The sequence below is a fragment of the Bombina bombina genome, chromosome 12, assembly GCF_027579735.1.
Source record: "Bombina bombina isolate aBomBom1 chromosome 12, aBomBom1.pri, whole genome shotgun sequence".
In the NCBI taxonomy this organism is placed as follows: Eukaryota; Metazoa; Chordata; class Amphibia; order Anura; family Bombinatoridae; genus Bombina; species Bombina bombina.
The window spans coordinates 132,766,094-132,838,182 of NC_069510.1; positions in this window are offsets into that span (position 1 = coordinate 132,766,094).

Consider the following 72,089-nt stretch of genomic DNA (forward strand, 5'->3'; position numbering starts at 1 on the left):
AGAGTTTTACACTACAATGCTGTAGCATAAAACTCTTAACTAAAGTGCTAAAAAGTACACTAACACCCATAAACTACCTATTAACCCCTAAACCGAGGCCCTCCCACATCGCAAACACTATAAAAAATATATTAACCCCTAAACCGCCGCACTCCCGCATCGCCAACACTAGTCAAATATTATTAACCCCTAATCTGCTGTCCCTAACATCGCCGACACCTATCTACATTTATTAACCCCTAATCTGCCGCCCACAACGTCGCCGCTACTATATTAAAGCTATTAACCCCTAAATCTAAGTCTAACCCTAACACCCCCTAACTTAAATATAATTTAAATAAATCTAAATAAAAATAACTATTATTAACTAAATTATTCCTATTTAAAACTAAATACTTACCTAATAGTTACATTGTAGCTAGCTTAGGGTTTATTTTTATTTTACAGGCAAGTTTGTATTTATTTTAACTAGGTAGAATAGTTATTAAATAGTTATTAACTATTTAATAACTACCTAGTTAAAATGAAGACAAATTTACCTGTAAAATAAAACCTAACCTAAGTTACAATTACACCTCACACTACACTATAATTAAATGAATTCCCTAAATGAAATACAATTAAATATAAATAAATAAAATTATCTAAAGTACAAAAACAAACAAACACTAAATTACAGAAAATAATAAACAAATTACAAGGTTTTTAAACTAATTACACCTAATCTAATCCCCCTAACAAAATAAAAAAGCCCCCCCCTACACTAAATTACAAATAGCCCTTAAAAGGGCCTTTTGCGGGGCATTGCCCCAAAGTAATCAGCTCTTTTACCTGTAAAAAAAAGTACAAATCCCCACCCCAATATTAAAACCCACCACCCACACAACCAACCCTACTCTAAAACCCACCCAATACCCCCTTAAAAAACATAATTTATGCTTACCTGATAAATTCCTTTCTTCTGTAGTGTGATCAGTCCACGGGTCATCATTACTTCTGGGATATTACTCCTCCCCAACAGGAAGTGCAAGAGGATTCACCCAGCAGAGCTGAATATAGCTCCTCCCCTCTACGTCACTCCCAGTCATTCGACCAAGGACCAACGAGAAAGGAAAAGCCAAGGGTGAAGTGGTGACTGGAGTATAAATTAAAAAATATTTACCTGCCTTAAAAACAGGGCGGGCCGTGGACTGATCACACTACAGAAGAAAGGAATTTATCATGTAAGCATAAATTATGTTTTCTTCTGTTAAGTGTGATCAGTCCACGGGTCATCATTACTTCTGGGATACCAATACCAAAGCAAAAGTACACGGATGACGGGAGGGATAGGCAGGCTCTTTATACAGAAGGAACCACTGCCTGAAGAACCTTTCTCCCAAAAATAGCCTCTGATGAAGCATAAGTGTCAAATTTGTAAAATTTGGAAAAAGTATGAAGCGAAGACCAAGTTGCAGCCTTGCAAATCTGCTCAACAGAGGCCTCATTCTTGAAGGCCCAAGTGGAAGCCACAGCTCTAGTAGAATGAGCTGTAATTCTTTCAGGAGGCTGCTGTCCAGCAGTCTCATAAGCTAAACGAATTATGCTACGAAGCCAAAAAGAAAGAGAGGTATCAGAAGCTTTTTGACCTCTCCTCTGCCCAGAGTAAACGACAAACAGAGAAGACGTTTGTCGAAATTCCTTAGTTGCCTGTAAGTAAAATTTTAGAGCACGGACTACATCCAGGTTGTGCAGTAGACGTTCCTTCTTCGAAGAAGGATTTGGGCACAAAGAAGGAACAACAATCTCTTGATTGATATTCCTGTTAGTCACTACCTTAGGTAAGAACCCAGGTTTAGTACGCAGAACTACCTTATCCGAATGAAAAATCAAATAAGGAGAATCACAATGTAAGGCTGATAATTCAGAGACTCTTCGAGCTGAGGAAATAGCCATTAAAAATAGAACTTTCCAAGATAACAACTTTATATCAATGGAATGAAGGGGTTCAAACGGAACGCCCTGTAAAACATTAAGAACAAGGTTTAAACTCCAAGGTGGAGCAACAGTTTTAAACACAGGCTTAATCCTGGCCAAAGCCTGACAAAAAGCCTGGACGTCAGGAACTTCTGACAGACGTTTGTGTAACAGAATGGACAGAGCTGAGATCTGTCCCTTTAATGAACTAGCAGGCAAACCCTTTTCTAAACCTTCTTGTAGAAAAGACAATATCCTAGGAATCCTAACCTTACTCCAAGAGTAACCTTTGGATTCACACCAATATAGGTATTTACGCCATATCTTATGGTAAATCTTTCTGGTAACAGGCTTCCTAGCCTGTATTAAGGTATCAATAACTGACTCAGAAAACCCACGTCTTGATAAAATCAAGCGTTCAATTTCCAAGCAGTCAGCTTCAGAGAAGTTAGATTTTGATGTTTGAAGGGACCCTGTATCAGAAGGTCCTGTTTCAGAGGTAGAGACCAAGGTGGACAGGATGACATGTCCACCAGGTCTGCATACCAAGTCCTGCGTGGCCACGCAGGTGCTATTAGAATCACTGATGCTCTCTCTTGTTTGATTCTGGCAATCAATCGAGGAAGCATCGGGAAGGGTGGAAACACGTAAGCCATCCTGAAGTCCCAAGGTGCTGTCAGGGCATCTATCAGGACTGCTCCTGGATCCCTGGATCTGGACCCGTAACGAGGAAGCTTGGCGTTCTGTCGAGACGCCATGAGATCTATCTCTGGTTTGCCCCAACGTCGAAGTATTTGGGCAAAGACCTCCGGATGGAGTTCCCACTCCCCCGGATGAAAAGTCTGACGACTTAAGAAATCCGCCTCCCAGTTCTCCACTCCCGGGATGTGGATTGCTGACAGGTGGCAAGAGTGAGACTCTGCCCAGCGAATTATCTTTGATACTTCCATCATAGCTAGGGAGCTTCTTGTCCCTCCCTGATGGTTGATGTAAGCTACAGTCGTGATGTTGTCCGACTGAAACCTGATGAACCCCCGAGTTGTCAACTGGGGCCAAGCCAGGAGGGCATTGAGAACTGCTCTCAATTCCAGAATGTTTATTGGCAGGAGACTCTCCTCCTGACTCCATTGTCCCTGAGCCTTCAGAGAATTCCAGACGGCACCCCAACCTAGAAGGCTGGCGTCTGTTGTTACAATTGTCCAGTCTGGTCTGCTGAATGGCATCCCCCTGGACAGATGTGGCCGAGAAAGCCACCATAGAAGAGAATTTCTGGTCTCTTGATCCAGATTCAGAGAAGGGGATAAGTCTGAGTAATCCCCATTCCACTGACTTAGCATGCACAGTTGCAGTGGTCTGAGGTGTAAGCGTGCAAAGGGTACTATGTCCATTGCCGCTACCATTAAGCCGATTACCTCCATGCATTGAGCCACTGACGGGTGTTGAATGGAATGAAGGGTGCGGCAAGCACTTTGAAGTCTTGTTAGCCTGTCCTCTGTCAGGTAAATCTTCATTTCTACAGAATCTATAAGAGTCCCCAGGAAGGGAACTCTTGTGAGTGGAACGAGTGAACTTTTCTTTTCGTTCACCTTCCATCCATGTGACCTTAGAAATGCAGGTACTAACTCTGTATGAGACTTGGCAGTTTGAAAGCTTGAAGCTTGTATCAGAATGTCGTCTAGGTATGGAGCTACCGAGATTCCCCGCGGTCTCAGTACCGCCAGAAGAGCACCCAGAACCTTTGTGAAGATTCTTGGAGCTGTAGCCAATCCGAATGGAAGAGCCACAGACTGGTAATGCCTGTCTAGGAAGGCAAACCTTAGGTACCGATAATGATCTTTGTGAATCGGTATGTGAAGGTAAGCATCTTTTAAATCTACAGTGGTCATGTACTGACCCTCTTGGATCATAGGTAAAATTGTCCGAATAGTCTCCATCTTGAACGATGGAACTCTTAGGAATTTGTTTAGGATCTTTAAGTCCAGGATTGGTCTGAAAGTTCCCTCTTTTTTGGGAACCACAAACAGATTTGAGTAAAACCCCTGTCCCTGTTCCGATCGTGGAACTGGATGGATTACTCCCATTAACAAGAGCTCTTGTACGCAGCGTAGAAACGCCTCTTTCTTTGTCTGGATTGTTGACAACCTTGACAGATGAAATCTCTCTCTTGGAGGAGAGTATTTGAAGTCCAGAAGGTATCCCTGAGATATTATCTCTAGCGCCCAGGGATCCTGGACATCTCTTGCCCAAGCCTGGGCGAAGAGAGAAAGTCTGCCCCCCACTAGATCCGATCCCGGATCGGGGGCCCTCAATTCATGCTGTTTTAGGGGCAGCAGCAGGTTTCCTGGTCTGCTTGCCCTTGTTCCAGGACTGGTTAGGTTTCCAGCCTTTCCTGTAGCGAGCAACAGCTCCTTCCTGTTTTGGTGCAGAGGAAGTTGATGCTGCTCCTGCTTTGAAATTACGAAAGGAACGAAAATTAGACTGTCTAGCCTTAGCTTTGGCTTTGTCCTGAGGCAGGGCATGGCCTTTACCTCCTGTAATGTCAGCGATAATCTCTTTCAACCCGGGCCCGAATAAGGTCTGCCCTTTGAAAGGTATATTAAGCAATTTAGACTTAGAAGTAACATCAGCTGACCAGGATTTTAGCCACAGCGCCCTGCGTGCCTGAATGGCGAATCCTGAATTCTTCGCCGTAAGTTTAGTAAGATGTACTACGGCCTCCGAAATGAATGAATTAGCTAGTTTAAGGACTCTAAGCCTGTCCGTAATGTCGTCCAGAGTAACTGAACTAATGTTCTCTTCCAGAGACTCAATCCAGAATGCCGCTGCAGCCGTGATCGGCGCAATGCATGCAAGAGGTTGCAATATAAAACCTTGTTGAACAAACATTTTCTTAAGGTAACCCTCTAACTTTTTATCCATTGGATCTGAAAAAGCACAGCTATCCTCCACCGGGATAGTGGTACGCTTAGCTAAAGTAGAAACTGCTCCCTCCACCTTAGGGACCGTTTGCCATAAGTCCCTTGTGGTGGCGTCTATTGGAAACATTTTTCTAAATATCGGAGGGGGTGAGAACGGCACACCGGGTCTATCCCACTCCTTAGTAACAATTTCAGTAAGTCTCTTAGGTATAGGAAAAACCTCAGTACTCGTCGGTACCGCAAAATATTTATCCAACCTACACATTTTCTCTGGTATTGCAACTGTGTTACAATCATTCAGAGCCGCTAACACCTCCCCTAGTAATACACGGAGGTTTTCCAGTTTAAATTTAAAATTTGAAATATCTGAATCCAGTCTGTTTGGATCAGAACCGTCACCCACAGAATGAAGTTCTCCGTCCTCATGTTCTGCCACCTGTGACGCAGTGTCTGACATGGCCCTAATATTATCAGCGCACTCTGTTCTCACCCCAGAGTGATCACGCTTACCTCTTAGTTCTGGTAATTTAGCCAAAACTTCAGTCATAACAGTAGCCATATCCTGTAATGTGATTTGTAATGGCCGCCCAGATGTACTCGGCGCTACAATATCACGCACCTCCCTCTGAGCGGGAGATGCAGGTACTGACACGTGAGGCGAGTTAGTCGGCATAACTCTCCCCTCGTTGTTTGGTGAAATTTGTTCAATTTGTACAGATTGACTTTTATTTAAAGTAGCATCAATACAGTTAGTACATAAATTTCTATTGGGCTCCACTTTGGCATTGCAACAAATGACACAGGTCTCATCCTCTGAATCAGACATGTTTAACACACTAGCAAATAAACTTGCAACTTGGAAATACAATTCAATTAGAATAATATTAAAAACGTACTGTGCCTTTAAGAAGCACAGAAGATCTATGACAGTTGAAAATTAATAAATTGAAACAGTTATAGCTTCAATCCTTGTAGACAACACAACTTTAGCAAAGGTTTAATCCCATTAGCAAAGATAACAAATTCTGAAAGCAGGAAACAATTACAGAATAAACGTTTTTTATCCCAGTCAACTATAATTCTCACAGCTCTGCTGAGAGAAATTACCTCCCTCAAAATAAGTTTTGAAGACCCCTGAGCTCTGTAGAGATGAACCGGATCATGCAGGAAATACAATGAGTTGCTGACTGAAATATCTGATGCGTAGCAAAAGCGCCAAAAAACGGCCCCTCCCCCTCACACACAGTAGTGAGAGAGAACAGAAACTGTCAGAAAAAAGATTAAGCAACTGCCAAGTGGAAAAATAGTGCCCAAACATTTATTCACTCAGTACCTCAGCAAATGAAAACGATTTTACATTCCAGCAAAAACGTTAAACATAATTTCTAGTTATTAAACAGCTTTATGTACTTCTTACAGTGTAATTCTAGTGAAGTACCATTCCCCAGAATACTGAAGTGTAAAGTATACATACATGACATTATATCGGTATGGCAGGATTTTCTCATCAATTCCATTGTCAGAAAATAAAAGCTGCTACATACCTCTATGCAGATTCATCTGCCCGCTGACCCCTGATCTGAAGTTTACCTCTCCTCAGATGGCCGAGAAACAGCAATATGATCTTAACTACTCCGGCTAAAATCATAGCAAAAACTCTGGTAGATTCTTCTTCAAACTCTGCCAGAGAGATAATAACACACTCCGGTGCTATTTTAAAATAACAAACTTTTGATTGAAGATATAAAACTAAGTATAATCACCATAGTCCTCTCACACATCCTATCTAGTCGTTGGGTGCAAGAGAATGACTGGGAGTGACGTAGAGGGGAGGAGCTATATGCAGCTCTGCTGGGTGAATCCTCTTGCACTTCCTGTTGGGGAGGAGTAATATCCCAGAAGTAATGATGACCCGTGGACTGATCACACTTAACAGAAGAAATACCTAACACTAACCCCTTGAAGATCACCTTACCGGGAGAAGTCTTCACCCAACCGGGCCGAAGTCCTCAACAAAGCCGGGAGAAGTCTTCATCCAAGCCGGGCGAAGTGGTCCTCCAGACGGGCAGAAGTCTTCATCCAGACGGTATCTTCTATCTTCATCCATTCGGCGCGGAGCGGGTCCATCTTCAAGACATCCGCATCCTCTTCCATCGAAGTCTTCTTACTAAATGACGGTTCCTTTAAGTGACGTCATCCAAGATGGCGTCCCTTCAATTCCGATTGGCTGATAGAATTCTATCAGTCAATCGTAATTAAGGTAGAAAAAATCCTATTGGCTGATGATATTAGAAGCTAAATCAAATGGAATTTTAAATATGGATGAATATAATTATTTATATGAAGTTGCCCCTAAGATAGCATGTTTCTATCATTTACCTAAAGTCCATATGGATTTGTGTAATCCTCCAGGTAGGCCTATTGTCTCTGGGATAGGCTCTCTTTGTGACAATTTGTCTAAATACATTGATTTTTATTTACAACCTTTAGTCACTATTACAAGAGCCTATCTCAGAGACACTATTGATGTAATTAAAAAAAAAAAAAAATTGAGGGCTTTACATGGTCATCCAACTTTGTATGGATAACTTGCAATGTATCTGCCCTGTATACCAGTATACCCCATGATAAGGGGGTATCTGTAATCAAAGATATACTCACTACGAGCAAATTATCTAAAGATCAAATAAATTTCATAAGTGAAGGAATACATTTTATTCTTAGTCATAACTATTTTCTTTTTGAAGGCATATACTACAAACAACACCAAGGCACAGCGATGGGGCTATTTGTAATTTAGTGTAGGGTAGGGCTTTTTTTATTTTGGGGGGGCTTTTTATTTTGTTAGGGGGATTAGATTAGGTGTAATTAGTTTAAAAACTAATTTGTTTATTATTTTCTGTAATTTAGTGTTTGTTTTTCTTTGTACTTTAGATAATTTTATTTAATTGTATTTAATTGTTGTTAAATTAGTTAATTTATTTAATTATAGTGTAGTGTTAGGTGTAATTGTAACTTAGGTTAGGTTTTATTTTACAGGTAAATTTGTCTTTATTTTAACTAGGAAGTTATTAAATAGTTAATAACTATTTAGTAATTAGTCTACCTAGTTAAAATAAATACAAACTTGCCTGTAAAATAAAAATAAACCCTAAGCTAGCTACAATGTAACTATTTGTTATATTGTAGCTAGCTTAGGGTTTATTTTATAGGTAAGTATTTAGTTTTAAATAGGAATTATTTAGGTAATAATAGTAATTTTATTTAGATTTATTTAAATTATATTTAAGTTAGGGGGTGTTAGGGTTAGACTTAGAGTTAGGGGTTAATAAATTTAATATACTGGCGGCGATGTTGGGGGCGGCAGATTAAGGGTTAAGAAGTGTAGGTAGGTTGTGGCGACATTGGGGGTGGCAGATTAGGGGTTAATAAATATAGGTGTTGGCGATGTTGGGGGCAGCAGATTAGGGGTTCATAAGTATAATGTAGGTGGCGGCGGTGTCTGGAGCGGCAGATTAGGGGTTAATAAGTATAATGTAGGTGTCGGCGATGTCGGGGGCGTCAGATTAGGGGTTAATAAGTGTAAGATTAGGGGTGTTTAGACTCGGGGTTCATGTTAGGGTGTTAGGTGTAGACATAAATGTATTTTCCCCATAGAAATCAATGGGGCTGCGTTAGGAGCTAAACGCTGCTTTTTTGCAGGTGTTAGGTTTATTTTCAGCCGGCTCTCCCCCATTGATTCCTATGGGGAAATTGTGCACGAGCACGTTCAGCCAGCTCACCGCTAACGTAAGCAGCACTGGTATTGAGGTGAGATGTGGAGCAAAATTTTGCTCTACGATCACTTTTTTGCGGTTAACGCCGGGTTTGTAAAAACCCGTAATACCAGCGGTGTCTGTAAGTGAGCGGTGAGCATAAACTGCTCGTTAGCACCGCACAGCCTCTAACGCAAAACTCGTAATCTAGGTGTAAGTAACTTCTATACTTGGGCAGTGATAGGTAGCAAGTGAGTTACTTTCATAAGCGCAAGATTCGCTCCACAGGAGATCCTGACCGACTTCACAATGGAGGAAGCGTGTGGTGATGACGTCACCACCCCACGCAGACAAGAGCAGACTCTCCGCTAGGAAAAGAGCAGAACAGCAGGCGCTGCGTCCCTAGAAACAGCTAGAGCGGCACGGTGCGACAAATGCCACATATATTTATTTATTTGTTTTTTTCTTAAAAAGAAAATTACATAATAAAATCCAAAGAACATGGCATAGAAAATTGCAAAAATATATATAAAAAACATATATATATATATATATATATATATATATATATATATATACACACACACACACAGACACATATATATATGTGTGTGTGTAAAAAAGCGAAGAACCAGCGCTGTAGTTAAAAAACCCTTAGATACACTAAAACTAAGAAATCTGAAGCCCCCCTGCTGCTGCCTATATCTAAAAGGTCTGATTAAAATGTCCCCCGCCAAAGCAATCACCCTTTCTATGAGAGAAAACAATTGCTAGCAAAGAAAATAAATATGCGCATGCAAGGGAAAACCACAAAATCTAAACTAATACCGGCAATTTGATAAACAGAGAGAAATGTGAAAGTATACCATAAAAACTGTTAGTTAATATGGGATAAATATCTGTATATACATAAAATTATGTTAAAACCTATAAATATTAAAAGGTTTAAAACACTAATACAAATGAACAAATAAAAATGATCAAAAAAACACACAGTGAGAAAGGTGGGAATGCCAACATCCAAATAAACGGATTGTTAAATAAAAGTCCAGAATTTGGACTTCAGGTGGGCGGATCTAGAATATGGCGGTGTACAGAAAGAACTCTAGAAGTTAAATCGCAACCACCATACTGATCTTCAAGCCTTTCCTTGGCAGTAGTATACAGTCTGGAGGTATTGCATATCGGCGGTACAGGAGTTTGAGAGGCTTACCATCCATAACCTCACCACCGGAACGATACAAGCCGAGAGGGACAGGCCGTCATCTTGCTGGTCGCTATAACGTCTACAAACACACAGAAAATTTGTGCCACTCTCACCTACTCCCAGTAAATCTCAGGGCCATCTCCCGATTGCAGATTGAACTTCACACAGAGACATAAGGTGTCATTATACTTACTTGCTGACAATATTATTAACACCTGCAGCGAAACCTACAAGACCCCTGAGTGGCGCACTTACTTTTCTTCTGAGTACAGCTTCTAGGACATTATCCTTACCGGATCGGACAAACAGCCTGGACACCTAACGATCTAATCAGCGGTATTGGGTAAGATAGAAAGCTGATTATCATTATAATAAGACAGCCTAAAAAGTTTCTAGTACGGGTCACATAGGGGAGTGAGCTGATTGCATTATTTGAATGAGGCCCATCTTATATTGTGTGAACTCACAGGCCGCATATTTGACGCAATCTTGTGCTGCTTGCCTGGACACTACCATTGACTGCTGTTGACGGAACGTGCAAGTTATAGTGCTATATGGACAGATATCTGACCACTCCAAAAATGTCTAATAGAAGTAAGGCGCAACAGGACAAAAAGGCAAAATTACCCCCTGATCCTCCACTGACTTCATCACCTACAAAAACTGCAACTTCACAAGCTGACAGTGGGCCCCCGGCTGGGGACCAACAAATTAACTCTTTGCTTTTGTCTAAGCTGGACACTTTACAAAAAGGCATGGACACCTTAACGACTGAAGTGAAGCAGTTTAATTCAAGGCTGGCTGGTGCGGAACAACGCATATCTGACCTAGAAGATGGTCAAAACTCCTCAGCAAAATATATATCGCCACCAAAAGGTTGACGGCCTAGAAAATCATTCCCGCAGGAACAATGTTAGATTAGTAGGACTTCCTGAGTCAGTTTGTCCCTCAGAGTTGCTCTATTTTGCTGAACACTCATTACCTAACTTGTTAAGTGTCCCTGCGGAACACATACCTCTAAAAGTGGAGAGAGCACACCCGATTGGTGGTGACAGGCCTGCAGCTGCAGGGAAAGATTCTCCTCCCAGAGTAGTGATGATAAAATATCTGAATTTTCAGTCAAAAATTCAACTCTTGAGAGCATATAGAAAAACCCAAATGTTGCTCTATGACAATAAAAGGATCTATCTCTTCCAAGACTACTCCTCAGAAGTCATGAAGAAACGAAAGGACTTCGCTCCTCTGTGCAGCTCAATGCACAAAGAAAAGCGTCAAGCCATCCTGCTGTTTCCAGCCCGTCTGAAACTTCGCACCTCACAAGGATACAGTTTTTTTGACTCGCCTAAGGATGCCCAAGATTTCCTAGATCAGGAAAATGAGCCAATCCTCCAATCTTCCCCTCACCAACGGGACTCCCCTGGCTGAGCTTGCTGGGAAACTGTCTATCTTAATCTTTAACTGAGACTGAGATCCTTCAATAAAGGACTGCACATGAGAGTAAAGGAAGATAATGATACGTTCTGGTATTGTATAAAATTGTATGGTTATTGTTCTCTTGTTATGGTTATCACATTTCATGATGTTTTTAGTTGTAGGTTGTAACTTTAGTACCAGAGACAGGCATCAATGCTCTGCACGCTCTTCTACAATTGCCAACTGGGGAACACATCATTTAATTTTATTTCAAGTCATGCTGAAAGGCCATGTCCCGGAAGTTCCATTAGAGATCGCTTTGAAATTTCAATCCCTGCTTTTATTAGACATCAGTATGGTTTAATTAACTTTCTGTGTATATCGTTATTTAGGAGCCTATTTAACAAAGGTCTGTCGGACATGATCCGACAGTGCAGATAAGGTCTGACAGACCTCGCTGAGTGCGGAGAGCAATACGCTCTCCGTATTCAGCATTGCACCAGCAGCACTTGTGAGCTGCTGGTGCAACGCCGTCCCCTGCAGATTCACGGCCAATCGAACGCCAGCAGAGGGTGTCAATCAACCCAATCGTACTTGATCGGGTTGAATTGCGGTGATGTCTGTCCACCTCCTCAGAGCAAGCGGACAGGTTATGGAGCAGTGGTCTTTAGAAACACGGGGCTTCAAGCTCCCCTAAGTCTTAAATGGCAGTGAAAATCCTTTCTTGGAATGTGGGAGGGATTAACTCCCCCATTAAAATAAAAAACTATTCTAACACATCTAAAGAAGTCCCAAGCTAACATCATGTTCCTGCAGGAGACCCATCTTAATGCCCCTGAACACGATAAGCTTAAAGGGACAGTCAACACCAGAATTTTTGTTGTTTTAAAAGATAGATAATCCCTTAATTACAAATTCCCCAGTTTTGCATAACCAACACAGTTATAATTATACACGTTTTAACTCTGTAATTCCCTTGTATCTAACTGCCCCCTTATTTCAGTTCTTTTGACAGACTTGCATTTTAGCCAATCAGAGCTGTCTCCATGGTAAATTCCCGTGCATGTGCTCAATGTTATCTATATGAAACACGTGAACTAATGCCCTCTAGTGGTGAAAAACTATCAAAATGTATTTAGATTAGAGGCGGCCTTCAAGGTCTAAGAAATTAGCATATGAACCTCCTAGGTTTAGCTTTCAACTAAGAATAAAAAAAGAACAAAGCAAAATTGGTGTTAAAAGTGAATTGGAAAGTTGTTTAAAATTACATGCCCTATTTGAAACATGAAAGGTTTTTTTGGACTTGACTGACCCTTTAAAGCTAACTGGATATCAGAGATCCTTAGTGCTCCCTATAACAACTCAAGTAGAGGGATATCTATTCTTTTCCATAAGAATTTGTAATATCAAATCTGCAACAAGATTATTGATCCAGAAGGAAGATATATTATTGTTAAAATTAAGTGGCAGGGAGAATGGTATACCTTGTCTAATATCTATGGCCCTAATCAAAGAGCTCCGAAATTTTGGCAAACCTTGGTTAATTCTCTGGCAAAATTTTTGGATACTTAACTTGTTATTGCCGGGGACTTCAACCTGACACCGAATCCTGCATTAGACAGGTTCAGACACCCGACCGGTTCTGCCCCAAATAAATCCCTTAGAGATATGACTGTATTCCCTCTCAAAATATTTGACAATTTCTACATCTCGTTAGGAGTACAAGACATATGGAGGAGACGTAATCCTACAGGTAGAGATTTTACTTGCGCCTCCCGAGTCCATAATACGCTGTCCCGAATTGATCTCTTTCTTACCTCTGGCTCCCTGGAGCTCCTGATCACAGAAACTAAGATTTATAACATTACAATTTTGAATCATGCCCCTATCTCTGTGACCTTGCTACAATCCCCAAAACCCACTAATAAACGAGTGTTTCGCTTTCCAACCCACCTTATCAAATCTCCTGAACGAGTATTTCGCTTTTCAACTCACCTTATTAAATCTCCTGACTTTAATATGTACCTTACAAGACAGTGGGGTAACTTTGTAGCCAATAATAGACCCCACTTAGAGACTCCAGATATTTTCTGTGAGACCGCCAAAGCAGTCCTCACGAGTGACATAATTGCATACCTTACTAAACATAAACGCTTGAAAAGCAGTAAAGAGGAACACTATAACACACAATTGTCACAGACATACTCACGTTACTTCCAATGCCCCAGCCAATAGATGCTCTTACTTTGCAGCAAGGAGGGAGAGGGATACCTTCCTATTGTAAAATACAATATGTCAAGAAAATAGAAATCAAGGAAAAATTTTGAGGCATGACAATAGATCTGGGAAATCCCTAGCCTCTTTTGTTAAAATTAAACAAGCAAATAGAGGGGTTCCAGCTATCAGGAGGCGAGATCAATTGTCAAACAACCCATCAGATATAGTTTTAGAATTCATAGAATATTATTCTAAGCTATATCAATCGCAACCAATCTGGGAAGATGCCCAGAGAAAGTTCTGGGATAGAATTACCTTCCCAAAAATAACTGCTGATCAAATGGACAATTTAAATGCCCTAATATCCCAGGATGAGATCAAACAAACAATTAAAACACTTGCCCTCAGGAAAACCCCTGGTCCAGATGGACTCCCTACTGAGTTTTATAGACTTCTGTCTAACCAAATTTCCCCAGTGTTTCCAAACTATTTGGCCACTATTACACAAAGCAAACTATGCCTTCCACTAACTTCCCTGCTGCAGACATTACGGTTATACACAAAATGGGTAGATACCCCACACTCCCTGATTCGTATAGACCTATATCCCTCTTAAATGTTGACTATAAATTGTTGATGAAACTACTAGCCAACCGGTTGAAACATATCCTACCACACGTTTTGCATACGGACCAAACGGGCTTCACCACCAACCGGTCTTCGCTTGCTAATATCCGTAGGGTACTTCATGCCATCATTGGCTGGTGAAACGCGACGGGAAAATCCAAGCTCTCCTGGAGGCCTTCTTGCTGTCCTTGGACGCAGAGAAGGCCTTCGATAGGGTGGAGTTTGCACACCTTTTTCATTCTATGTAAAACTTTGGAATATCAGGCCATTTCACCACCTTCCTTAAAAACGTTTACTCTAACCCTGTTGCTTATTTACTAGTTAACAATCTTTACTCCTCGCCTGTGCATCTTTAGAGAGGAACCCACCAGGGCTGCCCACTCTCTCCACTCCTCTTTAACTTAGCGCTGAAACCTCTAGCAATCTACCTACGAACAGTCTTTCCAGGTATTAATCTTAACTCACATAAACTACAGATCGCCCTTTATGCGGACGATATGCTCCTTTTCATATCGGACCCACAAATCTATGTCCCATTAATATTAGACTTGATCCAACTATTTAGAGAATTCTCGGGCTATAAGATAAATGTTTCAAAATCCGAGATCCTATGATTGAATCACAAAACAGTAGGCACAACAACATCATACCCTTTTTTAGTACAGTAAACACCCACTTAACCTATTTGGGCACTCATATATCAGCCAACCCGCAGCAATGGTATCACCTGAACATAGTTCCTATAATTCAGAAAACTAGGACTGATTTGACCACCTGGCATAATTTACCGCTCTCCTTGATGGGTAGAGTGCATATCATTAAGATGATGGTGCTGCCTAGGCTCCTATATCCAATGCAGATGCTCCCCCTCCTGTTAAGACGGAGAGATGTACTACATCTCAATAGCTTATTTCATACTTTTCTCTGGAAGGGTGATAAGCCTAGGATAGGCATTCATAAACTATATTTACCTTACCCGAAAGGAGGACTGGGCCTGCCAAATCTTCTTTATTATAATTGGGCTTCCATAGCAAAATTTGCACTTGATTGAAAATTGGGCACTCAACATTTTTCTACTACTCATCTGGAGGAGTCCTCGTTACCTCAGGTGTCACCCTCCTTCCTGCCGCATGCTACTTTATCTGAGCTACCATTGGCCATACAACATCACCCTATGTTTAGGGATATACTTCTGGGATGGAGGACATTGGCTAAAACTTTGACTTGGGATCCTGGTCATACTCAGGACTTACCCATTGTTGGGAACCCTAGATTCATGCCTGGATCACTATATCCCATATTTTACACTTGGAAACTTTGGGCATACACATTATAGCTAAACTATTGGATATCCCTACTAAATCAGTCCTGCCTTTTTATACTGTATATTCAATCCCATACAATAATAGATTTGCTTACTTTCAAATCTGACACTATATTAACCATATATTACAAAACTGTAAAACATTTTGGGATATTATACCTTTGAGTCCAGCTGCCATTCAATTTAGCATGCATAGTTTTGCTATATCCCCGATTTATAAGGCATTATTACAAGCCAAAGTTTCCAGTTCCACAATACAACAGAACCTCTTGGCTGCATGGAACAAAAATTTACCTACAGTGCCCTCCACTAAAATTATTTATGATAGTTTAAATCTAACCTGGTCTGCAACTCTTGCAGCAGATCTCTGGGAATCTCAGTTGCAAGTTCTCTACTGGGACTACCTAACCCCAAATAGACTGAGCAAATGGCCGAAAGACTTTTCAAATGTTTCTGGTAAATGTTCATACCCAGACCCAGATTTTCTCCATTATCTTTGGATCTACACCTCTTACCTTAACACTTACACAGATTCTGTTTCTAGACCAACTACCAATTCAAGGGCAGGATAAAAAGTTCTTTATTATTAGTATATTGCTAGCTAGGAAATGTGTGTTTCATAGGTGGCTCCACAGTGAAACGCCCTCCATCGTGTTTCTTAAGCAGATGTTGTTGAAATATTTGCTATGCAAGCAATGTGATACTCTATTCAATGTTTCGGCATGGATAGCTTACTTCATTGGAAAATGGAGACTCTATTTAGAATTTGTAGACCTCCCGACCAAGAAACAGATCTTGTACCCTTTTAAAAATACTATTTATATGCTGGAGGCGAATTTAAGAGGTGAATGGAACATTTGGTTGGACAAACCCATGCAGGTGGATTGTGATTGTATCTGTGTACGTGGGGATTGACACAACCTTAGAGATGCCTTGTGACTAATTTACTGTGTACCTTAATGGCTAATTATAAAGTTACAAATGTACGTTACTATGTATCTTAGAGTTGATAACTTGTATAACACTTTTTTCTTTTTCTTCTTTTAAATATCTATCACCTCGAGACTGGTTGATGCCTCAGGGGTGCTTCAGATAACCGATGTTTAGTAGTTGTTTTAGAGAAAAAATAATAATTTAATAGGCGAAATGGAGACAAACTACCCTTAATATAAGATGAAGATATATGGACCAAGTGTCAATTATGGACTATTGTTTGGAGACCTAGCTTTTCTTTTAATCATCTTGACCTGCATGTGTCTCTATTTTATTGTGATATCAATGCTGAGAATATCCTCTGTATAAATCATGCAATGGAATGTCAAGGTTTGATATATTGCTAACTTTATCTGTCTGCCTATTAATAAGATAAAAGTTATTTAAAAAAAAAAAGTCCTGAATTTGTAACTCTAGAAACATATACGCCTAGATTTAGAGTTTTGCGTTAGAAGGGGCGCGTTAGCTACGCATGTTTTTTTTCCCCCGCACCTTTTAAATAACGCTGGTATTGAGAGTTCTCTGAAGGGCTGCGTTAGGCTCCAAAAAGGGAGCGTACAGGCATATTTACCACCACTTCAACTCTCAATACCAGCGTTGCTTACGGACGCGGCCAGCTTCAAAAACGTGCTTGTGCATGATTCCCCCATAGGAAACAACGGGGCAGTTTGAGCTGAAAAAAAAACCTAACACCTGCAAAAAAGCAGCGTTCAGCTCCTAACGCAGCCCCATTGTTTCCTATGGGGAAACACTTCCTAAGTCTGCACCTAACACCCTAACATGTACCCTGAGTCTAAACACCCCTAACCTTACACTTATTAACCTCTAATCTGCCGCCCCCGCTATCGCAGACCCCTGCATTATATTATAAACCCCTAATCTGCCGCTCCGTACACCGCAGCCACATACATTATACCTATGTACCCCTAATCTGCTGCCCCTAACACCGCAGACCCCTATATTATATTTATTAATCCCTAATCTGCCCCCCCCCCCAACGTCGCCGCTACCTTACCTACACTTATTAACCCCTAATCTGCCGACCGGACCTCACCGCTACTATAATAAATGTATTAACCCCTAAAGCTAAGTCTAACCCTAACACCCCCCTAAGTTAAATATAATTTAAATCTAACAAAATAAAATAAATCTTATTAAATAAATTATTCCTATTTAAAGCTAAATACTTACCTGTAAAATAAACCCTAATATAGCTACAATATAAATAATAATTACATTGTAGCTATTTTAGGATTTATATTTATTTTACAGGCAACTTTGTATTTATTTTAACCAGGTACAATAGCTATTAAATAGTTAATAACTATTTAATAGCTACCTAGTTAAAATAATTACAGAATTACCTGTAAAATAAATCCTAACCAAAGTTACAATTAAACCTAACACTACACTATCAATAAATAAATTAAATAAACTACCTACAAATTACCTACAATTAAATCAACTAAACTAAATTACAAAAAAACAAACACTAAATTACAAAAACAAACAAACACTAAATTACAAAAAAATAAAAAAAGATTACAAGAATTTTAAACTAATTACACCTACTCTAAGCCCCCTAAAAAAATAACAAAGCCCCCCAAAATAAAAAAATGCCCTACCCTATTCTAAAATAAAACATTTACAGCTCTTTTACCTTACCAGCCCTTAAAAGGGCCTTTTGCGGGGCATGCCCCAAAGAACTCTGCTCTTTTGCCTGAAAAAAATAAAATAAAATACCCCCCCAACATTACAACCCACTACCCACATACCCCTAATCTAACCCAAACCCCCCTTAAAAAAACCTAACACTAAGCCCCTGAAGATCTCCCTACCTTATCTTCACCATGCCGGGTATCACCGATCCGTCCAGAGGGTCCGAAGTCTTCCTCCTATCCGGCAAGAAGAGGTCCAGAAGAGGCTCCGAAGTCTTCCTCCTATCCGGCAAGAAGAGGACATCCGGACCGGCAAACATCTTCATCCAAGCGGCATCTTCTATCTTCATCCATCCGACGAGGAGCGGCTCCATCTTCAAGACCTGCGGCGCGGAACATCCTCTTCTCCGGACGACTAGACGACGAATGAAGGTTCCTTTAAGGGACGTCATCCAAGATGACGTCCCTCGAATTCCGATTGGCGGATAGGATTCTATCAGCCAATCGGAATTAAGGTAGGAAAAATCTGATTGGTTGATTGAATCAGCCAATCAGATTCAAGTTCAATCCGATTGGCTGATCCAATCAGCCAATCAGATTGAGCTCGCATTCTATTGGCTGATCGGAACAGTAACTATGAGCCCTTTATGCAAGCTTGGATTCCTCTTTTACGGAATACAGCTTACCTTTCCCTCATGGGGATATTGCCAGCCTTTTCTAGAAATATCACAGTCTGTCTAGAAAAAAATAGACTGAACATACCTTAATGCAGTTTAGCCTGCAAACTGTTCCCCCAACTGTAGTTTTCCTGTACTCTTCAGCCCTTGTGAGAACAGCAGTGGATCTTAGTTACAAAATGCTAAGATCATCATCCTCCTTGCAGAAATATTCATCCCTTTTCTGCCAGAGAGTAAATAGTACACACCGGTACCATTTAAAATAACAAACTTTTGCTTGAGAAAATAAAAACTAACATTTTTGTCACCACACTCACTTTACCCTTCCTAGCAGTTAAGCAGGCAAAGAGAATGACTGGGGGGAGGAGCTAAGGGAGGAGCTATATAGACAGCTCTGCTGTGGGTGCTCTCTTTGCCACTTCCTGTAGGGAAGGAGAATATCCCACAAGTATGGATGAATCTGTGGACTTGATACATCTTACAAGAGAAAGAAAAACAATCTCAAGCAAAACCACAAAGACAAGGAGGGAGACAACAGAATCAAGACCCCTCCCAGTGGAGGTGGAGGACGAGGAGAGGCACACAGAGGGACTATTAGCAAACACAAGTGAAATGAGTTCTGAGGAAATGCAAATAGTAAATCTCTTATCTTTTAGGTTGAATTTGTCTGATATAAGTCTTTTTAAAAAAGGGTTTTCTTCTTGTCCTACCAATGGTTTAGACAAATTCACCCTTGAAAAAGATTTACACATGTTTGGTAGAAAGCTGGAATTGTCATCTATTATGAAGGGTAAGCAGATTTCTACTTCAGCTTTACAGGAGGAAAAAACAAAAGAAGAGATGGCTGTAGCTAATTTAGTAACCCTCCTAGAGGAGAGTGAGCCTAGTTCCTCTAATTTGGAATCTGACACTCCAATATGTGAAATTGATGAAATTTCTGAAGTCTCTAAACCTAAAACTGATTTTAGACCTAAATCTAAATTCATGCCGGCACTTATTGGAACCTGCAGTTCAATTTTTTGTTAATGCAGTAGAAAAAGACATAGATAAGATAGGTTTATTTGGTATTGTAGGAGACAATCTAACCAAGGTGGAAAGACAAGCAATGTGGGAACAAATAAATGCACCTAACATTATCATTAAGGCAGCAGATAAGGGAGGAAATTTGGTTTTAATGGATGAGGATATGTATTTGAAAGAAGTGATGAGGCAATTGAACAATAAAGAACAGTATGAATGGCTAAGATCAAATCCTTTGGATGAAACTCGTACAAAAAACAGAATTTATGTTTACCTGATAAATTACTTTCTCCAACGGTGTGTCCGGTCCACGGCGTCATCCTTACTTGTGGGATATTCTCTTCCCCAACAGGAAATGGCAAAGAGCCCAGCAAAGCTGGTCACATGATCCCTCCTAGGCTCCGCCTTCCCCAGTCATTCGACCGACGTAAAGGAGGAATATTTGCATAGGAGAAACCATATGATACCGTGGTGACTGTAGTTAAAGAAAATAAATTATCAGACCTGATTAAAAAACCAGGGCGGGCCGTGGACCGGACACACCGCTGGAGAAAGTAATTTATCAGGTAAACATAAATTCTGTTTTCTCCAACATAGGTGTGTCCGGTCCACGGCGTCATCCTTACTTGTGGGAACCAATACCAAAGCTTTAGGACACGGATGAAGGGAGGGAGCAAATCAGGTCACCTAGATGGAAGGCACCACGGCTTGCAAAACCTTTCTCCCAAAAATAGCCTCAGAAGAAGCAAAAGTATCAAACTTGTAAAATTTAGTAAAAGTGTGCAGTGAAGACCAAGTCGCTGCCTTACATATCTGATCAACAGAAGCCTCGTTCTTGAAGGCCCATGTGGAAGCCACAGCCCTAGTGGAATGAGCTGTGATTCTTTCAGGAGGCTGCCGTCCGGCAGTCTCGTAAGCCAATCTGATGATGCTTTTAATCCAAAAAGAGAGAGAGGTAGAAGTTGCTTTTTGACCTCTCCTTTTACCAGAATAAACAACAAACAAGGAAGATGTTTGTCTAAAATCCTTTGTAGCACCTAAATAGAATTTTAGAGCACGAACAACATCCAAATTGTGCAACAAACGTTCCTTCTTTGAAACTGGATTCGGACACAAAGAAGGTACGACTATCTCCTGGTTAATGTTTTTGTTAGAAACAACTTTCGGAAGAAAACATGGTTTAGTACGTAAAACCACCTTATCTGCATGGAACACCAGATAAGGAGGAGAACACTGCAGAGCAGATAATTCTGAAACTCTTCTAGCAGAAGAAATTGCAACCAAAAACAAAACTTTCCAAGATAATAACTTAATATCAACGGAATGTAAGGGTTCAAACGGAACCCCCTGAAGAACTGAAAGAACTAAGTTGAGACTCCAAGGAGGAGTCAAAGGTTTGTAAACAGGCTTGATTCTAACCAGAGCCTGAACAAAGGCTTGAACATCTGGCACAGCTGCCAGCTTTTTGTGAAGTAACACAGACAAGGCAGAAATCTGTCCCTTCAAGGAACTTGCAGATAATCCTTTCTCCAAACCTTCTTGAAGAAAGGATAGAATCTTAGGAATTTTTACCTTGTCCCAAGGGAATCCTTTAGATTCACACCAACAGATATATTTTTTCCATATTTTGTGGTAAATTTTTCTAGTTACAGGCTTTCTGGCCTGAACAAGAGTATCAATGACAGAATCTGAGAACCCTCGCTTTGATAAGATCAAGCGTTCAATCTCCAAGCAGTCAATTGGAGTGAGACCAGATTCGGATGTTCGAACGGACCTTGAACAAGAAGGTCTCGTCTCAAAGGTAGCTTCCATGGTGGAGCCGATGACATATTCACCAGGTCTGCATACCAAGTCCTGCGTGGCCACGCAGGAGCTATCAAGATCACCGATGCCCTCTCCTGATTGATCCTGGCTACCAGCCTGGGAATGAGAGGAAACGGCGGGAATACATAAGCTAGTTTGAAGGTCCAAGGTGCTACTAGTGCATCTACTAGAGTCGCCTTGGGATCCCTGGATCTGGACCCGTAGCAAGGAACCTTGAAGTTCTGACGAGAGGCCATCAGATCCATGTCTGGAATGCCCCACAATTGAGTAATTTGGGCAAAGATTTCCGGATGGAGTTCCCACTCCCCCGGATGAAATGTCTGACGACTCAGAAAATCCGCTTCCCAATTTTCCACTCCTGGGATGTGGATTGCAGACAAGTGGCAGGAGTGAGTCTCCGCCCAATGAATGATTTTGGTCACTTCTTCCATCGCCAGGGAACTCCTTGTTCCCCCCTGATGGTTGATGTACGCAACAGTCGTCATGTTGTCTGATTGAAACCGTATGAACTTGGCCTTTGCTAGCTGAGGCCAAGCCTTGAGAGCATTGAATATCGCTCTCAGTTCCAGAATATTTATCGGGAGAAGAGATTCTTCCCGAGACCAAAGACCCTGAGCTTTCAGGGGTCCCCAGACCGCGCCCCAGCCCACCAGACTGGCGTCGGTCGTGACAATGACCCACTCTGGTCTGCGGAAGCTCATCCCCTGTGACAGGTTGTCCAGGGACAGCCACCAACGGAGTGAATCTCTGGTCCTCTGATCTACTTGTATCGTCGGAGACAAGTCTGTATAGTCCCCATTCCACTGACTGAGCATGCACAGTTGTAATGGTCTTAGATGAATTCGCGCAAAAGGAACTATGTCCATTGCCGCTACCATCAAACCTATTACTTCCATGCACTGCGCTATGGAAGGAAGAGGAACAGAATGAAGTATTTGACAAGAGTTTAGAAGTTTTGATTTTCTGGCCTCTGTCAGAAAAATCCTCATTTCTAAGGAGTCTATTATTGTTCCCAAGAAGGGAACCCTTGTTGACGGAGATAGAGAACTTTTTTCTACGTTCACTTTCCACCCGTGAGATCTGAGAAAGGCCAGGACAATGTCCGTGTGAGCCTTTGCTTGAGGAAGGGACGACGCTTGAATCAGAATGTCGTCCAAGTAAGGTACTACTGCAATGCCCCTTGGTCTTAGCACCGCTAGAAGGGACCCTAGTACCTTTGTGAAAATCCTTGGAGCAGTGGCTAATCCGAACGGAAGTGCCACAAACTGGTAATGCTTGTCCAGGAATGCGAACCTTAGGAACCGATGATGTTCCTTGTGGATAGGAATATGTAGATACGCATCCTTTAAATCCACCGTGGTCATGAATTGACCTTCCTGGATGGAAGGAAGAATAGTTCGAATGGTTTCCATTTTGAACGATGGAACCTTGAGAAACTTGTTTAGGATCTTGAGATCTAAGATTGGTCTGAATGTTCCCTCTTTTTTGGGAACTACGAACAGATTGGAGTAGAACCCCATCCCTTGTTCTCCTAATGGAACAGGATGAAGCACTCCCATTTTTAACAGGTCTTCTACACAATGTAAGAATGCCTGTTTTTTTATGTGGTGTGAAGACAATTGAGACCTGTGGAACCTCCCCCTTGGGGGAAGCCCCTTGAATTCCAGAAGATAACCTTGGGAGACTATTTCTAGCGCCCAAGGATCCAGAACATCTCTTGCCCAAGCCTGAGCGAAGAGAGAGAGTCTGCCCCCCACCAGATCCGGTCCCGGATCGGGGGCCAACATCTCATGCTGTCTTGGTAGCAGTGGCAGGTTTCTTGGCCTGCTTTCCTTTGTTCCAGCCTTGCATGGGTCTCCAGGCTGGCTTGACTTGAGAAGTATTACCCTCTTGCTTAGAGGACGTAGCACTTGGGGCTGGTCCGTTTCTGCGAAAGGGACGAAAATTAGGTTTATTTTTGGCCTTGAAAGACCTATCCTGAGGAAGGGCGTGGCCCTTGCCCCCAGTGATATCAGAGATAATCTCTTTCAAGTCAGGGCCAAACAGCGTTTTCCCCTTGAAAGGAATGTTAAGCAATTTGTTCTTGGAAGACGCATCCGCTGACCAAGATTTTAACCAAAGCGCTCTGCGCGCCACAATAGCAAAACCAGAATTTTTCGCCGCTAACCTAGCCAATTGCAAAGTGGCGTCTAGGGTGAAAGAATTAGCCAATTTGAGAGCACGAATTCTGTCCATAATCTCCTCATAAGAAGAAGAATTATTATTGATCGCCTTTTCTAGCTCATCGAACCAGAAACACGCGGCTGTAGTGACAGGAACAATGCATGAAATTGGTTGTAGAAGGTAACCTTGCTGAACAAACATCTTTTTAAGCAAACCTTCTAATTTTTTATCCATAGGATCTTTGAAAGCACAACTATCTTCTATGGGTATAGTGGTGCGTTTGTTTAGAGTAGAAACCGCTCCCTCGACCTTGGGGACTGTCTGCCATAAGTCCTTTCTGGGGTCGACCATAGGAAACAATTTTTTAAATATGGGGGGAGGGACGAAAGGTATACCGGGCCTTTCCCATTCTTTATTTACAATGTCCGCCACCCGCTTGGGTATAGGAAAAGCTTCGGGGGGCCCCGGGACCTCTAGGAACTTGTCCATTTTACATAGTTTCTCTGGAATGACCAAATTCTCACAATCATCCAGAGTGGATAACACCTCCTTAAGCAGAGCGCGGAGATGTTCCAATTTAAATTTAAATGTAATCACATCAGGTTCAGCTTGTTGAGAAATTTTCCCTGAATCTGAAATTTCTCCCTCAGACAAAACCTCCCTGGCCCCCTCAGACTGGTGTAGGGGCCCTTCAGAACCAATATCATCAGCGTCCTCATGCTCTTCAGTATTTTCTAAAACAGAGCAGTCGCGCTTTCGCTGATAAGTGGGCATTTTGGCTAAAATGTTTTTGATAGAATTATCCATTACAGCCGTTAATTGTTGCATAGTAAGGAGTATTGGCGCGCTAGATGTACTAGGGGCCTCCTGTGTGGGCAAGACTGGTGTAGACGAAGGAGGGGATGATGCAGTACCATGCTTACTCCCCTCACTTGAGGAATCATCTTGGGCATCATTTTCTCTAAATTTTGTGTCACATAAATCACATCTATTTAAATGAGAAGGAACCTTGGCTTCCCCACATTCAGAACACAGTCTATCTGGTAGTTCAGACATGTTAAACAGGCAAAAACTTGATAACAAAGTACAAAAAAACGTTTTAAAATAAACCGTTACTGTCACTTTAAATTTTAAACTGAACACACTTTATTACTGCAATTGCGAAAAAGTATGAAGGAATTGTTCAAAATTCACCAAAATTTCACCACAGTGTCTTAAAGCCTTAAAAGTATTGCACACCAAATTTGGAAGCTTTAACCCTTAAAATAACGGAACCGGAGCCGTTTTTATATTTAACCCCTTTACAGTCCCTGGTATCTGCTTTGCTGAGACCCAACCAAGCCCAAAGGGGAATACGATACCAAATGACGCCTTCAGAAAGTCTTTTCTATGTATCAGAGCTCCTCACACATGCATCTGCATGTCATGCTTCTCAAAAACAAGTGCGCAATACAGGCGCGAAAATGAGACTCTGCCTATGATTAGGGAAAGCCCCTAGAGAATAAGGTGTCCAATACAGTGCCTGCCGGTTATTTTACATAATTCCCAAGATTAAAATAATTCCTCAAGGCTATGGAGTATAAAATATAAATCGATTTAGCCCAGAAAATGTCTACAGTCTTAGAAAGCCCTTGTGAAGCCCTTTTTTTCTTTCTGTAATAAAAATGGCTTACCGGATCCCATAGGGAAAATGACAGCTTCCAGCATTACATCGTCTTGTTAGAATGTGTCATACCTCAAGCAGCAAAAGTCTGCTCACTGTTCCCCCAACTTAAGTTAATTCCTCTCAACAGTCCTGTGTGGAACAGCCATCGATTTTAGTAACGGTTGCTAAAATCATTTTCCTCTTACAAACAGAAATCTTCATCTCTTTTCTGTTTCAGAGTAAATAGTACATACCAGCACTATTTTAAAATAACAAACTCTTGATTGAATAATAAAAACTACAGTTAAACACTAAAAAACTCTAAGCCATCTCCGTGGAGATGTTGCCTGTACAACGGCAAAGAGAATGACTGGGGAAGGCGGAGCCTAGGAGGGATCATGTGACCAACTTTGCTGGGCTCTTTGCCATTTCCTGTTGGGGAAGAGAATATCCCACAAGTAAGGATGACGCCGTGGACCGGACACACCTATGTTGGAGAAATATAATTTATGCTTACCTGATAAATTCATTTCTCCTGTAGTGTAGTCAGTCCACGGGTCATCCATTACTTATGGGATTATATCTCCTCCCTAACAGGAAGTGCAAGAGGATCACCCAAGCAGAGCTGCTATATAGCTCCTCCCCTCTACGTCATACCCAGTCATTCGACCGAAACCAAACGAGAAAGGAGAAAACTATAGGGTGCAGTGGTGACTGGAGTTTAATTTAAAATTTAGACCTGCCGTAAAAAACAGGGCGGGCCGTGGACTGACTGGGCGAAGAGAGAAAGTCTGCCCCCCACTAGATCCGTTTCCGGATCGGGGGCCCTCACTTCATGCTGTCTTAGGGGCAGCAGCAGGTTTTCTGCCCTGCTTGCCCTTGTTCCAGGACTGGTTAGGTTTCCAGCCTTGTCTGTAGCGAGCAACAGTTCCTTCCTGTCTTGGAGCGGAGGAAGTTGATGCTGCTCCTGCCTTGAAGTTACGAAAGGCACGAAAATTAGACTGTTTAGCCCTTGGTTTGGCCCTGTCTTGAGGCAGGGCATGGCCCTTACCTCCAGTAATGTCAGTGATAATTTCTTTCAAACCGGGCCCGAATAATGTCTGCCCTTTGAAAGGAATGTTAAGCAATTTAGATTTAGAAGTCACATCAGCTGACCAGGATTTAAGCCACAGCGCTCTACGCGCTTGAATGGCGAATCCGGAGTTCTTAGCCGTAAGTTTAGTTAAGTGTACTACGGCATCAGAAATAAATGAATTAGCTAGCTTAAGGACTTTAAGCTTGTTTATAATCTCATCCAATGGAGCTGTGCTAAGGGTCTCTTCCAGAGACTCAAACCAGAATGCCGCCGCAGCCGTGACAGGCGCAATGCATGCAAGGGGTTGTAATATAAAACCTTGCTGAACAAACATTTTCTTAAGGTAACCCTCTAACTTTTTATCCATTGGATCTGAAAAAGCACAGCTATCCTCCACCGGGATAGTGGTGCGCTTAGCCAGAGTAGAAACTGCTCCCTCCACCTTAGGGACCGTCTGCCATAAGTCCCGTGTGGTGGCGTCTATTGGAAACATCTTTCTAAATATAGGAGGGTGTGAAAAAGGCACACCGGGTCTATCCCACTCCTTGTTAACAATTTCTGTAAACCTTTTAGTTATAGGAAAAACGTCAGTACACGCCGGTACCGCAAAATATTTATCCAGCCTACATACTTTCTCTGGAATTGCAACCGTGTTACAATCATTCAGAGCCGCTAATACCTCCCCTAGTAATACACGGAGGTTCTCAAGCTTAAATTTAAAATTTGAAATGTCTGAGTCCAGTTTACTTGGATCAGATCCGTCACCCACAGAATGAAGCTCTCCGTCCTCATGTTCTGCAAATTGTGACGCAGTATCAGACATGGCTCTATTATTATCAGCGCACTCTGTTCTTACTCCAGAGTGATCGCGTTTACCCCTAAATTCTGGCAATTTACTTCAGTCATAACATTAGCCATGTCTTGCAAAGTGATTTGTATGGGCCGCCCTGATGTACTTGGCGCCACAATATCACGCACCTCCTGAGTGGGAGGCGAAGGTACTGACACGTGAGGAGAGTTAGTCGGCATAACTTCCCCCTCGTTGTCTGGTGATAATTTCTTTACATGTACAGATTGGCTTTTATTTAAAGTAGCATCAATGCAATTAGTACACAAATTTCTATTGGGCTCCACATTGGCCTTTAAACATAGTGAACAAAGAGATTCATCTGTGTCAGACATGTTTAAACAGACTAGCAATGAGACTAGCAAGCTTGGAAATACTTTTCTAAATAAATTTACAAGCAATATAAAAAACGCTACTGTGCCTTTAAGAAGCACAAAAAGCTGTCACAGTTGAAATAACAATGAACCAAAATAGTTATAGCAACCAATTTTTCACAGTAAATGTATTAAGTTATCAAAGGATTGCACCCACCAGCAAATGGATGATTAACCCCTTAATACCCAAAAAACGGATAACAATTTAATAATTAACGTTTTTATCACAGTCAAAACACACTGTCACAGGTCTGCTGTGAGAGATTACCTCCCTCAAAACTAGTTTTGGAGACCCCTGAGCTCTGTAGAGACGTCCTGGATCATGGAGGAAGAAATAGGAAGACTGTGACTAAATTTTTACTACGCAATAAAGCGCTAAAATAGGCCCCTCCCACTCATATTACAACAGTGGGGAAGCTCAGTAAACTGTTTTTATTCAGAAACAAACGACAGCCATGTGGTAAAAATCATGCCCATAAAGTTTTATCACCAAGTACCTCAGAAAAAACGATTAACATGCCAGTAAACGTTTTAAAAATGAAAATTATGAAGTGTTATTAATAAGCCTGCTGCTAGTCGCTTTCACTGCAATGCAGGCTCAAATATTACTTTAATATAGACAGTATTTTCTTAGTGAAATTCCATTCCCCAGAAATACCTCAGAGTATACATACATACATATCAGCCTGATACCAGTCGCTACTACTGCATTTAAGGCTGCACTTACATTACATCGGTATTAGCAGTATTTTCTCAGTCAATTCCATTCCTTAGAAAATAATATACTGCACATACCTCCTTGCAGGTGGGCCCTGCCTGCTATCCCCTGTTCTGAAGTTACCTCACTCCTCAGAATGGCCGAGAACAGCAAGTGGATCTTAGTTACGACCGCTAAGATCATAGACAAACTCAGGTAGATTCTTCTTCTAATGCTGCCTGAGAAGAAACAACACACTCCGGTGCCGTTTAAAATAAAAAAAATTTGATTGAAGAAATAAAAACTAAGTTTAACACACCACAGTCCTCTCACACGTCCTATCTATTAGTTAGGTGCAAGAGAATGACTGGGTATGACGTAGAGGGGAGGAGCTATATAGCAGCTCTGCTTGGGTGATCCTCTTGCACTTCCTGTTAGGGAGGAGATATAATCCCATAAGTAATGGATGACCCGTGGACTGACTACACTTAACAGGAGAAATTACTGTTTCTTTTAAATTAAGCAAAATATGAAGGTTTAATTACCAAAAAAGAGTTTACTTATTTGTTTTAGCATTACCCAGTCCTACCTACCTTTTATTGCTTACCGAAATTGAATAAGGAAAGGGAAAGAAACACCAGGTTGTAGAACTTACACACAAGAGAGGAGGAGAACAAGATAAATGTCTCCTCCAAAAGGAAGCAGGATGGATATATTGCTTACGGACATGTGCCCCTTTTGGCCTAAACGAAAAACTAGAATTTGCTCCTTTTCTGTAGATGTTTGTTATATACCCATAGATTTAACTGTTTCTTTTTTCTCTCCCTATTTGAACGTTGTTGTTGTTTTTTTATGTCTAACATACTGGTAACCTTAAGTCTAAGAATTGAATTATGAATTTCATGTCTAAACAATGTATCTAGAAAACTTTTTCCCTTTTTGATGGTTTCTTTAGGAAATATTACTCTGGAAATATTTACCATACTTAGGCCTAGATTTGGAGTTCGGCGGTAGCCGTCAAAACCAGCGTTAGAGGCTCCTAACGCTGGTTTTGGCTGCCCGCTGGTATTTGGAGTCAGTGATTAAAGGGTCTAACGCTCACTTTACAGCCGCGACTTTTCCATACCGCAGATCCCCCTACGCCATTTGCGTAGCCTATTTTTTCAATGGGATCTTTCTAACGCTGGTATTTAGAGTCGTTTCTGAAGTGAGCGTTAGAGCTCTAACGACAAGATTCCAGCCGCCTGAAAATAGCAGGAGTTAAGAGCTTTCTGGCTAACGCCGGTTTATAAAGCTCTTAACTACTGTACCCTAAAGTACACTAACACCCATAAACTACCTATGTACCCCTAAACCGAGGTCCCCCCACACCGCCGCCACTCGATTAAAATTTTTAACCCCTAATCTGCCGACCGCCACCTACGTTATATTTATGTACCCCTAATCTGCTGCCCCTAACCCCGCCGACCCCTGTATTATATTTATTCACCCCTAACCTGCCCCCCACAACGTCGCCGCCAGCTACTTACAATAATTAACCCCTAATCTTCCGACCGCAAATCGCCGCCACCTACGTTATCCCTATGTACCCCTAATCTGCTGCCCCTAACATCGCCGACCCCTATATTATATTTATTAACCCCTAATCTGCCCCCCTCAACGTCGCCGACACCTACCTACACTTATTAACCCCTAATCTGCCGAGAGGACCACACCGCTATTCTAATAAATGTATTAACCCCTAAAGCTAAGTCTAACCCTAACACTAACACCCCCCTAAGTTAAATATAATTTTTATCTAACGAAATAAATTAACTCTTATTAAATAACTTATTCCTATTTAAAGCTAAATACTTACCTGTAAAATAAATCCTAATATAGCTACAATATAAATTATAATTATATTATAGCTATTTTAGGATTAATATTTATTTTACAGGCAACTTTGTAATTATTTTAACCAGGTACAATAGCTATTAAATAGTTAAGAACTATTTAATAGTTACCTAGTTAAAATAATAACAAATTTACCTGTAAAATAAATCCTAACCTAAGTTATAATTAAACCTAACACTACCCTATCAATAAAATAATTAAATAAACTACCTACAATTACCTACAATTAACCTAACACTACACTATCAATAAAATAATTAGACACAATTGCTACAAATAAATACAATTAAATAAACTAGCTAAAGTACAAAAAATAAAAAAGAACTAAGTTACAGAAAATAAAAAAATATTTACAAACATAAGAAAAATATTACAACAATTTTAAACTAATTACACCTACTCTAAGCCCCCTAATAAAATAACAAAGCCCCCCAAAATAAAAAATTCCCTACCCTATTCTAAATTAAAAAAGTTACAAGCTCTTTTACCTTACCAGCCCTGAACAGGGCCCTTTGCGGGGCATGCCCCAAGAATTTCAGCTCTTTTGCCTGTAAAAAAAAACATACAATACCCCCCCCCCAACATTACAACCCACCACCCACATACCCCTAATCTAACCCAAACCCCCCTTAAATAAACCTAACACTAATCCCCTGAAGATCTTCCTACCTTGTCTTCACCATCCAGGTATCACCGATCCGTCCTGGCTCCAAGATCTTCATCCAACCCAAGCGGGGGTTGGCGATCCATAATCCGGTGCTCCAAAGTCTTCCTCCTATCCGGCAAGAAGAGGACATCCGGACCGGCAAACATCTTCTCCAAGCGGCATCTTCGATCTTCTTCCATCCGGTGCGGAGCGGGTCCATCTTGAAGCAGGCGACGCGGATCCATCCTCTTCTTCCGATGTCTCCCGACTAATGACGGTTCCTTTAAGGGACGTCATCCAAGATGGCGTCCCTCGAATTCCGATTGGCTGATAGGATTCTATCAGCCAATCGGAATTAAGGTAGGAATTTTCTGATTGGCTGATGGAATCAGCCAATCAGAATCAAGTTCAATCCGATTGGCTGATCCAATCAGCCAATCAGATTGAGCTCGCATTCTATTGGCTGTTCCGATCAGCCAATAGAATGCGAGCTCAATCTGATTGGCTGATGGGATCGGCCAATCGGATTGAACTTGATTCTGATTGGCTGATTCCATCAGCCAATCAGAAAATTCCTACCTTAATTCCGATTGGCTGATAGAATCCTATCAGCCAATCGGAATTCGAGGGACGCCATCTTGGATGACGTCCCTTAAAGGAACCGTCATTAGTCGGGAGACATCGGAAGAAGAGGATGGATCCGCGTCGCCTGCTTCAAGATGGACCCGCTCCGCACCGGATGGAAGAAGATCGAAGATGCCGCTTGGAGAAGATGTTTGCCGGTCCGGATGTCCTCTTCTTGCCGGATAGGAGGAAGACTTTGGAGCACCGGATTATGGATCGCCAACCCCCGCTTGGGTTGGATGAAGATCTTGGAGCCAGGACGGATCGGTGATACCTGGATGGTGAAGACAAGGTAGGAAGATCTTCAGGGGATTAGTGTTAGGTTTATTTAAGGGGGGTTTGGGTTAGATTAGGGGTATGTGGGTGGTGGGTTGTAATGTTGGGGGGGGGGTATTGTATGTTTTTTTTTACAGGCAAAAGAGCTGAAATTCTTGGGGCATGCCCCGCAAAGGGCCCTGTTCAGGGCTGGTAAGGTAAAAGAGCTTGTAACTTTTTTAATTTAGAATAGGGTAGGGAATTTTTTATTTTGGGGGGCTTTGTTATTTTATTAGGGGGCTTAGAGTAGGTGTAATTAGTTTAAAATTGTTGTAATATTTTTCTTATGTTTGTAAATATTTTTTTATTTTCTGTAACTTAGTTCTTTTTTATTTTTTGTACTTTAGCTAGTTTATTTAATTGTATTTATTTGTAGCAATTGTGTTTAATTAATTTATTGATAGTGTAGTGTTAGGTTAATTGTAGGTAATTGTAGGTAGTTTATTTAATTATTTTATTGATAGTGTAGTGTTAGGTTTAATTATAACTTAGGTTAGGATTTATTTTACAGGTAAATTTGTTATTATTTTAACTAGGTAACTATTAAATAGTTCTTAACTATTTAATAGCTATTGTACCTGGTTAAAATAATTACAAAGTTGCCTGTAAAATAAATATTAATCCTAAAATAGCTATAATATAATTATAATTTATATTGTAGCTATATTAGGATTTATTTTACAGGTAAGTATTTAGCTTTAAATAGGAATAAGTTATTTAATAAGAGTTAATTTATTTTGTTAGATAAAAATTATATTTAACTTAGGGGGGTGTTAGTGTTAGGGTTAGACTTAGCTTTAGGGGTTAATCCATTTATTAGAATAGCGGTGAGCTCCGATCGGAAGTTTAGGGGTTAATAATTGAAGGTAGGTGTCGGCGATGTTAGGGAGGGCAGATTAGGGGTTAATACTATTTATGATAGGGTTAGTGAGGCGGATTAGGGGTTAATAACTTTATTATAGTAGCGCTCAGGTCCGCTCGGCAGATTAGGGGTTAATAAGTGTAGGTAGGTGTCGGCGACGTTGTGGGGGGCAGATTAGGGGTTAATAAATATAACATAGGGGTCGGCGATGTTAGGGCAGCAGATTAGGGGTACATAGGGATAACGTAGGTGGCGGCGTTTTACGGAGCGGCAGATTAGGGGTTAAAAGTGTAATGCAGGGGTCAGCGATAGCGGGGGCGGCAGATTAGGGGTTAATAAGTGTAAGTTTAGGGGTGTTTAGACTCGGGGTACATGTTAGGGTGTTAGGTGCAAACGTAGGAAGTGTTTCCCCATAGGAAACAATGGGGCTGCGTTAGGAGCTGAACGCTGCTTTTTTGCAGGTGTTAGGTTTTTTTTCAGCTCAAACAGTCCCATTGTTTCCTATGGGAGAATCGTGCACGAGCACGTTTTTGAGGCCGGCCGCGTCCGTAAGCAACTCTGGTATCGAGAGTTGCATTTGCGGTAAAAATGCTCTACGCTCCTTTTTTGGAGCCTAACGCAGCATTTGTTTTAACTCTCGATACCAGAGTTAAATTTATGGTGCGGCCAGAAAAAAGCCCGCGGAGCGTTAACAGCCCTTTTACCGCCGAACTCCAAATCTAGGCCATAATGTTTCTATAGTGGTGTAGGGGGTTAGTACCTAGCTTAAGAATATTTAGCATGGTCCAATTTCTAGATCCCCAGGTTCGAAACCAAATCGAGCTACTAGTGATATTAGCCATATGGAGTGATTTTGTAATTAACACCATTATCTATATACATATATAAAAATCATGTGTAGATTCTTATGTTTAGGAGATAGTTTCTTTAATGTTACATTGTAATATTTTGAAATTCCTTGGCTTTGGAAGAGAGACTCTTGCTTAATCCTTTCCGCTCACAACCATGTTTTTGTGGCTCTTACAAAACAGTTTTCGCTATTAACTGTTACTATAATTGTTATGTTATTTATTTGAGGTTTTTATTTTTGTTATTTGTAACAATTGAATGCTAAATTGTATATTTTTCGTATGCTATTAAGAAACTTTCATCATTCCTGAGGGCGTTTTATTGTTCAGCCTATAAAAGGCTTCATAATTTCCTGTGATGTCAGCCCTGAGGAAGTCCCTGTCAGAGAAGGGGATGAAACGCGCGTAGGCGGCAGCTTTTGTTTTACTGATGAGACGCTGGTCTTAAGGATATCCTGAAACTGTGGAGGTTCTTTTTGGAGCTGTTACTTGCTTTTTGGCATCTTGATGTGCTGAGGAGCACCTGGATTTACGGACTTTGCCGCAAATTCATGAGACTGTGAGTACATTTGTGTTCTTGCCTTGAAGCTAACAATCCACACTAAGTTGTTAACTGCTTGAAAGCACCTATATTTAACATACAAGGTCGGATCAATGTGGGCCTGTCTTGCTTTAATCAGCACCCAAAGGATTTCAAGGTGGACATTTACAAGAAAGTGACTGAATTCAACTTTCCTACACAATCTACAGAATTAATTTAGGAGTATATTATTTGCTGACCACTCCGTTACTTTAGAGTGGCGCATACTCCTCCACAGCTCTAATTTACTACACTGTAGCTGTATCCCTAACTATCACATAGATCCTCACGTTTATATATCATGACATTTACCTAAATTGTGTATTTTTGGGATTGTCCGCTGATAGAGGTGTTGTGGCTAGTATTTTAAGGATACTTTGTGCCGGTTTACTATCAAGTGTAACTTGTATCTGTGTACTAGCTATATGTTTCTTATTTTGACAGTTTCTGAGGTTATTACATAGATCCTTAAATTATATCATGGCAACATATCCCTAAAAATAATCTTGTGGGGTTGCCCTCTTATGGAGGTGTTGTAAGTTTCCGCATTGAAACTGACAATTGTATCAGCTCTTTATGTTTATCCTTTTAAGAGACATCTCTAACAGTAATTCATTTATTTATTAATTTATGTTTGTTTTTTATTTCTTGCACTTATGCTATGATAAATAAAATAATTTTAGTTTAATATAGTTGCTTTGAAGTATCATTCATAGTCTTTCTGAGTTTCACCTGTGTAATAAAATGCACTGAATTTCAATGTGGAAAAATATTTTTGCTTGTTGAGTGTGCTGAATTCCCTATCTTTGCATATAAGGATTACTGATCCTTGTATTTTCTCTCTAACTTTTTTGATAAATTATTTTTATAGGGTCTGCACCTCTGATTTTTTAAAAGAATCTGTTACTGATGTGCAGGGTCGGCTCCAAGGGTGGGCATTGAGGGGCAATGCCCACCCAAATGGAATGCTATGCCCCGTCAAAAAATATTGATATGATCATACGCTTTAAAAATAATAAATAAAATAATGAATTGTTATGTAATGCTGCATGCTGGGGGCGGAATTAGCTTCCGAACTGTGAGGTCGTATCACGCATCTGCAAGGAGCTCCATGTTTTAACCTCTTATTTGGAATTGGAAGTTAATAAGAGACTATTTGAACTTGTCTTTAACCCTATAAATTTTATCTATCGTGAGTTACTTATTTTCTTAAAGGGACAGTCAACACCAGAATGTTTGTTGTTTTAAAAGATAGATAATCCCTTAATTACCAATTCCCCAGTTTTGCATAACCAACACAGTTATAATTATACTAGTTTTACCTCTGTAATTACCTTGTAGCTAGGCCTCAGCAGACTGCCCCCTTATTTCAGTTCTTTTGACAGACTTGCAGTTTAGCCAATCAGAGCTGTCTCCATGGTAAATTCACATGCATGAGCTCAATGTTATCTATATAAAACACGTGAACTAATGTCCTCTAGTGGTGAAAAACTATCAAAATGCATTTAGATTAGAGGCGGCCTTCGAGGTCTAAGAAATTAGCATATGAACCTCCTAGGTTTAGCTTTCAACTAAGAATACCAAGAGAACAAAGCAAAATTGGTGATAAAATTAAATTGGAAAGTTGTTTAAAATTACATGCCCTATTTGAAACATGAAAGTTTTTTTTGTACTTGACTGTCTATGATTGTATCATATAAACATAAGTCTATAAATGGCTACCGGCTTCTATCCACGCCTCAAAAGTGCACTGTGATCTTAGGCTGGGCCTAAGATCACAGTGCACTTTTGAGGCGTCGATAGAAGCCGGTAGCTATTTATAGACTTATATTTATATGATACAATCATATTCTTATAGGTTCACAGTACATAGCTTGTATTAAGTAGCCTGATATCCGTTAGTTATTACGAAACAGGTATAGCTAAATCTAATCTACAAAGTTACCAGTACCTGAAAACTTAGTATCCTATCCTTAGTACTGCTATTGCTAACAAAGGGGTTAATTGCATTGGGGAGTTTGGGATGTATTGTTGTTTAGGGCACATGATTGAGATTTGAGAATGAGTTAGGGTTTTGGATCGTGGTGATTAAGGGGTAAATTGTTTTTAAGGAGCTATTGCACTGGGGTTCTCAAGTTTAATTGCTCTGTTTTAGTGCACTGCATAGGATTTAGACTTTATTCTTTTACATAGTGATTTAGCACATATTCTACAAATGTTAATAATGGAGGATAGGCAAGTCAGAAGCTACACTTTCCTGCAAAATATATAGGTCTGCTCTTATTTTGACTCTCATACATGCTTTGTAAATGCATACCCCCTCGTGAAAAAAAATGTCCCCCATTTAATTTGTTCTGGAGCCGACCCTGCTGATGTGTAATAGCTCTCTCCAGTATACTGTTTCTGGTGAATGAAAATATGTTTGTGGAGGTTTGTCTACATGAGAAGGATTTAGTGCAGATGCGCAATTCAACCTCTAGATGTTATCGCACCATAATGCTTTCGCTCAAGCGCTAATAATTTGCTTTCCACTTGTAATAAGTAAAAAGTGCTAGAACACTTAAGAGGTAGTTTAAGGCCAATGTAATATTAATTTTACATGTATGTATGGTATTATTTTATTTGGTTGATGTGACCTAATTATGTTCCCCCTGTGTGGAGAGATGAGTACTAATTTCTGGATAATAAATAAATAATAAATACATTTAAAAAAACAACAACAACAAGATGCTGTATTGGTTCATCATCTCTGAAGTTGGGAAATTTGAGAATTATATCCCTAGTTTGTAATGTCTGGGTGTTAAGAGCACAAGGCCCTGTGGACTTTTTCAAGACATATGTCAGAAGAAAATGTTTAAAAATGTTGTTGAATATATTAATTTGGTTTTGAAGGACCAATAGCTTCAGAGCCGGTTCTTCTGAGCCACCCAGTAAGCTCACCTATGGATTCCAGAACTCCCCAACGTCAGTAAATAGCAGAGAGTATATAGGATTCCTTTGGCCACATTTTGTGCTCCTGGGTGGACATCTTTGCGTGAGCTAACACTATCCATGCGGCAGTTGATAAATTCCAGCCATAATCTTGTGAATATCAATAAACAGATCCTTTGCACACTGATCCAGAAAAGCTGAAACTTAAAAGATACAAACTTTATTCCAAAAATAGCTAATAATAGTAAGTAGGAAAGTGGTTTATAATGGCATGCTACATTTTAATCATGAAAGTTTTATTTTCTAACAGAGCCTTGTCACCACAAGGGCCATTCTCTGCTATGTACAGAAAGTCAAGCAACCAGTTTTCTTAAAGGGATAGTAAACTCCAAATTAAACTTTCATGATTCAGATAGGGCATGTCATTCTATACAACTTTCTAATTTACTTTTATCATCAAATTTGCTTTGTGCCCTTGGTATTCTTAGTTGAAGGCTACTATTAGGTAGGCTCATATGTGTAATGCTCGTGGGAATGATAGGGAATATCCAGAGCAAAGAAAGTTAGCAGGATGGATGAGGAGAGTGGCACTCACCACATGTAGGACAGTCCCCAGCGGCAACGGCAGAGCAGTCCAGCAATTCAGGGGTTAAACAGGCAGAGTGGTCAGACAGGCAGGGATCAGCAGCAGTATATCAGTCCAGCAATTCAGGGGTTAAACAGGCAGAGTAGTCAGACAGGAAGGGATCAGCAGCAGTATATCAGTCCAGCAATTCAGGGGTTAAACAGGCATAGTAGTCAGACAGGCAGGGATCAGCAGCAGTATATCAGTCCAGCAATTCAGGCAGGTTCAGCAACAAAGGTATTTAGTGTCAGTATATTTATAAGGATCTCAGTAGTGTTCTCCAAATAATATGTTAGTCTATAGCAGGGTTATAACACAATATATATTTAATAATTATCCTTTAAAATAAACCCTCAATCAATATACATCTACTAGAAACCATAAAATTAATATAAATACCTGAATTCTTTTTATTAGTTAATATCTATGAACACATTGGAATATATTTGTAATACCAGAATATGAAACAATATTACACACGTTTGAAAACTATTAAGATATGCTATATTTCTTACAAAGCCCATAACATTTTACCTTTAAAACTAGCCTATTTACAATAGCCTTTCATTCAATTAACACAATGAGATTTAAGTAGACATGTGTGATTCATTTCGGATCGATTCGGAAATTCGGATCGATTCGAATTTCCAAATTAAAATACTGCAGAATCTACCGAATAAATCCGAATCGAATCGAATACATCTGAATCGATTGGAATACATCCGAATCGATTCGGATGTATTCGGTAGATTCGGATGGCCGTGTATTACACTAGTATTGTACAGTATATTAGGTTTTATCACTCTGCTATGGGTTAAACCTAATATACAGTACATAATACTAGTGTAATACACAGCACATCCCACCTAACACTTACCGAAATTCTGAATTTCCAAATCGATTCGAACCGAATCGAACCAAACCGTATTTATTCCGAATCCGAAAGAATCCGAATGAATCCGAAACAAATTCATTAAAATTTTTCCGAATTAGAATAGAACCGAACCGAAATTCGAATCGATCCGAACCGAACCAAAACAAATTTTTCGAAGCTGCACAAGTCTAGATTTAAAATCTTTAACTACTAACATCCAAACAGTACAATTCTAACAGTGCTTAGTAAACAATAGGGCAATATAAATATATATTCAGCTATTTAGCTGCAATTGATTCTAATACAATTCTAATTTAAAACATAAAAAATTGTACAGATAAATTACTTAGCATCAATGATATATGTCTAACAATACACAGGCTATGAAATACTATCTTTAAAAATACAATTTATTTCTTTAAGTCTGTTTATATACAGCAACAATGAATGTTTGCTTTAAATGTTTTGCATACAAAAGGCAAGCTAAGAGCTATTCAAGGCTATAAAAACAGAATTTATGCTTACCTGATAAATTTCTTTCTCTTGTGATGTATCGAGTCCACGGATTCATCCATACTTATGGGATATTCTCCTTCCCAACAGGAAGTGGCAGAGAGAGCACCCACAGCAGAGTTGTCCATATAGCTCCTCCCTTAGCTCCACCCCCCCAGTCATTCGACCGAAGGCTAGGAAGAAAAAGGAGAAACTATAGGGTGCAGTGGTGACTGAAGTTTTTAAACAAAAATATACTACCTGTCTTAAATAGACAGGGCGGGCTGTGGACTCAATACATCACAAGAGAAAGAAATTTATCAGGTAAGCTTAAATTCTGTTTTCTCTTGTAAGATGTATCAAGTCCACGGATTCATCCATACTTATGGGATACCAATACCAAAGCTTTAGGACACGGATGAAGGGAGGGACAAGACAGGTACCTTAAACGGAAGGCACCACTGCTTGTAGAACCTTTCTCCCAAAAATAGCCTCAGAAGAAGCAAAAGTATCAAATTTGGAAAATTTGGAAAAAGTATGAAGCGAAGACCAAGTCGCCGCCTTACAAATCTGTTCAACAGAAGCCTCATTTTTAAAAGCCCATGTGGAAGCCACTGCTCAAGTAGAATGAGCAGTAATTCTTTCAGGAGGCTGCTGGCCAGCAGTCTCATAAGCCAAACGGATGAAGCTTTTCAGCCAAAAGGAAAGAGACGTAGCCGTAGCCTTTTGACCTCTCCGTTTACCAGAATAAACAACAAACAATGAAGATGTTTGACGGAAATCTTTAGTTGCTTGTAAGTAGAACTTTAAAGCACGAACCACATCAAGATTGTGCAACAGATGTTCCTTCTTTGATGAAACATTAGGAATCTCTGGAGAAGTAGCTGGATGCTTCTGAGGTAAATAAACTGTGCAACTGAAGATAGGCCCCTCCCACTTCACTCAATGTTATGGGGTCTAAAAGAAACACCACAGAGTGGTTCTTAAACTAGCCATGTGGGTTAATAACCCTTAAACAAGCCACAAAGACCCCTTAAAGTCCCTCAAAAAACGTTTTATTTGTAATTAAACCAAAACTTTTTTTCCTATTAGTGTCATCAGTAACTATGAGCCCTTTATGCAAGCTTGGATTCCTCTTTTACTGAATACAGCTTACCTTTCCCTCATGGGGATATTGCCAGCCTTTTCTAGAAATAACACAGTCTGTCTAGAAAAAAATAGACTGAACATACCTTAATGCAGTTTAGCCTGCAAACTTTAGCCTGCAAACGTTCCCCCAACTGAAGTTTTCTGGACTCTTCAGCCCTTGTGAGAACAGCAGTGGATCTTAGTTACAAAATGCTAAGATCATCATCCTCCTTGCAGAAATCTTCATCCCTTTTCTGCCAGAGAGTAAATAGTACACACCGGTACAATTTAAAATAACAAACTTTTGCTTGAGAAAATAAAAACTAACATTTTTGTCACAACACTCCCTTTGCCCTTCCTAGCAGTTAAGCAGGCAGAGAGAATGACTGGGGGTGGAGCTAAGGGAGGAGCTATATGGACAGCTCTGCTGTGGGTGCTCTCTCTGCCACTTCCTGTTGGGAAGGAGAATATCCCATAAGTATGGATGAATCCGTGGACTCGATACATCTTACAAGAGAAATACAGTTTAAAAACACGATTTTCTCTCTTCAATCTACCACAATCTTTTAATACTTTACCAGGATGAACACCAATCGATATCCAATATCTCTCAGCAGGTTTTAATCTCACCTCAGAAATATCAATAAGTATATTTTGCAATCATTGAGAAAAGGTAGATTAGCTTTGCCAGAGTAATGGTACTTTTCACGCCCAACACACCAGTTACAAGTTAGCTCAGCAAAATCTGTCCTCCCTCTCTCTCTTGCTTTTACTTATATAAGTTTCCATCATAGGTGAGAATATGGGTGACCCTTCGTGCTTGTCCCTTCTGATTGGGTATCTGGAATATCTAATCGGATTGGCCCTTACAGAGCTGAGCATGGTCACCATGGAAACACATCTTTCAACAGTTAAATCCCTTGACTGTTGTACTGGATTCTGGCCATTCGGGAGCAGCAGACACACAACACAGCAATACATTTAACCATTTCTAGACAGTGAAAGAAAATATTTCTTTAAAATGTGTAATAAATGCCATAATTTCTTGCATTAATGAGTTACAATCCATATTTCAGGCAGGATAACCTCATGTCAATTTTCTGATTATTTCTATACCAAACACCATTATATTATATTAAAATAAGTACGCTGTTAATTCATTTCTCCCTATTAAACATATTGTAATTTATTTCATTAATTAATTACAATATTAATTATAGATGGGGTAGTATCACATCATTTTCCTGATTATTTTAATATGAAACATCAAATTCTTTTTAATATTACTTTACATTAAAAGAATTATACTGCTAATTATTAGCTTAAAATCCATTACAATTTTATCAGTATCCTGGCATTTATATACAAATAACAGACTATTTTATATTCAGTACTGCATTGTATTCCAACATGAATACACCATATTTCACGTTTCTAATAAATCCTGGATGTATGATTCCTGTCTATGCAGATCTGAAATTATATGTCTGAAAAATAAAAACAATACAGAGGTTATTTTTCTGACACAGTTAAACATTTTAGACCGACTAAAATAGTCACCTACCAAGCATAGCAAATACTCATGTAATATTAGAAGATTAGACAATCTCCCAAATTTCTATATTTAATACATTCTGAGGCATACATTAAAAAATGTTTATTTGCTGTATTTCAAAGTTACATCTTAACATGTGTCTTTAGTTCACAGGGGTCACTTAACAGGTAGCTGTCAAAAGCCATAATTTCCTTAATATGCCTGTGTTCTCAGACCCCTTTCCCAGGCAGAAATCCTCTAGCAGGCAGGAAGCCCATATATGGGTATGTACATTTGAGATTCCAGCATTCTAATCTCCATCTCATTAGGCCTCAAAAGGATATTCCAGACACTTTGGCTTCTAGTTATCAAACCGTCAACCTCAAATACGCTGGAATTTCGCAGCGTATTTGTGGCGAGGCTGATTCGCCTTAGTTATCAAGCCCTACACACCGGCAAAAGTAGAATATAGTGACATAAGCTTCGATCCGCCGGACTCAGTCCGACACAGATCGATTCTTACGTCACTCCAGATGTTCCGAACACAAGTTTGGCACAATCTGACTACTTTTGCTAGTTATCAAAAAACTAGCAGGTACGCTCTGCACTTTTCCGGCCCAGCGTACCTGGTTTTCAATCCGCCGCCCTGGAGGTGGCGGATCCCATAGGAATCAATGGGAGTCTGACCATAGCGAAAGTTCATGTTCGTTGCTGCCCGACATCCCATTGATTCCTATGGGAGATGTCTGCACCTAACACCCTAACATGTACCCCGAGTCTAAACACCCCTAATCTGCCCCCCCTACACCGCCGCAACTAAATAAATGTATTACCCCCTAAACTGCCGCTCCTGGACCCCGCCACAACTATAATAAACTGATTAACCCCTAAACCGCCGCTCCCGGACCCCGCCGCCACCTACATAATACCTATTAACCCCTATCCTGCCCCCCCTACACCGTCGCCACCTATAATAAAGTTATTAACCCCTATCCTGCCCCCCCTACACCGCCGCCACCTATAATAAAGTTATTAACCCCTATCCTGCGGATCCCGGACCCCACCGCAACTAAATAAATTGTTTAACCCCTAAACCGCCGCTCCCGGACCCCGCCGCCACCTATATTAAACTTATTAACCCCTATCCTGCCCCCCTACACCGCCGCAACCTATAATAAAATTATTAACCCCTAAACCTAAGTCTAACACTAACCCTAACACCCCCCTATCTTAAATATTAATTAAATAAATCTAAATAAATATTACTCTTATTAAATTAGTTATTCCTATTTAAAACTAAATACTTACCTGTAAAATAAACCCTAAGGCCTAGATTTAGAGTTTGGTGGTAGCCGTAAAAACCAGCGTTAGAGGCTCCTAACGCTGGTTTTAGGCTACCGCCGGTATTTGGAGTCAGTCAGGAAAGGGTCTAAGGGTTCCATAACGCAGATCCCCTTACGTCAATTGCGTATCCTATCTTTTCAATGGGATTTTTCTAACTCCGGTATTTAGAGTCGTGTCTGAAGTGAGCGTTAGAAATCTAACGACAAAACTCCAGCCGCAGAAAAAAGTCAGTAGTTAAGAGCTTTCTGGGCTAACGCCGGTTTATAAAGCTCTTAACTACTGTGCTCTAAAGTACACTAACACCCATAAACTACCTATGTACCCCTAAACCGAGGTCCCCCCACATCGCCACCACTCGATTAAATTTTTTTAACCCCTAATCTGCCGACCGCCACCTACGTTATACTTATGTACCCCTAATCTGCTGCCCCTAACACCGCCGACCCCTATATTATATTTATTAACCCCTAACCTGCCCCCCACAACGTCGCCGCCAGCTACCTACAATAATTAACCCCTAATCTGCCGACCGCAAAGCGCCGCCACCTATATATATAGCTATGTACCCCTAATCTGCTGCCCCTAACACCGCCGACCCCTATATTATATTTATTAACCCCTAATCTGCCCCCCTCAACGTCGCCTCCACCTGCCTACACTTATTAACCCCTAATCTGCCGAGCGGATCTCACCGCTACTATAATAAAGTTATTAACCCCTAATCCGCCTCACTCCCGCCTCGATAACCCTATAATAAATAGTATTAACCCCTAATCTGCCCTCCCTAACATCGCAGACACCTAACTTCAATTATTAACCCCTAATCTGCCGATCGAATCTCGCCGCTATTCTAATAAATGGATTAACCCCTAAAGCTAAGTCTAACCCTAACACTAACACCCCCCTAAGTTAAATATAATTTAAATCTAACGAAATTAATTAACTCTTATTAAATAAATTATTCCTATTTAAAGCTAAATACTTACCTGTAAAATAAACCCTAATATAGCTACAATATAAATTATAATTATATTATAGCTATTTTAGGATTAATATTTATTTTACAGGCAACTTTGTATTTATTTTAACCAGGTACAATAGCTATTAAATAGTTAAGAACTATTTAATAGTTACCTAGTTAAAATAATTACAAAAAAAATTCAATCAGCCAATCAGATTTTTCCTAATTTAATTCCGATTGGCTGATAGAATACTATCACTCAATCTGAATTCGAGGGACGCCATCTTGGATGACATCCCTTAAAGGAACCTTCATTCGTCGTTAGTCGTTGGTCTGGAAGGATGCTCCGCGCCGGAGGTCTTGAAGATGAAGGCGCTCCTCGTCGGATGGATGAAGATAGAAGATGCCGCTTGGATGAAGCCTTCTCCCGGTCCGGATGTCCTCTTCTGCCCGGATAGGATGAAGACTTCTGCCGGTCTGGATGTCCTCTTCTGGCCCATCGGATGAAGACTACTGGACGGATCGGATGACCCCTGGTGCCCGGCTGGGTGAAGACGTCTCAAGGTAGGGTGATCTTCAGGGGGTAGTGTTAGGTTTATTTAAGGGGGGTTTGGGTTAGTGTAGGGGTGTGTTGGTGGTGGGTTTTAATGTTGGGGGGGTTGTATTTTTTTTTTACATGCAAAAGAGCTGTTTACTTTGGGGCATGCCCCGCAAAAGGCCCTTTTAAGGGCTGGTAAGGTAATAGAGCTGTTAACCTTTGTAATTTAGAATAGGGTAGGGCATTTTTTTTATTTTGGGGGGCTTTGTTATTTTATTAGGGGGCTTATATTAGGTGTAATTAGATTAAAAATCTTGTAATATTTTTTATTTTTTGTAACTTAGTTTTTTTTATTTTTTGTACTTTAGTTAGTTTATTTAATTGTATTTAATTAAAGCTACTTGTAGTTAATTAATTTAATTAATTTAATGATAGTGTAGTGTTAGGTTTAATTGTAACTTAGGTTAGGATTTATTTTACAGGTAATTTTGTATTTCTTTTAGCTAGGTAGTTATTAAATAGTTAATAACTATTTAATAACTATTCTACCTAGTTAAAATAAATACAAAGTTGCCTGTAAAATAAATATAAATCCTAAGATAGATATAATGTAATTATTAATTACATTGTAGCTATCTTAGGGTTTATTTTACAGGTAAGTATTTTTAAATAGGAATAATTTATTTATTGATTGTGTAGTGTTAGGTGTAATTGAAACTTAGGTTAGTTTTTATTTTACAGGTAAATTTGTCTTTATTTTATCTAGGTAGCTAATAAATAGTTAATAACTAGATAGCTAGATTAGAGTTTATTTTATAGGTAAGTATTTAGTTTTAAATAGGATTAATTTAGTTAATAAGAATAATTTTTATTTAGATTTATTAAAATAATATTTAAGTTAGGGGGGTGTTAGGGTTAATGTTAGACATATGTTTAGGGGTTAATTAGTTTAATATAGATGGTGGCGGTAAAGGGGGGGCAGGATAGGGGTTAATAAATTTATTATAGGTGGCGACGGTGTAGGGGGGCAGAATAGGGGTTAATAGGTATTATGTAGGAGGAGGCGGGGTCCGGGAGCGGCGGTTTAGGGGTTAATCAGTTTATGAGTGGCGGTGGGCTCCGGGAGTGGCGGTTTAGGGGTTAATACATTTATTATAGTTGCGGCGGGGTCTAGGAGCGGCGGTTTAGGGGTTAATAACTTTATTTAGTTGTGGGGGGCTCCGGTATAGGGGGTAGAACAGTGTAGTTTAGTGTGGGTGCTTAGTGACAGCTTATCAATAAAGCTGTAGAAAAGCCAAAGAGCAGCGAGATCGGATGAGTGATAACTATCACAGTCCGCTGCTCATCGCCCCGTACTTGGTGCGCGGCTTTTTGACAGCTTTTTTGATAACTTTGGCGAGCGTATTCAGGTCCGCGGCGGCGATGTGAGGCGAGCTTAGGCGGGCGTATTGGGGCCGGTGAAGGCAGGTAAGTAGACGGCTTGATAACTAGATAACTAGCAGCGGCTAGAGCGGCGCGGTGTGGCAATATGCTAATTTCTTAGCCCTTGAAGGCTGCCTCTTAGTTGAATGCATTTTACAGTTTTTCACAGCTAGAGTGTGTTTTATATAGATAATTTTGTGCTCATGCATGTGGAGTTATTTAAGAGTCAGCACTAATTGCCTGAAATGCAAGTCTGTCAAAAGATCTGAGATAAGGAGGCAGTCAGCAGAAGCTTAGATACAAGGTAATTACAGAGGTAAAATGTATTTTTATGATCACTTTATCCATTTTGTCTTCCCTTTATGTATTAACTACTAGAATCACAATGACTATGACAAACGTTTGGGCCTGATAATCATCTGGAATGGAGAGAAAAAACACACATCTTTGGGGGGCGTTTTTTCTGAGCATTTTATTACAACGTGCATCTCTGTTTCACACACAGAACCTGCATAGCCAGATAAACAGCTATCAAGGCAGTCCCCGCACACGAAGGAACGTAGGAGGAGGGGACTTTTGACCCCTGGGAGGAGTTAGTCCCATATTTAGTGGGGTGGGTCCCAGGAGAAGGCTATATAAGGAAGTGTGGGACGGCCATCTCCAGAAAATAATTTTCATAGGCAGCAAGAAGTTTTCTCAGGTTGTTTGGATCTGTCATTCTGAGATGCGGTGCCTGCCCTGCAGCTTGAGCCCCTAAGTTAATTGCTTGTTCCTTCCAGTTGTGAAGGGCCACGCACATTAGGGGTTTATTCCCCTCCTTTAAGATTCTGGAGCCAGGGGAACTTATCATTGTGTATGCGGGGAATTGTTGTTTTTATGCACGGAAGATTTTCACTTTCCTGCATATGAGTGCAGTATTGCTGGCTGTTTTTTCCCCCTCACATGTATAGGGGTTAATGTACATTCAGCCGTTTATTGCCTTCTGGGCAAGGGGATAATTTTTTACGGACTTTAATAGCGCTAACCCCTTTTTAATTTTTACATCAGTATCACTTTTAATTTTGCTTACAAGTGGAGGAGACTATCGGCGATCCAGCCGTTGCCGCTTTAGAGAGACCGTTATTTCTTTCCCACGCATATCTGTTGGTGTTGCAGTCTGATAGAGGTAAGGGTTTTTTTAGTTTGATTTTCCCTATCTTAATACTGTATAGCAAATATCCCTCGCAGGCAGAGGTGTTAATGTATATTCTTCCGTTTATTGCCTTCCAGACCAGGGGTTATTTTTACAATTTTAATTGTGCCTTTGTGGCCCTACAGAGTCCGCACTTTTCTTTCCCACACATAGCTATTTGGGTCGCAGCCTGAGAGCAGTAAGCGTTTTTTCCTTTTCAGTGCCGGGTCCCACGTGTTTGAGGCAGTCCGGGGTCAAAGACAGCTGGTGGTGATTTGCCGTAGGATGTTTATTTGGGGCTGAGACCTATGAACGACCCATTTAGCAATTGCAGAGTATGGTACTATCCTTGTTCCGTAAAGTTCCTGGTATGTCCTGAATTTAGGTTTTTTTTTGTTACTGGCACTTTTGGTTCATGTCTCTTACATTTTCATGTGTTGTAAAGTCCCTTATATTGTACCTTTTATGTTTGATCCTGCTCCTATAATTATGTTTGTGTGTACGCATAGTGGGGGGATTTTCTTTGCATTGGCGCATAGTACTGTACTATTTTAATGAATGGAAAGGGAATCTTTCAACTGCACCATAATAGAGTTCTAGGTTTATATATTGTGATTGTCTCTAAGGGGAGGCCCTATGTGTTATACGACGATCGCGGGGTTAACTTTCACGCTGCTCATCTTTTTGGCGCAGAGTCAGTCAGGTGGGGGTATAGAATTATTATATCTTTGCGGGGATTTGTGTTTTCCTATCCTCATAGAAAAGTTTGGTCCCTTAGAGGATATACATATTATTTATATTTTAATGTTGTTAGGTTTTTTAATACTAATTCTCCTAGTGTGATAACTTTCACTGTTAAATGTCTTTTGCCTAATATTTTGCTGAGTCGGTCTGGCAGTGGTATAAAATTATTATAGTTTTGTGGACTAAGGGACATGGATGATACTCCAGGTTGGGGTTTGCTAAGCTGTCAAGAAGTTTTTTTCTCTTTTCAGAGGGAGTTTTTTGTTTTATCTCCTCATGGAAAAAATTGGTCCCATAGGGGATATACATATAATATACAGTATATTGTAATTTGGCACAATTTGTACTATCTCTCATGGAGTGCTGGTTTACACTATCTGCTCTGCCTGCAAAGCTTAGAACGGTTTTGCTTTTATTTCCTAGGATTCCTTTGTTTTGTCTGCCATCTAGTGGAAGTTAACTATATTTTGCATCTGGTTCATTTAAAGGAACATAATACTCAGATGCTAAATCACTTGAAACTGATGCAGTATAACTGTAAAAAGCTGACAGGAAAATATCACCTGAGCATCTCTATGTAAAAAACATAATTTATGCTTGCCTGATAAATTTATTTCTCTTGTGGTGTATCCAGTCCACGGATCATCCATTACTTGTGGGATATTCTCCTTCCCAACAGGAAGCTGCAAGAGGATCACCCACAGCAGAGCTGTCTATATAGCTCCTCCCCTAACTGCCACTACCAGTCATTCGATCGAAGACAAGCAAGAGAAAGGAGAAACTATAAGGTGCAGTGGTGACTGTAGTTTAAAAATAAAAAACACCTGCCTTAAAATGACAGGGCGGGCCGTGGACTGGATACACCACAAGAGAAATAAATTTATCAGGTAAGCATAAATTATGTTTTTTGTTACTTGTGGGATACCAATACCAAAGCTAAAGTACACGGATGAAGGGAGGGACAAGGCAGGCGCTTAAACGGAAGGCACCACTGCCTGCAAGACCTTTCTCCCAAAAATAGCCTCCGAAGAAGCAAAAGTATCAAATTTATAGAACTTTGAAAAAGTATGAAGCGAAGACCAAGTCGCCGCATTACAAATCTGTTCAACAGAAGCCTCATTTTTAAAAGCCCATGTGGAAGCTACCGCTCTAGTAGAATGAGCTGTAATCCTTTCAGGAGGCTGCTGGCCAGCAGTCTCATATGTTAAGCGTATTATACTCCTTAGCCAAAAAGAAAGAGAGGTTGCCGAAGCCTTTTGGCCTCTCCTCTGTCCAGAGTAGACAACAAACAATGCAGATGTTTGACGAAAATCTTTAGTAGCTTGTAAATAAAATTTTAAAGCATGAACCACGTCAAGATTGTGTAAAAGACGTTCCTTCTTTGAAGAAGGATTAGGACAACAATCTCCTGATTGATATTTTTATTAGATACCACCTTAGGTAAAAAACCAGGTTTGGTACGTAACACTACCTTATCTGCATGAAAAATGAGATAAGGGGAATCACATTGTAAAGCAGATAACTCCAAAACTCTTCGAACCGAGGAGATAGCTACTAAAAACAGAACCTTCCAGGATAAGAGCTTAATATCTATGGAATGCAAAGGTTCAAACGGAACCCCTTGAAGAACCTTAAGAACTAAATTTAAACTCCAAGGCGGAGCAACAGGTTTAAACACAGGCTTGATTCTGACTAAAGCCTGACAAAACGCCTGCACGTCTGGAACCTCAGCCAGACGTTTGTGCAAAAGAATAGACAGAGCAGAAATCTGTCCTTTTAAGGAACTAGCTGACAAACCCTTCTCCAATCCTTCTTGGAGAAAAGATAATATCCTAGGAATCCTGACTTTACTCCATGAGTAACCATTGGATTCACACCAATGAAGATATTTACACCATATCTTATGATAGATTTTCCTGGTGTCAGGCTTTCGCGCCTGTATTAAGGTATCAATGACCGACTCGGAGAAACCACGCTTTGATAAAATCAAGTGTTCAATCTCCAAGCAGTCAGCCGCAGAGAAATTAGATTTGGATGGTTGAAAGGACCCTGAAGTAGAAGGTCCTGCCTCAGAGGCAGAGTCCATGGTGGAAAAGATGACATGTCCACCAGATCTGCATACCAAGTCCTGCGTGGCCACGCAGGTGCTATCAAAATTACCGATGCGCTCTCCTGTTTGATCTTGGCAATCAGACGAGGGAGCAGAGGAAACAGTGGAAACACATAAGCCAGGTTGAAGGACCAAGGCGCTGCTAGAGCATCTATCAGCGCTGCCTTGGGATCCCTGGACCTGGATCCGTAAACAGGAAGCTTGGCGTTCTGGCGAGACGCCATGAGATCCAGTTCTGGTTTGCCCCAACGTTGAATCAACTGTGCAAACACCTCCAGATGGAGCTCCCACTCCCCCGGATGAAAAGTCTGACGACTTAGAAAATCTGCCTCCCAGTTCTCTACTCCTGGGATATGGATATCTGATAGATGGCAAGAGTGAATCTCTGCCCACTGAATTATCTTTGAAACCTGAAGAGCATTGAATATCGCTCTTAGTTCCAGAATGTTTATTGGAAGGAGTGCCTCCTCCTGAGTCCATGACCCCTGAGCCTTCAGAGAGTTCCAAACTGCACCCCAGCCCAAAAGGCTGACATCTATTGTTACTATTGTCCAATCTGGCCTGCGGAAGGTCATACCTTTGGACAGATGGACCAGAGATAGCCACCAGAGAAGAGAATCCCTGGTCTCTTGATCCAGATTTAGTAGAGGGGACAAATCTGTGTAATCCCCATTCCACTGACTGAGCATGCAGACTTGCAGCGGTCTGAGATGTAGGCGGGCAAACGGAACTATGTCCATTGCCGCTACCATTAAGCCGATTACTTCCATACACTGAGCCACCGAAGGGCGAGAAGTATAAAAGAACACGGCAGGAATTTAGAAGTTTTGACAACCTGTCCTCTGTTAGGTAAATCCTCATTTCTACAGAATCTATCAGAGTTCCCAGGAAGGAAACTCTTGTGAGAGGGGATAGAGAACTCTTCTTTTCGTTCACTTTCCACCCATGAGACCTCAGGAATGCCAGAACAATGTCCGTATGGGACTTGGCAATTTGGAAATTCGACGCCTGTATCAGAATGTCGTCTAAGTAAGGGGCTACTGCTATGCCCCGCGGCCTTAGGACCACCAGAAGTGACCCCAGAACAATTCGTAAAGATTATTGGTGCCGTAGCTAACCCAAAGGGAAGAGCCGCAAACTGGTAATGCCTGTCTAGGAAGGCGAACCTGAGAAACCGATGATGATCTTTGTGTATCTGAATGTGAAGATAAGCATCCTTTAAGTCCACGGTAGTCATGTATTGACCCTCCTGGATCATAGGTAGGATGGTTCGAATAGTCTCCATCTTGAAAGATGGGACCCTGAGAAATTTGTTTAGGATCTTGAGATCTAAGATTGGTCTGAAAGTTCCCTCTTTCTTGGGAACCACAAAGAGATTTGAATAGAAGCCTTGCCCCTGTTCCTCCTTTGGAACTGGGTGGATCACTCCCATAACTAGGAGGTCTTGAACACAATGTAAGAATGCCTCTCTCTTTATCTGGTCTGCAGATAATTGTGAGAGGTGAAATCTTCCTTTTGAGGAAGAAGCTTTGAAGTCCAGAAGATATCCCTGGGACACAATTTCCAACGCCCAGGGATCCTGGACATCTCTTGCCCAAGCCTGGGCGAAGAGAGAAAGTCTGCCCCCTACTAGATCCGTTACCGGATCGGGGGCTGATATTTCATGCTGTCTTAGAGGCAGCAGCAGGCTTCTTGGCCTGCTTACCTTTGTTCCAGGCCTGGTTAGGTCTCCAGACCGGCTTGGACTGGGCAAAATTTCCCTCTTGTTTTGCATTAGAGGGAGTTGATGCCGCGCTCGTCTTAAAGTTTCGAAAGGCACGAAAATTAGTTTGTTTGGTCCTTAATTTGTTAGACCTATCCTGAGGAAGGGCATGACCTTTTCCTCCAGTAATATCAGAAATGATCTCCTTCAGTCCAGGCCCGAATAGGGTCTGCCCCTTGAAGGGAATGTTGAGAAGCTTAGACTTTGAAGTAACGTCAGCTGACCAGGATTTAAGCCATAGCGCCCTACGCGCCTGTATAGCAAAACCTGAGTTCTTAGCCGTTAGTTTGGTTAAATGAACAACGGCGTCAGAAACAAATGAATTGGCTAGCTTAAGCGCTTTAAGCTTGTCAAGTATATCATCCAATGGAGTTTCTACCTGTAAAGCCTCTTCCAGAGACTCAAACCAGAAGGCCGCAGCAGCAGTGACCGGGGCAATGCATGCAAGAGGCTGGAGAATAAAACCTTGTTGAATAAACATTTTCTTAAGGTAACCCTCTAATTTTTTATCCATTGGATCTAGGAAAGCACAACTGTCATCGACGGGAATAGTTGTACGCTTAGCTAGGGTAGAAACTGCTCCCTCCACCTTAGGGACCGTGTGCCATAAGTCCTGTGTAGCGGCATCTATTGGAAACATTTTCTTAAAAATAGGAGGGCGAGAGAACGGTACACCTGGTCTATCCCATTCCTTAGTAATAATTTCTGAAAACCTTTTAGGTATTGGAAAAACATCAGTGTAAACAGGCACTGCATAGTATTTATCCAATCCTCACAATTTCTCTGGCACTATAATGGTGTCACAGTCATCCAGAGTAGCTAAAACCTCCCTGAGCAACACGCGGAGGTGTTCAAGCTTAAATTTAAATGTAGACATATCAGAATCAGGTTGAAGCATCTTCCCTGAGTCAGAAAAATCACCCACAGAAAGAAGCTCTCCTGCCTCAGCTTCTGCATATTGTGAGGGGATATCAGACATAGCTACTAAAGCATCAGAGAGCTCTGTATTTTTTCTAGTCCCAGAGCTGTCTCACTTTTCTTGTAACCCTGGTAGTTTGGACAATAACGCTGTAAGGGTATGATCCATAACTGCCGCCATGTCTTGTAAAGTAAACGCCATGGGCGCGCTAGATGTACTTGGCGCCAATTGAGCGGGAGTCAAAGGTTCTGACACGTGGGGCGAGTTAGTCGGCATAACTTCCCCCTTGTCAATTTCCTCTGGTGATAAATCTTTTAAAGACAGAATATGATGTTTATAACTTAAAGTAAAATCAGTACATTTGATACACATTCTAAGAGGGGGTTCCACAATGGCTTCTAAACATAATGAACAAAGAGTTTCCTCTATGTCAGACATGTTTAAACAGACTAGCAATGAGACCAGCAAGCTTGGAAAACACTTTGATAAATGTAAACAAGCAAAAAATAAAAACGGTACTGTGCCTTTAAAAGAAACAAATTTTGTCAGAAATTGAAAAACAGTGATAAAAAGCAGTAAATCTTACAAAATTTTTACAGTGTGTATAATAGACTAACAGAGCATTGCACCCACTTGCAAATGGATGATTAACCCCTTAGTTTCAAAACCAGATAAAAAAAACGATATAAACGTTTTTTAACAGTCACAACAAACTGCCACAGCTCTGCTGTGGCCCTACCTGCCCATACAACGACTTTTGAAGGCACAAAAACCCTTTGTAGAGGTCCTAAGTGTTCAGGGGACTCCTTCAGGGAAGCTGGAAGTCTCAAGCTGCAAAAACTACTGCACGATTTAGGCCTGAAATTAGGCCCCTCCCAACCTGTACTCACAGTGAGAGGGCCATAAAAAACTATCCCTAGGCAAAATCTAGCCAGCCATGTGGAAAAAACTGGGCCCCAATAAATTTTTATCACCAATATGTAGAAAAAAACGTTTAAACACTTCCAGCAAACGTTATCTTATTTTCAGTAATGTGAGAAAGTAATAAGAATATTACCTTTTACAGCAAGCATGATACTAGTCGTTATTAAATCACTGTAATCAGGCTTACCTTACATAAATCCGATCTTAACAGCATTTTCTAGCATATTAATTTCTCTAGAAAAATTTAAACTGCACATACCTCATAGCAGGAGACCCTGCACGCCATTCCCCCAGCTGAAGTTATCTCATCTCTTCAGTTATGTGTGAGAACAGCAATGGATCTTAGTTACAACCTGCTAAGATCATCAAAAACCACAGGCAGACTCTTCTTCAACTTTCTGCCTGAGGCTAAAACAGTACAACTCCGGTACCATTTGAAAATAACAAACTTTTGATTGAAGATAAACTAAATAAACACCACATCTCTCTAGCTACTTCCTTTTTTGTCGAGAGCTGCAAGAGAATGACTGGTAGTGGCAGTTAGGGGAGGAGCTATATAGACAGCTCTGCTGTGGGTGATCCTCTTGCAGCTTCCTGTTGGGAAGGAGAATATCCCACAAGTAATGGATGATCCGTGGACTGGATACACCTTACAAGAGAAAAGGAAGATATTTTACCTCACAATTTCCTCAGCTCAGCAGAGTAAGTTCTGTGTAAAAAGTTATACTCAGCTGTTGCTCAGCTGCAGGTAAAAAAAAATAAAATGAAGAAATGAACAGCAGCCAGATTTGACTTAACTCTCATGAGATTTCATTGTAAACTTCCTTACACTGAATAGGGAAATAAGATGAGAGTGCACGTAAGCTCATTCCTTCCGCTGTCCCAGACAGACATACTGATTTGTTGCTTAGAAGTCCTTTACAATGGGATGTGGCTACTGAGAAACTTTTGAGGTAAAATATCTTTCTTTTTTACATAGAGATGCTTAGGTGATATTTTGTGGTCAGCTTTTTACAGCTATACTGAATCACTTTCAAGTGTTTAAACATTTGGGTATTATGGCCCTTTAAGTAGTTTTCATATTTTGTTGCCTATGAGGAATATATATTATATGTATATTTGATGTCATACAAATATTTATATAATTTATAATATTTAATGTATAGGTTTTTTATGTGGTTTATACAATTATTTCTTGTTGGAAAATTATCCTTCTCTAAGGGTTTTCACTTTTATTCATCTAGGGGTTTTTATATCATTATATGGAGGATATTATTTAATCTATACTGTAGTATGGGAGTGCAAATATTACAATCTCTTTCATAACAAAGAGACTCACAGCGCTGTCGGTGGCACCATCCTTTCTGTTATATAGAATCTAGTGACCTAATAGGGTACTTTTATATCCTATGAACCCAGCGGTTTGTAGATCGCCATCCTAAGAGCCGACTGCAACAGTTAAACTTTGGATGGGCCCTCTACCCGTTTGATCTCTATAAATTTTACCTGGTATACCGCCTAGCTTTATAGTGTTGCGGAATCTGGTGGAGCTTTCCAAATACCGGATAATAATAATACTATATTCTATATGTGTATGATCATTTTACATCACGCCCTCTTACTGAAGGAACTCAGATCTTGTGTTGCAGCTGCTGTGGTTTTACTGTTTTGAAATTTGAAGGGACGGTTTAATCAATGTTTCCCCCCGCTTTGATTTGTTCCCAATGATCCACTTTGACTAATGGAGTGTGTTAAATTGTTTACAAGTATTTCCATTACCCTTATATCGGCAAATGTAATAGGGTATTTAGCCTGTGGTATCCCCACCCATCCTTAAAGTTTTTGACATCAAGGCCAAGCTGTGTTAACATAGCTAGTAGAAGAAATTACACTCCCAGTGGGGTATTGAAGAGGATAAGGTTATAAAATGTTAATTTTCCATGGTTCTCTCCAAGTATTGGTGATTGGTTTAAGGACCGATATAGGATAACCAAGCAGGTATATGTACACAAGGTGATAAAGTAATGAGTTCTGATTGTGCCTACAAGCACAACCCAGTTGTTAGGTTGTGGCATTCATTCACGGAATCTCATACTTTCATACTGTATGGCTTTCTGTTTGTCTGGCCTACCAATACCCGTGCCTGTTTGAGCATCAGGGATAATTTTATAGAATGGCTGAGGGTTGTGGGGTACCTAGCATTATAAGTCAGAAGGCCTGTCAGTGCTTATTTTCTTTGGATTACTATTGAGTCCATTGGAATGGAGTACAGAATACTGGGATCAAAGGTGGGCTTGTAGAAGGGGATGAGGTCCTTCTGGGATCCGGCTAAGGTCACGCTCGAGACTTTGCAATTTTGCGGGAGGAACTCGATTTTGCCCGCCGCTTTATCCCTGACAGGGGAAATTTTTCCAGACGTTTGGCATTGGCTGCGGCCTGCGTGAAGCAGCCTCATCTTTTCATTAGTTCTGCCAGGATGCTAAATGGTGTCTTAATTTGGGTGTTTTGTCTTGGTTTTTAATGGGTCTGCATTGATTCAGGCGCACAGATTTCTTGTGAGGAATTGGGACTGGCCACTGGTGTGGCTGGAAGTGGAGGTGTTGGTGCAGTCTTTGGTAAGGATGGTGCGTGGCTGAATGACCAGCTGAATGGAGGGAGGTAGGATTGGTTAAAACTTAGTTTTCTTGAGTTATTCCAGTGCCGGTGGCCATGTTTGTGTGGGCAGAATCGTTTGAGTACTGGTCAGTGTTGTTGCACTGACAATAGGGGGGTGGTGTCAGCAGTTAACACATTATCTGCCCCTCCAGTCTTTGGCGGGTGATAGTTCCCTCACGTCTGCAATTGGACTATGGCCATAAGTGAATTTAGTTAACCTCCCTATGGGGTGGGAGAGCAGATTAAGTAGCTTCTTGGACACAGGGTTCCTTGGAGCTTGAGGTTTTAAAGAAATAATGGACATATTTAAGTCCAGGTGAATTTATATACGGCCTGGTCAACAAGAAAAGGGAGATTAATGAATTAAGTTTGGGAGCTAGCATCTTCAGAGTTAATGGAGTTTATATGGATCAAAGAGTTATTTATTTGGTGTTTTAAATGTGTTATTTAATAAACAGGCTGTGGCCAGTATTTTTACCAAACAACAGGTGTCTGTGTATTCTTTAATTGTTGAATGATTTAAGGTAATTAAAGTTTTTTAAAAGGGGACGGTAATCAACGATTCCTGGGGTCAAGCCAGCCCCGGGACACGAAGGAACGTAGGGGGAGGGGGCTTTTGACCCCTGGGAGGAGTTAGTCCTATATTTGGTAGAGTGGGGTGGGTCCCAGGAGAAGGCTATATAAGGAAGTGTGGGACGGCCATCTCCAGAAAATAATTTTCATAGGCAGCAAGACGTTTTTCCCTCCATCCATCCCATTTTTTACGGTCTTTATGTATTGTCACAGCTTTGGCGGGTGCTAGTTCCCTCACGTCTGCAATTGGACTATGGCCATAAGTGAATGGGTTAACCTCCCTACGGGGTGGGAGAGCAGGTTAAGTAGCTTCTTGGACACAGGGTTCCTTGGAGCTTGAGGTTTTAAAGAAATAACGGACTTATTTAAGTCCAGGTGAATTTATATACAGCCTGGTCAACAAGAAAAGGGAGATTAATGAATTAAGTTTGGGAGCTAGCATCTTCAGAGTTAATGGAGTTTATATGGTTGAAAGAGTTATTTATTTGGTGCTTTAAATGTGTTATTTAATAAACTGGCTGTGGCCAGTATTTTTACCAAACAAAAGGTGTCTGTGTATTCTTTAATTGTTGAATGATTTAAGGTAATTAAAGTTTTTTAAAAGGGGACAGTAATCGACGACTCTTGGGGGTCAAGCTAAAATTGTACTTTCTAAAATTCTTTAAAGGATCTCACATTACTGACGTGACTTCTTGGATCATCTAACCAGATCAGAGAGCTTTATACAATCAGGTCTAATGTATCCACTAAACTCATATTTTTGGCTTTTATTTTCTATTTTATTTTATATGTCAGACTCACTATTTTTTTATGGGGCCAAAAATATTAGTAATATCACTGAAAACTACTAAATAAAGGTCAGACCTTTAAAACAAGTATATTATGGTTTAATATTTTACAAGCAGACAATTATATTTCTATATTTATATTATATATATGATTATTATTCCCTTTAAGCCTTTTTTCTGAAAACTATTAAGCTCTTTAAGCTCCATTAAGGGATTTTAATCTTCTCTCATATGTTTCCGTGGTATTAAACAAAATAGTGTTCTTTATTTTTTAACTAACTCTGCACCGGATAGTTTAGCAATAGGTTACTTTCCATACATGCCCTTGTGATTCTGTGTATTTGGGGCACAAGCAATAAAAATAGTGTCCGTGTAAAAAAAGATATTTGTGGTAAGTTTATAAACTATAACAATTATAAATTCTGAAGAACAAAATGTAGAGAAAGGTGCTGTACAGGAAGGGTTAAAAGGAAGCTCTCATCTGCTCAATCACATAAAAATCCCCCTGCACATGTGTGTATCTTCCTGCCCAGATAACCACATCCTGTTACCCATAATGCTCATCTGTGGTGGACAGATATTGTTATTGCAGAAGGTACAAAACTCACAGCAACACAGTTCCACTGGAGATATGAGTCCAGCTCAACTCCACTAAAAATGTGTAAAATACCAATACAGTATAATGAGCACTATAACATGACATTCTTTAAAGTGAAGGTCAATTTTGATGAATTAGTGCATGGTTTTTAATAATCCCATTAAAAACAAGGGCACTTTAATTCATCAAAATTGACATTTCACTCGTTTTCTTCAAAAACGTACCTTTTAATCCTGGCAGCTGCTTCAGCACTTCCTCTGCCCGTCGCAAGCCGTCTTCGCAGGTCCAAAATAATGAATCCGGCTTCCTCCAATCACGGCGTTGCATCAGGCCAAGATTCCCCCGGGGGGAAGCCGTGATACCGGATTCGTCATTTCTGACGTCTGCAGAGGCTTCCGAAGCTGGAGCGGCTGCCAGAATTAAAAGGTACGTTTTTGAAGAAAAAGAGTGAAATGGCAATTTTGATGAATTAAAGTGCCCTTGTTTTTAATATGATTATTAGAAACCAGGTACTAGTTCATCAAAATTGACCTTCACTTTAAGGAAAAGGGAGCAATATAAAAGTTACAAATCCAACTTGTTCTGCAGCAGAAATATGTTTCAAAGCATTATACACTACCTTATTCTAAAAGTACACGGCAGCTCCCCTGCATTTAGAGTAATACTTGCTCAGTCACACATTTTCCAGCTAAACTCATGAATGCTGGATCAGAAACATGGTCAATTTTGATTAAAAATCCTGTTTTAATATACATCCCCCACAGTCCGCAATAATTTGAGGGAGTTTTATTGGAACTGGTTGAAAGCAAATGCTTCCAGCGAATACATGACTCACCAGTATCCTTAAAGGGATATGAACATCAAAAAGGTTCTTTCGGGATTCAGAGCATACAGTTTAAAAAAAACTTCCAATTCACTTCTATTAGCAAATCTGCTTTGTTCTCATGATATTCTGTGTTGAAAAGATAACTAGGTAGGCACAACATAGCAGGAAATAGTGCTGCCCTCTATTGCTCTTGCAAATGGATACCATTCATGCAAAACTGCTGCCATAGACTGCTCCAGAAACTGGCAGGCTCATAAGCATACGTTCCTGCTTTTCAACAAAAGATACCAAGAGAACCAAAAAATATATACTAGAAATAAATTAGAAAGTTGATTAAAATCGCGTGCTCTATCTGAAGCATGAAAGAAAAATGCTGGGTTTCATATCCATTTAAAATTCCCCTTTCACAGTAAATATGAATGTACAATCCCAGAACTACACAAGACCTTTCCGATGGCAAACCCATGTAGCTAAACTGGTAATCAAATCAAATTTGTTGGCATTCTGTAGGGTCAATAGGTGTCAGTATTTAACCAATCAGTCCAGTACTTCTGCATGCTGTCCAGTAAAATCTGTACAAAAATACTGGACACTTAATGGGATAGGAAACCCAAAATGTTATTTTATGATAGAACATACAATTTTAAGCAACTTTTTAATTTACTTCCATAATCAAATTTGCTTCATTCTTTTGTTATCCTTTGCTGAAGGAACAGCATTGCACTGCTGGCAGCAAGATGAACACATCTAGTCAGCCAATCACAAGAGAAAAATGCATGCAGGCACCAATTAGCAGCAGCTCCCACTACTGTAGGATATGTGCGTATTATTTTACAACAAGGGATATCAAGAGAACAAAGCACATTTGAAAAGAGAAGTGTATTTAAAAGGGTCTTAAAATGACATGCTCTATCGGAATCATACAAGTCTAATTATTGACTTTCCTATGCCTTTAAGGGGACATGAAACCTAAAAAAATTAACTCATGATTTAAAATACAATTTTAAACAAACTTTACAATGTACTTCTATTATCTAATTTTCTTTGTTTTCTTGTTATCCTTTGTTGAAAAACAGTGAGGTAAGTTTAGGCGTATGCAAGTGTCTACAGCACTATATGGCAGCAGTTTTGCAACAATGTAATTCATAAGCAAGAGCACTAGAGGGCAGCACTATTCCCTGTCATGTAGTCCCCAGACGTCAAGTCCTATCTAGATATCTCTTCAAAAAAGAACAATAATAACAAAGCAAATTTGATAATAAAAGAAGTAAATTGGAAACTTTTTAAAAAACAGAATTTATACTTACCTGATAAATTACTTTCTCTTGTGATGTATCCAGTCCACGGATTCATCCTTACTTGTGGGATATTCTCCTTCCTAACAGGAAGTAGCAAAGAGAGCACACAGCAGAGCTGTCCATATAGCTCCCCCTCTAGCTCCACCCCCCAGTCATTCGACCGAAGGTTAGGAAGAAAAAGGAGAAACCATAGGGTGCAGTGGTGACTGTAGTTTAAACAAAAAAGCTACCTGACTTAATAGCCAGGGCGGGCCGTGGACTCGATACATCACAAGAGAAAGTAATTTATCAGGTAAGCATAAATTCTGTTTTCTCTTGTAAGATGTATCGAGTCCACGGATTCATCCTTTACTTGTGGGATACCAATACCAAAGCTTAAGGACACGGATGAAGGGAGGGAACAAGACAGGTACCTTAAACGGAAGGCACCACTGCTTGTAAAACCTTTCTCCCAAAAATAGCCTCCGAAGAAGCAAAAGTATCAAATTTGTAAAATTTGGAAAAAGTATGCAGCGAAGACCAAGTTGCTGCCTTACAAATCTATTCAACAGAAGCCTCATTTTTAAAAGCCCATGTGGAAGCCACTGCTCTGGTAGAATGAGCAGTAATTGTTTCGGGAGGCTGCTGGCCAGCAGTCTCATAGGCCAGACGGATGATGCTTTTCAGCCAAAAGGAAAGAGAGGTAGCAGTCGCCTTCTGACCTCTCCTCTTACCAGAATAGATAACAAACAATGAAGGTGTTTGTCTGAAATCCTTAGTTGCTTGTAAATAAAACTTTAAAGCACGAACCACATCAAGATTGTGTAACAGACGTTCCTTCTTCGAAGAAGGATTAGGACACAGAGAAGGAACAACAATTTCCTGGTTAATATTCTTATTAGACACAACCTTAGGAAGAAAACCGGGTTTGGTACGCAAAACTACCTTATCTGCATGGAAAACCAGGTAAGGTGAATCACACTGTAAAGCAGATAACTCTGATACTCTTCGAGCAGAAGAGATAGCTACCAAAAACAAAACTTTCCAAGATAAAAGCTTAATATCTATGGAATGTAAAGTTTCAAACCGAACCCCTTGCAGAACTGAAAGAACTAAATTCAGACTCCATGGCGGAGCCACAGGTCTATAAACAGGCTTGATTCTGACTAAAGCCTGACTAAATGTTTGAACGTCTGGTACCTCTGCCAGACGTTTGTGTAAGAGAATAGACAAAGCAGATATCTGTCCTTTTAAGGAACTAGCTGATAATCCTTTCTCCAATCCTTCTTGGAGAAAAGACAATATCCTGGGAATCCTAATCTTACTCCATGAGTAACCTTTGGATTCACACCAAAAAAGATATTTTCGCCAAATCTTATGGTAGATTTTCCTGGTGACAGGCTTTCTAGCCTGAATCAGGGTATCAATAACCGACTCAGAGAAACCACGCTTTGATAGAATTAGGCGTTCAATCTCCATGCAGTCAGACGCAGAGAAATTACATTTGGATGCTTGAAAGGACCTTGTATTAGAAGGTCCTGCCTCACTGGTAGTGTCCATGGTGGAACAGATGACATGTCCACTAGGTCTGCATACCAGGTCCTGCGTGGCCATGCAGGTGCTATCAGAACCACCGAAGCCCTCTCCTGCTTGATTCTGGCAACCAGACGAGGGAGGAGAGGAAATGGTGGAAAAACATAGGCCAGATTGAAGGACCAAGGCGCTGCTAGAGCATCTATCAGCACCGCCTGGGGATCCCGGGACCTGGACCCGTAAAGAGGAAGTTTGGTGTTCTGACGGGACGCCATCAGATCCAATTCTGGAATGCCCCATAGCTGAGTCAGCTGGGCAAATACCTCCGGGTGGAGTTCCCACTCCCCCGGGTGAAAAGTCTGACTACTTAGAAAATCCGCCTCCCAGTTTTCTACTCCTGGGATGTGAATTGCTGAGAGATGGCAGGAGTGATCCTCCGCCCATCTGATTATTTTGGTTACATCCGTCATTGCTAGGGAACTCCTTGTTCCCCCTTGATGATTGACGTAAGCTACAGTCGTGATGTTGTCCAACTGAAATCTGATGAATTTTGCCGCAGCTAGCTGAGGCCATGCCTGAAGCGCGTTGAATATCGCCCTCAGTTCCAGAATGTTTATCGGGAGAAGAGCTTCTTCCCGAGACCATAAGCCCTGAGCTTTCAGGGAGTCCCAGACTGCACCCCAGCCCAACAGACTGGCGTCGGTCGTTACGATGATCCACTCTGGTCTGCGGAAACACATTCCCTGAGACAGGTGATCCTGAGACAACCACCAGAGAAGAGAATCTCTGGTCCCCTGGTCCAGCTGTATTTGAGGAGACAAATCTGCATAATCCCCATTCCACTGTTTGAGCATGCATAGTTGTAGTGGTCTGAGGTGTATCCGTGCAAAAGGGACTATGTCCATTGCCGCTACCATTAGTCCGATTGTCTCCATGCACTGAGCTACAGATGGCCAAGGAATGGAATGAAGGACTCGGCAAGTGGTTAAGAGTGTTAACTTTCTGACCTCCTACAAAGAAAAAGAGAGATGTGTGTATGCGCTAAACAGCTCTGGGGATGATGAATATTCTATAAATATATATTAGTATATATAGAGATATGAATTATGAAGGTATAAATTATGAAAACACTTTGTGTGGCATAAAAATATAGTGTAGGTGTTACAGAGTCTACCTGTGCGACTGGTTTAAATCTAATATCCAAGCAACTAAAATGAATCAAATATCAAAGCAATATGTATATCAAAATAAAATTTATTTATCTTAATTAAAATAACAATAAAATATTGTCTACTGATACTGTGATATTATGACCGGTCATATATAGTAACAAACTCTATGCTAAAACATAAAAAATAAGCTAAAAATAGCTGACTATTTGTGCAGCTCAGTCTAAAATTATATTGGGATAGTAGCCCTATATCAAAGAGTAAATCCACCTATGGAATCTTGGCTTTTATAACAGTGAAAGTTCCGTTTGGGAAAGAGGTAGATATCAAACTACCTAGGGATGAAGTATTATTATGGCTCCGTTATAGGAGTAAACAGGTGTTAAAAGTCCCGTATGGAGATATTAAAAGTTCCGTAATTGGCAGTTTCTGTGAAAATAAGTTGATACCTTTTTTTAGGAATAACCTACTGACAACCACGCTGCAGGACCGCTACACCTCTATGGTGCCTACCTGCTCTTTAGTCGAGCTGAATCCTCCGTCAAGGTATGGCACAGGTGTCCGGCGCGGCTCACTACAGCTGGTGACGTCAGGAACGCTGGATGCGTGTCGAATGTAGGTCCGGTCTCGATGAAAAAACTCTGCGCAGAGTATTGGAAGTGGATCAAATAATCCCAACGAATCCTTTGCAATCCTTGTAGATAATTATATATTATCACTTTGTAGTTGTTCTTCTAGGTCCATCAACGCGTTTTACCATATAGAATGGCTTTATCAAGATGGTTTAAGCTGGTTCTGAGATCCTTTATAAATGTGTAGTTCATCTGTGATTGGTCATAAGTTAATTGATAAATTGTTGATTCCTTAAGGTGGATTTGCTTAAAGGTTGATTTACTTAAGGTGGATTATCTAGGTTCTCTTTTTGTATTGAATAGAGCTTTTTCTTAATGCAGTTTGTATATAGATGCTTTTGTGTATATACATGATTTCTTATGGTGTAAAAATGTAAGATCTGTGTATTAAAAATTAATTCCTTTTACTCAATTGATATATTCTATAAAACATATAAATGGAGTTAGTATACTATAAACATAGTAGTATAAACATAGTAGTGTTTCTTTAAAAATTGGTAATAGAATCCTAAAAATAGTATACAAAGTTATATACTGTAAATATATGCATAATACAAACTCGTCGTTCATGCATACATTATACAGATCATCTAAAATTGGGACTGATATAGTTAAAGCTTACATTTATATTCATTAGAATAGAAAAAGTTCTAATGAATATAAATGTAAGCTTTAACTATATCAGTCCCAATTTTAGATGATCTGTATAATGTATGCATGAACGACGAGTTTGTATTATGCATATATTTATAGTATATAACTTTGTATACTATTTTTAGGATTCTATTACCAATTTTTAAAGAAACACTACTATGTTTATACTACTATGTTTATAGTATACTAACTCCATTTATATGTTTTATAGAATATATCAATTGAGTAAAAGGAATTAATTTTTAATACACAGATCTTACATTTTTACACCATAAGAAATCATGTATATACACAAAAGCATCTATATACAAACTGCATTAAGAAAAAGCTCTATTCAATACAAAAAGAGAACCTAGATAATCCACCTTAAGTAAATCAACCTTTAAGCAAATCCACTTTAAGGAATCAACAATTTATCAATTAACTTATGACCAATCACAGATGAACTACACATTTATAAAGGATCTCAGAACCAGCTTAAACCATCTTGATAAAGCCATTCTATATGGTGAAACGCGTTGATGGACCTAGAAGAACAACTACAAAGTGATAATATATAATTATCTACAAGGATTGCAAAGGATTCGTTGGGATTATTTGATCCACTTCCAATACTCTGCGCAGAGTTTTTTCATCGAGACCGGACCTACATTCGACACGCATCCAGCGTTCCTGACGTCACCAGCTGTAGTGAGCCGCGCCGGACACCTGTGCCATACCTTGACGGAGGATTCAGCTCGACTAAAGAGCAGGTAGGCACCATAGAGGTGTAGCGGTCCTGCAGCGTGGTTGTCAGTAGGTTATTCCTAAAAAAAGGTATCAACTTATTTTCACAGAAACTGTCAATTACGGAACTTTTAATATCTCCATACGGGACTTTTAACACCTGTTTACTCCTATAACGGAGCCATAATAATACTTCATCCCTAGGTAGTTTGATATCTACCTCTTTCCCAAACGGAACTTTCACTGTTATAAAAGCCAAGATTCCATAGGTGGATTTACTCTTTGATATAGGGCTACTATCCCAATATAATTTTAGACTGAGCTGCACAAATAGTCAGCTATTTTTAGCTTATTTTTTATGTTTTAGCATAGAGTTTGTTACTATATATGACCGGTCATAATATCACAGTATCAGTAGACAATATTTTATTGTTATTTTAATTAAGATAAATAAATTTTATTTTGATATACATATTGCTTTGATATTTGATTCATTTTAGTTGCTTGGATATTAGATTTAAACCAGTCGCACAGGTAGACTCTGTAACACCTACACTATATTTTTATGCCACACAAAGTGTTTTCATAATTTATACCTTCATAATTCATATCTCTATATATACTAATATATATTTATAGAATATTCATCATCCCCAGAGCTGTTTAGCGCATACACACATCTCTCTTTTTCTTTGTACCAGTTCTTGCATTATCTGCTTTATGGGAGCAGATTAGTGTGTATTGCAAGGGGTAGATTTGCGCACCATATACCCACCACTTTTTTATAACTTTCTGACCTCCGTCAGAAATAATTTCATATCTACCGAGTCTATCAGAGTTCCTAGGAAGGAAACTCTTGTGAGGGGGGAGAGAGAACTCTTTTTGATGTTCACCTTCCACCCGTGAGACCTCAGAAAGGCCAATACGATTTCCGTGTGAGACTTGGCTCTTTGGAAAGTCGACGCCTGAATTAAGATGTCGTCTAGATAAGGCGCCACTGCTATGCCCCGCGGTCTTAGAACCGCCAGGAGGGACCCTAGCACCTTTGTGAAAATTCTGGGAGCAGTGGCCAATCCAAAAGGAAGAGCCACAAACTGGTAATGCTTGTCCAGAAAGGCGAACCTGAGAAACTGGTGATGATCTTTGTGGATAGGAATGTGCAGATACGCATCCTTTAAATCCACGGTGGTCATATATTGACCCTCCTGGATCATTGGTAAGATTGTCCGAATGGTCTCCATCTTGAATGATGGAACTCTGAGGAATTTGTTTAGAATTTTTAGATCCAGTATTGGTCTGAAAGTTCCTTCTTTCTTTGGAACCACAAACAGGTTTGAGTAAAAACCCAGCCCTTGTTCCGCAATTGGAACTGGGTGGATCACTCCCATTGTATGTAGGTCTTCTACACAGCATAAGAACGCCTCTTTCTTTGTCTGGTCTGAAGACAGACGAGAAATGTGGAACCTTCCCCTTGGAGGGGAGTCCTTGAATTCTAGAAGATATCCCTGGGATACAATCTCTAAGGCCCAGGGATCGTGTACATCTCTTGCCCAGGCCTGAGCGAAGAGAGAGAGTCTGCCCCCTACTAGATCCGGTCCCGGATCTGGGGCTACCCCATCATGCTGTCTTGGAGGCAGCTGCAGGCATCTTGGCCTGTTTACCCTTGTTCCAGCCCTGGTAAGGTTTCCAGGCTGCCCTGGGTTGTGAAGTGTTACCCTCTTGCTTAGCAGCAGGGGAGGATGAAGCGAGACCACTCCTGAAATTCCGAAAGGAACGAAAATGATTTTGTTTGTTCTTTGTCTTGAAGGACTTGTCCTGGGGGAGAGCATGGCCTTTTCCCCCAGTGATTTCTGAAATAATCTCTTTCAATTCAGGCCCGAAGAGGGTCTTTCCTTTGAAAGGGATGTTTAATAGTTTGGATTTTGACGACACATCGGCCGACCAGGACTTTAGCCATAGCGCCCTGCGGGCTAAAATGGCGAAACCTGAATTATTTGCCGCTAACTTAGCTAGTTGGAAAGCGGCATCTGTGATAAAAGAATTAGCTCATATGAGGTCTCCGTCTGGAGCGCATCTTCCAGCGCCTCGAACCAGAAAGCAGCTGCAGTGGTTACAGGAACAATGCACGCAATAGGTTGGAGAAGAAAACCTTGTTGAACAAAAATTTTCTTAAGTAAACCCTCTAATTTTTTATCCATAGGGTCTTTAAAAGCACAACTGTCTTCAATTGGTATAGTTGTGCGTTTAGCAAGTGAAGAAACAGCCCCCTCCACCTTAGGGACCGAAGGGAATACCTGGTTTATCCCATTCCCTAGTAACGATATCCGCAATCCTCTTAGTGACCGGGAACACCTCAGAGTAAACAGGAACTTCTAGGTACTTGTCCATTTTACACAATTTCTCTGGAACCACCATAGGGTCGCAGTCATCCAGAGTAACTAATACCTCCCTGAGCAATAAGCGGAGGTGTTCTAGTTTAAATTTAAAAGCCAAAGTATCTGAAAAGTATCTGAATCTGTCTGAGAAACCTTTCCTGAATCGGAAATTTCTCCCTCATACAGCACATCCCTCGCCCCCACTTCAGAGTGTTGTGAGGGTATATCGGATACGGCTACTAAAGCGTCAGAATGCTCATTATCTGTTCTTAAAACAGAGCTATCACGCTTTGCAGGTAATACGGGCAGTTTAGATAAGAACACTGAGAGGGTATTATTCATAACTGCCGCCAAGTCTTGCAAGGTAAAAGAGTTAGACGCACTAGAGGTGCTAGGCGTCGCTTGAACGGGCGTAACTGGTTGTGACACTTGGGGAGAGGTTGACGGGCTAACCTCGTTGCCTTCTGTCTGAGAATCATCTTGGGCCACATTTTTAAGTGCAACAATATGTTCTTTAAAGTGTATAGACATATCAGTACAAGTGGGACACATTCTGAGAGGGGGTTCCACCATGGCTTCTAAACACATTGAACAAGGATTTTCCTTGGTGTCAGACATGTTTAACAGACTAGTAGTAATGCAAACAGGCTTGGAAATCACTTTAATCAAGTAAAAACACTTTGAAAAAAACGTTACTGTGCCTTTAAGAGATAAAAAAGGCACACAATTTTGCAAAACAGTGAAAAAATGCAGCAAACTTTTCGAAATTTTTACAGTATGTACCTAAAGCATTAGTAAGATTGCACCACTAGCAATATAAGCGATTAACCCCTTAATGTTCAAACCGGATCGACAGTAGCCAAAAAAAACGGTTAAAAAACTTCAGCACCTTGCCACAGCTCTGCTGTGGCCCTAACTGCCCTTAGGAACCAGATTTGTGAGGAAAAAGCTTCTTATAGGCCCTCAAACTGCAGCAGGACCCTCCATGTGAAACAGCCTGAACTTCTAGTCAAAATAACTGCGCATCTGAGGCGCAAAATTAGGCCCCTCCCACCTCACTCCGGTGCTTGTGAGGCCTAAAGAAACACTCCCAAGTGTTTTAGTAATAGCCATGTGGATAATAACCCCTGAAAGAAACCCAAAGGAACCTTCAAAGTGTCTCAAAAAACGATATTTTCAATAAAAACCGTTTGCCCTGAAGTAGTGTCAACCAGCATAAACTAGCCCTGTTATGTAAGGTTGAAATTCCATACTTAGTCTCTGAATACAGCTTACCCTTCCCTCATGGGGATATTAACAGTCTTTTCTAGCATTATCACAGTCTTGTCTAGAAATAAATGACTGAACATACCTTATTGCAGCCTAACCTGCAAACCGTTCCCCCAACTGAAGTTCTCTTGTACTCCTCAGTCCTGTGTGGGAACAGCAGTGGATTTTAGTTACAACATGCTAAAATCATCTTCCTCCCTGCAGAAATTTTCATCCCCTTTCTGCTAGAGAGTAAATAGTACACACCGGTACCATTTAAAATAACAAACTCTTGCTTGTAGAAAATAAAAACTACAATTCTAACACCACATTCACTTTACCATTCCGATTGCTTAAAGCCGGCAAAGAGAATGACTGGGGGGTGGAGCTAGAGGGGGAGCTATATGGACAGCTCTGCTGTGTGCCCTCTTTGCCACTTCTTGTTGGGAAGGAGAATATCCCACAAGTAAAGGATGAATCCGTGGACTCGATAAATCTTACAAGAGAAATTGTATTCTGTATCTAAATCACAAAAGAAAAAATATGTGTTCCATGCCCCTTTATATACAGGGAGTGCAGAATTATTAGGCAAGTTGTATTTTTGAGGATTAATTTTATTATTGAACAACAACCATCTTCTCAATGAACCCAAAAAATGTATTAATATCAAAGCTGAATAGTTTTGGAAGTAGTTTTTAGTTTGTTTTTAGTTATAGCTATTTTAGGGGGATATCTGTGTGTGCAGGTGACTATTACTGTGCATAATTATTAGGCAACTTAACAAAAAACAAATATATACCCATTTCAATTATTTATTTTTACCAGTGAAACCAATATAACATCTCAACATTCACAAATATACATTTATTTACAAAACAAAAACAAATCAGTGACCAATATAGCCACCTTTCATTGCAAGGACACTCAAAAGCCTGTCATCCATGGATTCTGTCAGTGTTTTGATCTGTTCACCATCAACATTGCGTGCAGCAGCAACCACACCCTCCCAGACACTGTTCAGAGAGGTGTACTGTTTTCCCTCCTTGTAAATCTCACATTTGATGATGTACCACAGGTTCTCAATGGGGTTCAGATCAGGTGAACAAGGAGGCCATGTCATTAGATTTTCTTCTTTTATACCCTTTCTTGCCAGCCACGCTGTGGAGTACTTGGACGCGTGTGATGGAGCATTGTCCTGCATGAAAATCATGTTTTTCTTGAAGGATGCAGACTTCTTCCTGTACCACTGCTTGAAGAAGGTGTCTTCCAGAAACTGGCAGTAGGACTGGGAGTTGAGCTTGACTCCATCCTCAACCCGAAAAGGCCCCACAAGCTCATCTTTGATGATACCAGCCCAAACCAGTACTCCACCTCCACCTTGCTGGCGTCTGAGTCGGACTGGAGCTCTCTGCCCTTTACCAATCCAGCCACGGGCCCATCCATCTGGCCCATCAAGACTCACTCTCATTTCATCAGTCCATAAAACCTTAGAAAAATCAGTCTTGAGATATTTCTTGGCCCAGTCTTGACGTTCCAGCTTGTGTGTCTTGTTCAGTGGTGGTCGTCTTTCAGCCTTTCTTACCTTGGCCATGTCTCTGAGTATTGCACACCTTGTGCTTTTGGGCACTCCAGTGATGTTGCAGCTCTAAAATATGGCCAAACTGGTGGCAAGTGGCATCTTCGCAGCTGCACGCTTGACTTATCTCAGTTCATGGGCAGTTATTTTGTGCCTTGGTTTTTCCACACGCTTCTTGCGACCCTGTTGACTATTTTGAATGAAATGCTTGATTGTTCGATGATCACGCTTCAGAAGCTTTGCAATTTTAAGAGTGCTGCATCCCTCTGCAAGATATCTCACTATTTTTGACTTTTCTGAGCCTGTCAAGTCCTTCTTTTGACCCATTTTGCCAAAGGAAAGGAAGTTGCCTAATAATTATTCACACCTGATATAGGGTGTTGATGTCATTAGACCACACCCCTTCTCATTACAGAGATGCACATCACCTAATATGCTTAATTGGTAGTAGGCTTTCGAGCCTATACAGCTTGGAGTAAGACAACATGCATAAAGAGGATGATGTGGTCAAAATACTCATTTGCCTAATAATTCTGCACTCCCTGTATCTATTTTTTAAGAGTAGCAGCAGTAAGGATTTCCTCACTCATTGGAATTGGGACTGTGGTGCTCTACCCAGGTATCTTGCACACCTATACAAGGTTTATTTTAATTTTTCATTTTATTTTTTAAAGTGGCAGCTAATTATGAAACCAAAGAGTAAAAATAAATAAATACATACAAATGCTGTCATCTATGATACTGGCACTCACTGGTATTTGCTATGTCCACGTGTTGTTCAGTAATTTTGTGAAGGCAACTGACTTCCCTAGCACTGTAGTGCTTAAAGGCACATAATACTCATATGCTAAATCACTTGAAACTGATGCAGTATAACTGTAAAAAGCTGACAGGAAAATATCACCTGAGCATCTCTATGTAAAAAAGGAAGATATTTTACCTCACAATTTCCTCAGCTCAGCAGAGTAAGTTCTGTGTAAAAAGTTATACTCAGCTGTTGCCCAGCTGCAGGTAAAAAAAAAGAAATGAAGAAATGAACAGCAGCCAATCAGCATCAGCAGTGATGAGGTCATTAACTCTCTTACTTTGATATCATGAGATTTGACTTAACTCTCATGAGATTTCATTGTAAACGTCCTTACACTGAATAGGGAAATAAGATGAGAGTGCACAAAGCTCACTTCCTTAGCTGTCTCAGGACAGACATACTGATTTGCTGCTTAGAAGTCCTTTACAATGGGAGGTGGCTACTGAGGAACTTTTGAGGTAAAATATCTTTCTTTTTTACATAGAGATGTTCAGGTGATATTTTCTAGTCAGCTTTTTACAGCTATACTGCATCACTTTCATGTGTTTTAACATTTGGGTATTATGGCCCGTTAATCAATTATTTTTCTTATTAATCAATGCTATGTATCAGCAATTAAAGGGATAGGAAACCCCAATTGTTTTCTTCTACAAGATACGACGAGTCCACGGATTTCATCCTTACTTGTGGGATATTAACCTCCTGCTAACAGGAAGTGGTAAAGAACACCACACCAGAGCTGTATATATAGCTCCTCCCTTCCCTCCACCTCCAGTCATTCTCTTTGCCTGTGTTAGTAATAGGAAGAGGTAAAGTGAGGTGTTAGTTTTAGATTCTTCAATCAAGAAGTTTTTTATTTTAAATGGTACCGGTGAGTACTATTTTCCTCAGGGAGATATGGAATGAAGAAGATTTCTGCCCTGAGGTTGATGATCTTAGCAGATGTAACTAAGATCCATTTTGGTTCCCACAGAGCTTCTGAAGGTAGTGCAAGAGAAATCTTCAGTGTGG